General features: G+C 42.9%; 4 protein-coding genes across 4 annotated transcripts; all 4 read left to right on the forward strand.

Moving 5' to 3' along the window:
* Positions 1-4,237: 4,237 nt before the first annotated feature.
* LOC306912580 (uncharacterized protein) lies at positions 4,238-12,260 on the forward strand. The gene is made up of 3 exons (XM_079488913.1): positions 4,238-4,375; positions 7,774-7,905; positions 10,149-12,260. Exons 2-3 carry the CDS (start codon positions 7,806-7,808, stop codon positions 11,363-11,365), a joined length of 1,317 nt encoding a protein of 438 aa, XP_079345039.1. The 5' UTR covers positions 4,238-4,375; positions 7,774-7,805; the 3' UTR covers positions 11,366-12,260.
* Positions 12,261-20,482: 8,222 nt separating this feature from the next.
* On the forward strand, positions 20,483-24,762 carry LOC306943990 (uncharacterized protein). The gene is made up of 2 exons (XM_079530573.1): positions 20,483-20,502; positions 22,747-24,762. The coding sequence occupies exon 2, from the start codon at positions 22,758-22,760 to the stop codon at positions 23,961-23,963; it is 1,206 nt and encodes a 401-aa protein (XP_079386699.1). The 5' UTR covers positions 20,483-20,502; positions 22,747-22,757; the 3' UTR covers positions 23,964-24,762.
* Positions 24,763-28,961: 4,199 nt separating this feature from the next.
* Positions 28,962-44,561, forward strand: LOC306943377 (uncharacterized protein). The gene is made up of 3 exons (XM_079529662.1): positions 28,962-29,047; positions 32,386-32,517; positions 43,081-44,561. Exons 2-3 carry the CDS (start codon positions 32,418-32,420, stop codon positions 44,295-44,297), a joined length of 1,317 nt encoding a protein of 438 aa, XP_079385788.1. The 5' UTR covers positions 28,962-29,047; positions 32,386-32,417; the 3' UTR covers positions 44,298-44,561.
* A 6,212-nt stretch (positions 44,562-50,773) lies between these two features.
* On the forward strand, positions 50,774-58,329 carry LOC306912581 (uncharacterized protein). The gene is made up of 3 exons (XM_079488914.1): positions 50,774-50,911; positions 54,257-54,388; positions 56,632-58,329. The coding sequence occupies exons 2-3, from the start codon at positions 54,289-54,291 to the stop codon at positions 57,846-57,848; spliced, it is 1,317 nt and encodes a 438-aa protein (XP_079345040.1). The 5' UTR covers positions 50,774-50,911; positions 54,257-54,288; the 3' UTR covers positions 57,849-58,329.
* The last annotated feature ends 2,619 nt before the right edge of the window (positions 58,330-60,948 follow it).

Raw genomic sequence — 60,948 nt, forward strand, 5'->3', positions numbered from 1 at the left:
ACAATATAACTAAATTGTTGTAGGCTTAATCATCAATAAACAACGCATCGCATCTGCATGCATGCATCTGCGCGTCTACAGTACAGGGGTCCGTCGGTTCTAGTCCAAAACATAAATAAGTCCAGTCCAGATCTGAGCAGCCTATACCTATAAAGCCACTGGTCGCATGGGCTAAGCCTTTTTTTATTATTAAGGAAGATCAGCATGCATATCACCGTGTTCTGTTTGTTGACTTTTCGCTGACGAGAAAACCCTCAAACATCAATAGCCGTAAGCCGTGCCAGTGTGGGGAGGAGGAGGACTGGAGGAGGAAGCGGCGGCGGCTGTAAACGTTCTCCCTCCAGGCCAATAATGGATTTAATAATGCCAAGTAGGTATCTGCATTGATACAGTCGACATGTTGTGTTCATCTCGTCTCGCTGTCACTCGCTTAAGTTTTGACTACCGCAAAGCTACCGTTGTAGCCAACTAGCCATTGAAGTACAACAGAGAACTTTGGGACATTGAGGGGGCAGAAAACAGCGCCCGAGCGCTGTTCATGCAGCCTGGAGTGTGACAAGCTGGTCGGCGCAACAGCAATTTTAGGCATGTGTGCAACATGACAACTGTTTTAAAGTATTGTACAGTGACAACTACAGTCTCTGTAATGTTTATGTTGTACTATTACTAAAAACGATCTAAAATAAAGGCATTTATTATTATGCAAATTATCCGTAAAGCTGATAAGCATACTCGGATATTTCTTAACGGTCGGCTAGCCGGTTAACCCCTGACATCCCTAAATGGAGTTAAGTCTTTAATACTTTTCATGAAACCCACAGACACACTTAACTACTTTCAATCCTAAATTGTTCTAATTTAATCAAAAATAGCAACAATAGCTGATTAAATATGGAGATACGGTCCCAGGCCAACAGCACAAACCTAATCGTGGTGGACAGTTTGATGCGTTATTTGCATGTGGTTATAGACATATCTGAATAGTTTACATCAAGTATCAAAGTATTGTGGGCCAAATATAGTGTGTCTAACATAATTTTGGTTATGAATAATATGCATTTATTTTGAGGGCCGTCCCAAACATTTGACAGTGTATATGTTATTGTGAGTGTTGGACAACCTTACTCTAACAGTGTTGTCCTTCAGTGTAGTGTCATTGTGACATCTCTGTTCACGTAGCAGACATAGCACAGTACAAAAGATGTTATTCATCTTTCCTGTCCTGTTTCCTGTTTCTGGACTCGGCATCCATCAGTAAATCAGAAGGATGCCGCCCAGCACCCATTCTATGTCCTCCTGGGTGATGGCTGCACAAAACTGTCTTTTAAGCACAACTTTAAGCTAAAGCATCGTGCTTTTGCGGCTGCGGGCCCCAAACTCTGGAACATGTTGCCCCACCACATTAGATCTGCCGAGTCAATTGGGGCTTTTAAATCCCTCCTCAAAACTCATCTGTTCTCCCTCGCCTTTAATTGCACCTGATTTACCTGTATATTGATTTCCAGCTCTGTGCTATTGTATGCTCTTTTTTATTTTATTGTCTCTTTTCATTGTTTTTTATTGCTATGCTCTACTGTCTTGTTTTCACTCTGTTCAGCACTTTGGTCAGCTTTGGCTGTTGTAAAGGTGCTATACAAATAAAGTTTGATTTGATTTGAAAGCATCATTCAACAGCAAAAACATGTCTGGACTATAGTCTAAAAATGGTAAATGCAGCTCACACCATTTACACTTTTACAGTATACTTATATGCAATTGATCTTCAATTTACTGTATATTTTTTAAATCACAATCTGTGAAACTAACATCATTTAAGCCACACCCAGCGTGATATTGAATTCCATTGCATCACTTGATTGATTATCAATGGTGTTGTAGGTGCTGTCATCTGGACTCTCTTGGCTGAAATGTCATCATTGTCTCCACCAGGATCAGTGACCTTTGGTGGCATTATGGATTGCTTGATTGATTTATATCAGAAAACTGTATTGTGACATGATCCGATTAGATGTTATAAAATAAGATGACACATATCCCCCCCACACACACACACACACACACACTCACTCTATCCATTTGTTAGTCTAAGTTTATTCTAATTTTTTTTCTAAAAACATTTGGGTCATTTCCGGTGATAGGTCCATATATGGTGTGAGTCAGACGACAAATGTTTGTAGAGTGTGTTTAGTTGTAACCTTTACATCAAGACATTGACAGATTGTGTGGTTTGAATGTCTTATTGATGGAATGAATTGAGTTTCAGTATGTCGCTGTGCTATGGGCACTTCAGAGGGAAAATAATTCATTCATTCATTCATTCATTTATATGTGTTATATTATAGGCTCTGGCCTGACAGCGTGTTCGAGACCTATTCATGACGACCTTTGCTGCATGTCTCTCCCGTCTCCTGTCTCTCCCTCCCTCTTTCCTGTCCATCTTCACTGTAACTAATCAATAAAGGCACAACAACTATCATTATACAACAGGTCGTTTCGAGGAAGCAATCTGTTGAAACAGCCTTCTAAGTTCTAGCCATGGTTCAAATGAGCACCACGCCACACCTAATCAAAACAAAGAATTCAGCTGCTCTGTTTTCCCAGAGCGCAGCAAACTCGGTGGCTAGGCTAGCTAGTTTCTTGAGACATTTGTGGTCGTAGTGACTACCTCTGTCATTAAAAAAATATGTTTTTTTTTTTTTTGCACGGTGGCACAGTTGGTAGTGCTGTCACCTCACAGCTAGAAGGTCCTGGGGCCAGTGGGTGCTGGCGGCGTGTTTCCTCCTCCGCGTCCACAGTGCCGATACCCGAGGCGGGGTTGGCGAAAGGGCCTTTCTGTGTGGAGTTTGCATGTTCTCCCTGTGTCCCCTAGGGTAGGTACCCTCTCAAAAACATCCTAAACTGCCTCCCCCTGGCCAGCCGGGGCGCCTGATGGAGGGGAAAGGAACTGGTTGGAATAACGTGTTCCTTCCACGCGTTAGGTGGTATAGGTGTATAACTGTATAGGTGTATAACTGTTGTATAATTGCAATATTACACTTGAGGGTGTGGTTTAACGCGATTAATGCCACTTCAGTGACTACGTCTCGTTCCTGACCGCATCACTGTCGTGGCAATAATCACGTTAAACCACACCCTCTCGTGTAATATTGCTTAAATAAAAGTAACTATCATAAGCCAAAAACAATTCATGAAAAAAAAGAACCACCACTAAAGGCCTATATACCCGGGCTCTGGACCGGGCCCCTGCCCAGGCTCCGTATATGGAGTAGACTCCCAGACTACATGCAGTAGGTCGATAAGATCAGCTTGATAAGTAACATACTGGTAATTATCGGTTGATTTTCACTCAAATCCGTTTGTTGAGTCGGTCAGACCCACGGTTGTCCAGAACTGCCACAAAAGCTAGGCCTCTGCCCGGGCTTTGGACAGGGCCCCTGCCCAGGCTCCATATATGGAGCTGGCTTGTTCTGACATCTCCTGCATAGTCTCCATGTTTGGGCTTGCCTGACAAAGGACTCCAATACAAATAAATAAAAAATAATATATATATATATATATATATATATATATATATGGGATGTGTATATAAGGGATGTGCCGATGAGACATTTTGGCCGATATTGATATCCGATATAATGAAATGCTAAAAAACAACTAAAATCGGCCGATACTGATGTGTTTGCCGATTAATCTCCCATCACTATTCGCATTGCTTGCCTGTCATCAGGCCGCCGAGCAAGACTTACACTTAGCTGACACATTGATCAAAATAACAATTATTCTACATGCTCTAATTGTCTATACTTCTTGTAAATTAAGTAATGCAGATGTTTAACTTTTGATAGTGTAAAATGAAATGGGTCCATTTGGTTTAATTTTACACTCAAGAGTTGAAGATATGGGTTAAATATCTAATAAGACGCTTATTAGAAAAACATTTGGTTACCAACTCTCCACCATTTAGCTAGGGACCACCTGGAACTCCCTCAAGGACGGAGGACCACTGGTTGAAAACCACTGGTGTAATGTATATGTAGCCTGGCTAATAAGCCAGACCGAATCATCCGTTGGCAAAAAAATAAATTGCCTGCTGGCGGATTACGCGACAGTGTGATTTGAGTCTGGCTTATTAGCCAGGCTAATGTATATGCGGCATAGTATTTCACTGTACCATGGCTCCCCCTAGCGACCGTTTATGGTACGTGCACGCTCCAGCAGCAGCGCTAGTGCGCATGTGCACAACCCTATAGTGTGTTCGCCGGACTGTTGACACTTTAATAATAACAGTAAAACTAAAAGGTGTCTTTTGAAAACAGCTCGTTAAGCAGCAGGAGGACGTTTGTTTGTTAGCAGCTCAACCACTGAAACACAGCAGGTAAGATGGTGAACTGATTCACGTTGTGTCTTTACTTAGCCCTGTGCTTACAGCGAGTCTCTCTCACTGACGCCCTGACCGGACATCCACTGCTCACTATCAGCTTTTCCCATTGCGTGCGAGGGTTTACAATTCCCCGAAAATAAACAAAACGACATAACTACTCACCGACACAAAGCCTGCTAGACCTTGGTAAAAGTCTATTCTCGAAGCTGGGAAGCGTCTCGGGTCCCCAGCTTCTCTTTAAAATGCACTTTGTGCCATTGTAATACAGCAATGTACCGGACAGAGTCATTTCTTCTACTACGGCATTTCCGGGTTTTGCCTGCGCCGATCATGGTTGGATTCATTTTATTTAATGACTAAAATAGTTCATTTTAGAGAGAAGCTGGGGACCTGAGACGCTTCCCAGCTTCGAGAATAGACTTTTACCAAGGTCTAGCAGGCTTTGTGTCGGTGAGTAGTTACGTTGTTTGGTTTATTTTCGTGGAATTGTAAACCCTCGCACGCAGTGGGAAAAGCTGCTAGTGAGCAGTGGGTGGGAGTCCGGCAGGGCGTCAGACAGTGAGAGAGACTCGCTGTAAGCACAGGACCAGGGCTAGTCTTAACTCTATTTATCTTTTATAATTGATTCATATTTTAAGATGGAACATATGATGAGTCGCATTTACTCTTATATCTGCTTGTTTGTTATGTGATCATAAACAACCAGTAGTTAATACTAGCAGCATCAGTAATATACATTGTTTGGTATTTGGTTGCATCTTTGCAACCAACTCAACATTATTGTTGATGCCACTAATATTAATGTAGGCTAACCATAACGTAGTGTGTTGTAGTATTGCAGTGGAGACAGACAGACAGACAGACAGAGGCGGAGAGTGGGAGTGAAATGGAGAGACAGGCAGGGGGGGGGGGGGGGGGGGGGGGGCAGAGAGGAAAACAGGAGAGAGAGAGATGGGGGGGGGGGGGGGGGCAGAGAGGAAAACAGGAGAGAGAGAGATGGAACCTGTATTGTAACTACCATGACTAAATCAGCTAAAAGTAACTTTATCAATGATAAAGCAGAGGAAAACAAAAACAATCCTCGTGAGCTCTGGAAGATAGGCAATCAACTATTCCCTCCACATTTCTCAGAGACTCAGCCATCTCTATAGCTCCAATTTTCACCCACATAGTAAACCTCTCCATCAAACAGGGACAGGTCCCCCAAGATTTCAAACTGGCCAAAGTAACCCCCTTGCACAAGAAAGGGAGTAAATTAGGCCCCGGCAACTACCGCCCTATTTCTATTCTAAGCTCCATCTCGAAAGTGATGGAAAAAATAGTCTATGAACAGGTTGAAAAGTATCTTGCCACAAATAAATGAATGTACGAGTTCCAATATGGCTTCAGAACATCCCACTCCACTGACACATGCCTTCTCTATTTGAGCGACCACATCAAACATGAGGTGGATGCTGGCAAATACTGCGACATGGTCATGCTGGACCTCCAAAAGGCTTTTGACACCGTGTCTACCGAGTTCAGCTCTGAACTCGGTAGAATCTGCACCTGGCTCGCTGATAACAAACTATCTTTACACCTGGGAAAAACTGAATCCATTCTCTTTGGCATTTAGTAATCTCAGCAAGGCAAATGGCTTCTTGGTTAGAGTGGGTGACAATGTTAAGATAAACGTAAAGATGAAATTACCTACCTAGGTTCCATCCTGGAGGCTAATCTTTCCGGTGATAAAATGGCCACCAACGTAATCAAAAAAGTCAACCAAAGAACAAGATTCCTTTACAGGATCTCCTGGTCTCCTGGTCAACAAAAACACCTTGAAGACCTTAACAGGAGCCCTTGTACAAGGTTTCTTTGACTATGCATGCACCTCCTGGTACCACAGCACCTCAAAGGGAGAGGAAGAGGATAAATGGACCAGAGCCTAGCTCTAATGCCGTTGCATTTAGAGTTACCGGTATGCAGAGGCGTCTGGGAGAAATGCGAGGCCCTGTGCGGGGGGGGCGGCTCCAAACCGACCGCAGCTTAAATAGGTGAAAAATCAACTGCAACGGAACGGGCTGCGATGCGATTATTGTTTCTTTAAAAAAAAAACACTGCCTAGCGCGAGGCCTCGCATGCGCGAGGCCCTGTGCGGCCGCACCACTCGCACTACCCTTAAAGCGGCCCTGCCGGTATGTCACTGTTGACTTCCGGCGCTCACATAAATGCAGACCAGCCTCTCGACTGTAGCGAAAATATAAAGAACGTTTCACCTACTCACCAATACAAAGACGGCTTGTGTTGAAAGCCTACTTTCCACGGTGGACGCACTCTGAGCCCCCCACCACACGTGTAAAATGCACTTTTTGGCCAGAATAGGACTTTCTTTTTTCACTGGAAGAAAAATACTTTTAGTTACTCCACTGTGCCCGATATTGCCAAGAAAAAAAAAACAAGATTTTTCCTTAAAAAAAGTATTTCTGGCTAAAATAAAGCAATAAGCCACGAGAGGTCTCAGGTTACCAGGTATTTTACAATGGCTGGGAGGCGTAGTTATGTTACAAACATATAACAATATTAACCTCATAAAACTATTAAATTCACAAAAGTAGCTACGCTTTGCGCCACCAGAGCGAGCCACACACTTCCTTGTTTTGCTCGGCAAGTAGGCTATGTGACGGGAGAATAGTGCTTGATGTCCCTACGGGGCTGCCTGGAGCTAGCCTGGCGCGGCCAGACTCATAGCGAGGGTTCACTGATGTTTCCTCCCCGCACAGGGCCGGTTCTAGGGGGGGGCAGGGGGGGGCATAGCCCACCCAAACGTGCGTCCTGCCCACCCAATGTGGGTTTGACACCCCACCCGTGCCGGCGGAGTCGCCCCCCTTACAATTCTGAGTGGGGCTGGCTAAATCCGGCCCTGTCCCCGCATATGAAAGAATCTTCAGTGAATCCCCGTTATGAGGCTGGCCAAGCCAGGCTAGCCTGGAGCCACATATTAACAGTCATATGAGTGTGGGCGGTGCTTACACGCCCGCACGGCCAGCGTGTGTAAGGCAATCGAGTGCTCCCCTTCCCCAGTACAGCTACAAGGCTGCAGGATGATACGGTCACGTGACGGTAACCAGCCAATCAGAATCAAGTATTGGGACTAACAGTTTTAGAAAGGGCATTTTATACGTTAGCTTAGTTAGCTTATAAGCTTAGGGATCGGATGAATTTTGTGATCTTAAATTAAGCAAGATCTTTACGCAGACATATCGATGTCTTTATCTTCCCAAGATCCTGGTTCATATGTTGGAGAGTTGGGCTTAGGTCTTAGGTTACCTGGCTTCTGCAAATATTATTGTTATTAATATATTCTCCAGTAGGTCTCCAGTTATTAAAGTCCTTATTCACATGCTTCCTTTCAGACCAGTGTGTGGAGTCCAGACTGCAGGTGAAGATGAACTCTCCAGACTCAGCCAGGGACGTTTCTGTTAAACAGGAGAAACCTGAAGACATTTCTATTAAACAGGAGGAACCTGAAGACCACCCACAACTCGGTACGTATTTTCAATATAGGATCATCTTGGCAAAACATATCATGACAATTATAATATCCGGATATTGTAGGACCACAATGGAAACAAGTCCCCAGGACGTTATCCCTAAATGTTTTACTGTACGTACCTGCGTGCTATGTACATTGTTTCCCTAATAAAGTATTTAATCAATGAATTGATTATGCAATAAAATAAAAAGAAAACATGCACCACATTGTTCTACAGAGTGGAAATAGAGCGTCGCAGTCCCGCCCCCCTACCATGGCCCAGGAAATGATTCCCCTTTCATGACGACGCCAGGCCCAGGAAATGATTCCCCAATGCATTTTTCCCATAGACATTTCAAAAAGTATTTATTTAAAGACTGTTACGCCGCGGACAAAGCCAACTCTTGTCGTGACAAATCATGACATTTTTTTGGGCCGAACAAATAATTAGAAAGAAGAAACACTTTTTTTGTTGTTTTTCTTCTTTGAAATTATTTTGTTTGGTCCAAAATATTGTGTTTGTTGTCATGAGTTGTCACAACTCGAGTTGGCTTTGTCCGCGGCGTAACCGTCTTTAAATAAATACTTTTTGAAATGTCTATGGGAAAAATGCATTTGGGAATCATTTCCTGGGCCTGGCGTCGTCATGAAAGGGGGCGGGACTGCGACGCTCTATAGGCCAAAGCATCTAGAACAGGGTTTGTCTGTCACACAGCTCACGAATCAGAGCCACCTCCAGCCATGAAAGCCAGAAATGCCTGGTTACATTTTGGTAGCATGGAGGCATTTGAGAAGGACTGCTTGAACCTGGAACTCCCAATCTCAGAACAGAAATTCCAACCGATTCTAAAATTGTTTGTTAAAGGGGGAGAAGCAGGGACATTTCCCTTTAAAAATAATGATGCATATCTATCAAAGACCCCCAAAGATGTCCAGTTTTAGAAAAAATCAAAGACTTCGGCCTGGTTGAGGTTCTAAACAAAACACCCTCATAGCTAGAGTATAGCCTCTAGAGGGAGCCATTTCCCCGATGTTGCACGTAGGTGAACACAGCTCTCGGCTTGTCCATACATTGCGCAGTGCTGCTTGTTGCTACTGCGCACCACTTATAATGGTTGGTCTGTGGTTGGAAATGTACAGAAAAAACAGGCAGTACAACATTGTGCATAAAAGTGATATAGCCTAACGATTCTTTGAGGCAACAAGAATAATGTATCGTCCATGTAGCCTAAACAGTTATGTTGAAATCTGCTCGTATTTATTTCATCCTTAGTGAAGAACTATGTCCATCGTGTAGAGCAGGGGTTCTCAACCCGTGGGTTGCGACCCCTCGGGGGATCGCAAAATTGAATGGCTGGAAAATGGAAATTAAGAGTTTACATAGTATGTGGTGCATGCATAAACTTTCCTTAATGATTATATCTGGTTTCAGTATTCATTTATGATATATGTTCTCTATTATTACGGTTATTTTTGCAGTCAGTTTGTATTGGTGGTGGGGAGGGGGGGCGGGGCGGTGGTCGCGAGAAATGACCAAAGCATTTCCGGGGGTCCCCAGCCACAAACCAAATTGGAGTTGACCGGGGTCCCGGCACAGTAAAGTGCCGCGGCACACAGGTTGGGAAACACTGATCTATGGTGTTGAAAATCATGTTGTGTTTCTGCTCCTAGACATCCCGCACATGGTTGTGTGTAAAGAGGAAGTTTCTCCTGAACAAAGGCGGTGACACTTTACAATAACAACCTGTTATAAAGCATTTATAAAGATTTATAAGCAGTTTGTAGATGAGTAATAATCATGAACAGACTTTGTTGACATCCGTAAATGTTTACCTAAACATTTATAACCGTTATGTTTAATCACAACAACGTCACGTTTACTTTACCTCCTCAGTGTTTGGGTCGGGACATGTAGGACTGTATGTGTCTGCTGTCTACGTGCATATGCGCGAAATGTAGCGTCTTCTGGATGCATCTCTTTTGCATTAACATTTCAATGGCCGAGGGTCGTTAGAGTATATTGTTCCGTCGTTATCGCACGTCTAATGGTTAGACGTGTGACAACAAACGACGCAACAATAGGAAGCCTGAAGCCCAGTAGCTATAATATTGCTTTCGGGGGAGGGTTAGTGTTATTTTCGGTCAAATCAGGTGGCACACCTGGACACATCAAACGGCACAGTAAAGTGCCGCGGCACACAGGTTCGGAAACACTGATCTATGGTGTTGACCATCATGTTGTGTTTCTGCTCCTAGACATCCCGCACATGGTTGTGTGTAAAGAGGAAGTTTCTCCTGAACAGCAGAGGAGTCCCTGCAGTCTGCTCCAGGAGGAACCGGAGCCTCCACGCGTTAAAGACTGCTCTGAAGTTGAAGTTGTACTTGAATCTGACACTGAAGTCACTGAAGACAGTGATGATTGGGGGGAGACAAGTGGAGGTGTGCACACTGGAGAAAAACCTTTCCACTGTAAACATTGTGACAAGAGTTTCAGTCAGTCAGGTAACTTTAAGAAGCACCAGCGTATCCACACGGGAGAAAAACCTTTTCAGTGTGAACATTGTGACAAGAGTTTCAGTCTGTCAGGAAATCTGAGGACACACCAGCGTATCCACACGGGAGAAAAACCTTTTCAGTGTGAACATTGTGACAAGAGTTTCAGTCTGTCAGGAAATCTGAGGACACACCAGCGTATCCACTCTGGAGATAAACCTTTTCAGTGTAAACATTGTGACAAGAGTTTCAGTCTGTTAGGTACTCTGAAGACACACCAGCGTGTCCACACTGGAGAAAAACCTTTTCAGTGTAAACATTGTGACAAGAGTTTCAGTCAGTTTGGTTCTCTGAAGATACACCAGCTTGTCCACACTGGAGAAAAAACATTCAACTGTAAACATTGTGACAAGAGTTTCAGTCAGTTTGGTACTCTGAAGACACACCAGCGTGTCCACACTGGAGAAAAACCTTTTCAGTGTAAACATTGTGACAAGAGTTTCAGTCAGTCAGGTGACTTTAAGAAGCACCAGCGTATCCACACGGGAGAAAAACCTTTTCAGTGTGAACATTGTGACAAGAGTTTCAGTCTGTCAGGAAATCTGAGGACACACCAGCGTATCCACTCTGGAGATAAACCTTTTCAGTGTAAACATTGTGACAAGAGTTTCAGTCTGTTAGGTACTCTGAAGACACACCAGCGTGTCCACACTGGAGAAAAACCTTTTCAGTGTAAACATTGTGACAAGAGTTTCAGTCAGTTTGGTTCTCTGAAGATACACCAGCTTGTCCACACTGGAGAAAAAACATTCAACTGTAAACATTGTGACAAGAGTTTCAGTCAGTTTGGTACTCTGAAGACACACCAGCGTGTCCACACTGGAGAAAAACCTTTTCAGTGTAAACATTGTGACAAGAGTTTCAGTCGGTTTGTTTCTCTGAAGACACACCAGCGTGTCCACACTGGAGAAACATACTAGCTCGAAACAATCGTACTGATCCCAACTGATAACTGCGGTCTTGTCCATTGATACCAGTCGAAACGGGTGGAAATTCCCAGAATAGGAATGTTGGGTTCACTTGGCGAAGTTCATTTATTTGATATTTTTTGCAAAGTCAGTCCAAAGTTAAAACATTTCAGAACAGTTGAACAGTTTAAAATATGTCTTTACATTAACCCATTAACCCTGTAAGACCCGGATACATTTCTACTTCCAAAAAAAAGATTTCAACCGAGAAGCATCGTTGGGTCTTACCGGGTTAAAGGACCACTTCACCACTTCTCAACATATATTTCACTAATGTTCATGATAAAATAGGAAACAAATCGACTTGGTCATTAAAGTTAAGCACAATATGTATATATCTAATTTATTGTCACTGTGGTTATCTTCTATGCCCAAAACATTTACTTTTCAGGAAATGGAGATATTGATACACGTGTTCCAATGGATCAAATGGAGTTAGGGATGTCGGTAACGGTTAATTTTCCATCCGGGTAGCCGATGGCATTATCCGGTTAATTAACGGTTGTTGATTTTTTTTCCCCTTTTTTTTTTAATAGGCTACCCCAAATGTAATATGCATGTATAGGCTACATAATTAAAGTTGGTAGACAAATTGTATACATTTATTTATGCTCCTTTTTAAAAGACAAACAAAAAAGCAACATTTAACAATATAACTAAATTGTTGTAGGCTTAATCATCAATAAACAACGCATCGCATCTGCATGCATGCATCTGCGCGTCTACAGTACAGGGGTCCGTCGGTTCTAGTCCAAAACATAAATAAGTCCAGTCCAGATCTGAGCAGCCTATACCTATAAAGCCACTGGTCGCATGGGCTAAGCCTTTTTTTATTATTAAGGAAGATCAGCATGCATATCACCTTGTTCTGTTTGTTGACTTTTCGCTGACGAGAAAACCCTCAAACATCAATAGCCGTAAGCCGTGCCAGTGTGGGGAGGAGGAGGACTGGAGGAGGAAGCGGCGGCGGCTGTAAACGTTCTCCAGGCCAATAATGGATTTAATAATGCCAAGTAGGTATCTGCATTGATACAGTCGACATGTTGTGTTAATCTCGTCTCGCTGTCACTCGCTTAAGTTTTGACTACCGCAAAGCTACCGTTGTAGCCAACTAGCCATTGAAGTACAACAGAGAACTTTGGGACATTGAGGGGGCAGAAAACAGCGCCCGAGCGCTGTTCATGCAGCCTGGAGTGTGACAAGCTGGTCGGCGCAACAGCAATTTTAGGCATGTGTGCAACATGACAACTGTTTTAAAGTATTGTACAGTGACAACTACAGTCTCTGTAATGTTTATGTTGTACTATTACTAAAAACGATCTAAAATAAAGGCATTTATTATTATGGAAATTATCCGTAAAGCTGATAAGCATACTCGGATATTTCTTAACGGTCGGCTAGCCGGTTAACCCCTGACATCCCTAAATGGAGTTAAGTCTTTAATACTTTTCATGAAACCCACAGACACACTTAACTACTTTCAATCCTAAATTGTTCTAATTTAATCAAAAATAGCAACAATAGCTGATTAAATATGGAGATACGGTCCCAGGCCAACAGCAATGATATACAAACCTAATCGTGGTGGACAGTTTGATGCGTTATTTGCATGTGGTTATAGACATATCTGAATAGTTTACATCAAGTATCAAAGTATTGTGGGCCAAATATAGTGTGTCTAACATAATTTTGGTTATGAATAATAGTAAGAGAAATCTATGAAAATCTGGGAACTAAATCGTTACCAAGAAATGTCTTCACCAATGTGTTTCTAAAGGTGTCTAATAACATGTACTAAAAGTTTGAAATTCAACTCCCGTGGGAAAATTGAGTTATTAGCATAATATGTGACCATACCCATAACATCCTATATAAGGCAAAAAAGTCCAAATTTCATCATTCTTTAAGTAGCATGTGACATATGAAACTAGGGTGATTTCATGATTCTGAATCCATTCCAAGCATTAGTTTTGCACAAAAAACACTCCTTGGGGGGAAAACGGCCTCACAAACGTGATGAGGTCAGCACATTTGGTCAAGTGGATATGGCCTAATTTAGCCCAAGGAGTGTTTTTTGTGCAAAACTAATGCTTGGAATGGATTCAGAATCATGAAATCGCCCTAGTTTCATATGTCACATGCTACTTAAAGAATGATGAAATTTGGACTTTTTTGCCTTATATAGGATGTTATGGGTATGGTCACATATTATGCTAATAACTCAATTTCCCACGGGAGTTGAATTTCAAACTTTTAGTACATGTTATTAGACACCTTTAGAAACACATTGGTGAAGACATTTCTTGGTAACGATTTAGTTCCCAGATTGGTCAAATACCTGATAAAATGCCCTTACTATAATATGCATTTATTTTGAGGGCCGTCCCAAACATTTGACAGTGTATATGTTATTGTGAGTGTTGGACAACCTTACTCTAACAGTGTTGTCCTTCAGTGTAGTGTCATTGTGACATCTCTGTTCACGTAGCAGACATAGCACAGTACAAAAGATGTTATTCATCTTTCCTGTTTCCTGTTTCTGGACTCGGCATCCATCAGTAAATCAGAAGGATGCCGCCCAGCACCCATTCTATGTCCTCCTGGGTGATGGCTGCACAAAACTGTCTTTTAAGCACAACTTTAAGCTAAAGCATCGTGCTTTTGCGGCTGCGGGCCCCAAACTCTGAAACATGTTGCCCCACCACATTAGATCTGCCGAGTCAATTGGGGCTTTTAAATCCCTCCTCAAAACTCATCTGTTCTCCCTCGCCTTTAATTGCACCTGATTTACCTGTATATTGATTTCCAGCTCTGTGCTATTGTATGCTCTGTTTTTTTATTTTATTGTCTCTTTTCATTGTTTTTTATTGCTATGCTCTACTGTCTTGTTTTCACTCTGTTCAGCACTTTGGTCAGCTTTGGCTTTGATTTGATTTGATTTGATTTGAAAGCATCATTCAACAGCAAAACATGTCTGGGCTATAGTCTAAAAATGGTAAATGCAGCTCACACCATTTACAGTATACTTAAATGCAATTGATCTTCAATTTACTGTATATTTTTTAAATCACAATCTGTGAAACTAACATCATTTAAGCCACACCCAGCGTGATATTGAATTCCATTGCATCACTTGATTGATTATCAATGGTGTTGTAGGTGCTGTCATCTGGACTCTCTTGGCTGAAATGTCATCATTGTCTCCACCAGGATCAGTGACCTTTGGTGGCATTATGGATTGCTTGATTGATTTATATCAGAAAACTGTATTGTGACATGATCCGATTAGATGTTATAAAATAAGATGACACATATCCCACACACACACACACACACACACACACACTCTATCCATTTGTTAGTCTAAGTTTATTCTAATTTTCTTTCTAAAAACATTTGGGTCATTTCCGGTGATAGGTCCATATATGGTGTGAGTCAGACGACAAATGTTTGTAGAGTGTGTTTAGTTGTAACCTTTACATCAAGACATTGACAGATTGTGTGGTTTGAATGTCTTCTTGATGGAATTAATTGAGTTTCAGTATGTCGCTGTGCTATGGGCACTTCAGAGGGAAAATAATTCATTCATTCATTCATTCATTCATATGTGTTATATTATAGGCTCTGGCCTGACAGCGTGTTCGAGACCTATTCATGACGACCTTTGCTGCATGTCTCTCCCGTCTCCTGTGTCTCCCTCCCTCTTTCCTGTCCATCTTCACTGTAACTATCAATAAAGGCACAAAAACTATCATTATACAACAGGTCGTTTCGAGGAAGCAGCCTGTTGAAACAGCCTTCTAAGTTCTAGCCATGGTTCAAATGAGCACCATGCACGCCACACCTAATCAAAACAAAGAATTCAGCTGCTCTGTTTTCCCAGAGCGCAGCAAACTCGGTGGCTAGGCTAGCTAGTTTCTTGAGACATTTGTGGTCGTAGTGACTACCTCTGTCATTAAAAAAATATGTTTGTTTTTTTTGCACGGTGGCACAGTTGGTAGTGCTGTCGCCTCACAGCTAGAAGGTCCTGGGGCCAGTGGGTGCTGGCGGCGTGTTTCCTCCTCCGCGTCCACAGTGCCGATACCCGAGGCGGGGTTGGCGAAAGGGCCTTTCTGTGTGGAGTTTGCATGTTCTCCCCGTGTCCCCTAGGGTAGGTACCCTCTCAAAAACATCCTAAACTGCCTCCCCCTGGCCAGCCGGGGCGCCTGATGGAGGGGAAAGGAACTGGTTGGAATAACGTGTTCCTTCCACGCGTTAGGTGGTATAGGTGTATAACTGTATAGGTGTATAACTGTTGTATAATTGCAATATTACACTTGAGGGTGTGGTTTAACGCGATTAATGCCACTTCAGTGACTACGTCTCGTTCCTGACCGCATCACTGTCGTGGCAATAATCACGTTAAACCACACCCTCTCGTGTAATATTGCTTAAATAAAAGTAACTATCATAAGCCAAAAACAATTCATGAAAAAAAAGAACCACCACTAAAGGCCTATATACCCGGGCTCTGGACCGGGCCCCTGCCCAGGCTCCGTATATGGAGTAGACTCCCAGACTACATGAAGTAGGTCGATAAGATCAGCTTGATAAGTAACATACTGGTAATTATCGGTTGATTTTCACTCAAATCCGTTTGTTGAGTCGGTCGGACCCACGGTTGTCCAGAACTGCCACAAAAGCTAGGCCTCTGCCCGGGCTTTGGACAGGCCCCCTGCCCAGGCTCCATATATGGAGCTGGCTTGTTCTGACATCTCCTGCATAGACTCCATGTTTGGGCTTGCCTGACAAAGGACTCCAATACAAATAAATAAAAAATAATATATATATATATATATATATATATATATGGGATGTGTATATAAGGGATGTGCCGATGAGACATTTTGGCCGATATTGATATCCGATATAATTAAATGCTAAAAAACAACTAAAATCGGCCGATACTGATGTGTTTGCCGATTAATCTCCCATCACTATTCGCATTGCTTGCCTGTCATCAGGCCGCCGAGCAAGACTTACACTTAGCTGACACGTTGATCAAAATAACAATTCTTCTACATTCTCTAATTGTCTATACTTCTTGTAAATTAAGTAATGCAGATGTTTAACTTTTGATAGTGTAAAATGAAATGGGTCCATTTGGTTTAATTTTACACTCAAGAGTTGAAGATATGGGTTAAATATCTAATAAGACGCTTATTAGAAAAACATTTGGTTACCAACTCTCCACCATTTAGCTGGGGACCACCTGGAACTCCCTCAGGGACGGAGGACCACTGGTTGAAAACCACTGGTGTAATGTATATGTAGCCTGGCTAATAAGCCAGACCGAATCATCCGTTGGCAAAAAAATAAATTGCCTGCCGGCGGATTACGCGACAGTGTGATTTGAGTCTGGTTTATTAGCCAGGCTAATGTATATGCGGCATAGTATTTCGCTGTAACATGGCTCCCCCTAGCGACGGTTTATGGTACGTGCACGCTCCAGCAGCAGCGCTAGTGCGCATGTGCACAACCCTATAGTGTGTTCGCCGGACTGTTGACAATTTAATAATAACAGTAAAACTAAAAGGTGTCTTTTGAAAAAAGCTCGTTAAGCAGCAGGAGGACGTTTGTTTGTTAGCAGCTCAACCACTGAAACACAGCAGGTAAGATGGTGAACTGATTCACGTTGTGTCTTTACTTAGCTCTGTGCTTACAGCGAGTCTCTCTCACTGACGCCCTGCCGGACTCTCATCCACTGCTCACTATCAGCTTTTCCCACTGCGTGCGAGGGTTTACAATTCCCCGAAAATAAACAAAACGACATAACTACTCACCGACACAAAGCCTGCTAGACCTTGGTAAAAGTCTATTCTCGAAGCTGGGAAGCGTCTCATGTCCCCAGCTTCTCTCTAAAATGCCCTTTGTGCCATTGTAATACAGCAATGTACCGGACAGAGTCATTTCTTCTACTACGGCATTTCCGGGTTTTGCCTGCGCCGATCATGGTTGGATTCATTTTATTTAATGACTAAAATAGTTCATTTTAGAGAGAAGCTGGGGACCTGAGACGCTTCCCAGCTTCGAGAATATACTTTTACCAAGGTCTAGCAGGCTTTGTGTCGGTGAGTAGTTACGTTGTTTGGTTTATTTGCGTGGAATTGTAAACCCTCGCACGCAGTGGGAAAAGCTGCTAGTGAGCAGTGGGTGGTAGTCCGGCAGGGCGTCAGACAGTGAGAGAGTCTCGCTGTAAGCACAGGACCAGGGCTAGTCTTAACTCTATTTATCTTTTATAATTGATTCATATTTTAAGATGGAACATATGATGAGTCGCATTTACTCTTATATCTGCTTGTTTGTTATGTGATCATAAACAACCAGTAGTTAATACTAGCAGCATCAGTAATATACATTGTTTGGTATTTGGTTGCATCTTTGCAACCAACTCAACAATTGTTGATGCCACTAATATTAATGTAGGCTAGTATTGCAGTGGAGACAGACAGACAGACAGACAGACAGGCGGAGAGAGGGAGTGAAATGGAGAGACAGGCAGGGGGGGGGGGGGGCAGAGAGGAAAACAGGAGAGAGAGAGAGAGAGATGGAACCTGTATTGTAACTACCATGACTAAATCAGCTAAAAGTAACTTTATCAATGATAAAGCAGAGGAAAACAAAAACAATCCTCGTGAGCTCTGGAAGCTAGGCAATCAACTATTCCCTCCACATTTCTCAGAGACTCAGCCATCTCTATAGCTCCAATTTTCACCCACATAGTAAACCTCTCCATCAAACAGGGACAGGTCCCCCAAGATTTCAAACTGGCCAAAGTAACCCCCTTGCACAAGAAACGGAGTAAATTAGACCCCGGCAACTACCGCCCTATTTCTATTCTAAGCTCCATCTCGAAAGTGATGGAAAAAATAGTCTATGAACAGGTTGAAAAGTATCTTGCCACAAATAAATGAATGTACGAGTTCCAAACTGGCTTCAGAACATCCCACTCCACTGACACATGCCTTCTCTATTTGAGCGACCACATCAAACATGAGGTGGATGCTGGCAAATACTGCGACATGGTCATGCTGGACCTCCAAAAGGCTTTTGACACCGTGTCTACGGTAGAATCTGCACCTGCCTCGCTGATAACAAACTATCTTTACACCTGGGAAAAACTGAATCCATTCTCTTTGGCATTTAGTAATCTCAGCAAGGCAAATGGCTTCTTGGTTAGAGTGGGTGACAATGTTAAGATAAACGTAAAGATGAAATTACCTACCTAGGTTCCATCCTGGAGGCTAATCTTTCCGGTGATAAAATGGCCACCAACGTAATCAAAAAAGTCAACCAAAGAACAAGATTCCTTTACAGGATCTCCTGGTCTCCTGGTCAACAAAAACACCTTGAAGACCTTAACAGGAGCCCTTGTACAAGGTTTCTTTGACTATGCATGCACCTCCTGGTACCACAGCACCTCAAAGGCCCTTAAAACTAGGCTCCAGACTTCCCAAAACAAACTGGTCAGGCTCCTACTTGGCCTCGCCCCCCGAACCCACCTCACCCCTGCCCACTTCGACAGGCTGGAATGGCTTAGGGTCGACAACAGAGTACAGCATCTTGCAATGGGTCTGGTCTACAAGATTCGATACACCACCAAGATACCCATGTACCTGTCTAGATACTTCCTTAATGTTAACAAAGTCCACACCCACAACACCAGAGGGAGTGCAATGAACGATGTACAACCCAGATTCGGCACAAACAAGGGGGGGGGGGGGGGGGGGGGGGGGGGGGGAGAGGAAGAGGATATATGGACCAGAGCCTAGCTCTAATGCCGTTGCATTTAGAGTTACCGGTATGTCACTGTGGACTTCCGGCGCTCACATAAATGCAGACCAGCCTCTCGACTGTAGCGAAAATATAAAGAACGTTTTACCTACTCACCAATACAAAGACGGCTTGTGTTGAAAGCCTACTTTCCACGGTGGACGCACTCTGAGCCCCCCACCACACGTGTAAAATGCACTTTTTGGCCAAAATAGGACTGTCTTTTTTCACTGGAAGAAAAATACTTTTAGTTACTCCACTGTGCCCTCTACCGATATTGCCAAGAAAAAAACCCAAGATTTTTCCTTCCGGTGAAAAAAAAAGTATTTCTGGCTAAAATAAAGCAATAAGCCACGAGAGGTCTCAGGTTACCAGGTATTTTACAATGGCTGGGAGGCGTAGTTATGTTACAAACATATAACAATATTAACCTCATAAAACTATTAAATTCACAAAAGTAGCTACGCTTTGCGCCACCAGAGCGAGCCACACACTTCCTTGTTTTGCTCGGCAAGTAGGCTATGTGACGGGAGAATAGTGCTTGATGTCCCTACGGGGCTGCCTGGAGCTAGCCTGGCGCGGCCAGACTCATAGCGAGGGTTCACTGATGTTTCCTCCCCGCATATGAAAGAATCTTCAGTGAATCCCCGTTATGAGGCTGGCCAAGCCAGGCTAGCCTGGAGCCACATATTAACAGTCATATGAGTGTGGGCGGTGCTTACACGCCCGCACGGCCAGCGTGTGTAAGGCAATCGAGTGCTCCCCTTCCCCAGGACAGCTACAAGGCTGCAGGATGATACAAAGTGATTGAAGGTGTGGTTTATCGGTGAAATTTACAACGGTCACGTGACGGTAACCAGCCAATCAGAATCAAGTATTGGGACTAACCGTTTTAGAAAGGGCATTTTATACGTTAGCTTAGTTAGCTTATAAGCTTAGGGATCGGATGAATTTTGTGATCTTAAATTAAGCAAGATCTTTACGCAGACATATCGATTTCTTTATCTTCCCAAGATCCTGGTTCATATGTTGGAGAGTTGGGCTTAGGTCTTAGGTTACCTGGCTTCTGCAAATATTATTGTTATTAATATATTCTCCAGTAGGTCTCCAGTTATTAAAGTCCTTATTCACATGCTTCCTTTCAGACCAGTGTGTGGAGTCCAGACTGCAGGTGAAGATGAACTCTCCAGACTCAGCCAGGGACGTTTCTGTTAAACAGGAGGAACCTGAAGACATTTCTATTAAACAGGAGGAACCTGAAGACCACCCACAACTCGGTACGTATTTTCACTATAGGATCATCTTGGCAAAACATATCATGACAATTATAATATCCGGATATTGTAGGACCACAATGGAAACAAGTTCCCAGGACGTTATCCCTAAATGTTTTACTGTACGTACCTGCGTGCTATGTACATTGTTTCACTAATAAAGTATTTAATCAATTAATTGATTATGCAATAAAATAAAAATAAAACATGCACCGCATTGTTCTACAGAGTGGAGATAGAGCGTCGCAGTCCCGCCCCCCTACCATGGCCCAGGAAATGATTCCCCTTTCATGACGACGCCAGGCCCAGGAAATGATTCCCCAATGCATTTTTCCCATAGACATTTCAAAAAGTATTTATTTAAAGACGGTTACGCCGCGGACAAAGCCAACTCTTGTCGTGACAAATCATGACATTTTTTATGGGCCGAACAAATAATTAGAAAGAAGAAACACTTTTTGTGTTGTTTTTCTTCTTTGAAATTATTTTGTTTGGTCCAAAATATTGTGTTTGTTGTCATGAGTTGTCACAACTCGAGTTGGCTTTGTCCGCGGCGTAACCGTCTTTAAATAAATACTTTTTGAAATGTCTATGGGAAAAATGCATTGGGAATCATTTCCTGGGCCCGGCGTCGTCATGAAAGGGGGCGGGACTGCGACGCTCTATAGGCCAAAGCATCTAGAACAGGGTTTGTCTGTCACACAGCTCACGAATCAGAGCCACCTCCAGCCATGAAAGCCAGAAATGCCTGGTTACATTTTGGTAGCATGGGGGCATTTGAGAAGGACTGCTTGAACCTGGAACTCCCAATCTCAGAACAGAAATTCCAACCGATTTTAAAATAGTTTGTTAAAGGGGGAGAAGCAGGGACATTTCCCTTTAAAAATAATGATGCATATCTATCAAAGACCCCCAAAGATGTCCAGTTTTAGAAAAAATCAAAGACTTCGGCCTGGTTGAGGTTCTAAACAAAACACCCTCATAGCTAGAGTATAGCCTCTAGAGGGAGCCATTTCCCCGATGTTGCACGTAGGTGAACACAGCTCTCGGCTTGTCCATACATTGCGCAGTGCTGCTTGTTGCTACTGCGCACCACTTATAATGGTTGGTCTGTGGTTGGAAATGTACAGAAAAAACAGGCAGTACAACATTGTGCATAAAAGTGATATAGCCTAACGATTCTTTGAGGCAACAAGAATAATGTATCGTCCATGTAGCCTAAACAGTTATGTTGAAATCTGCTCGTATTTATTTCATCCTTAGTGAAGAACTATGTGCATCGTGTAGAGCAGGGGTTCTCAACCCGTGGGTTGCGACCCCTCGGGGGATCGCAAAATTGAATGGCTGGAAAATGGAAATTAAGAGTTTACATAGTATGTGGTGCATGCATAAACTTTCCTTAATGATTATATCTGGTTTCAGTATTCATTTATGATATATGTTCTCTATTATTACGGTTATTTTTGCAGTCAGTTTGTATTGGTGGTGGGGAGGGGGGGCGGGGCGGTGGTCGCGAGAAATGACCAAAGCATTTCCGGGGGTCCCCAGCCACAAACCAAATTGGAGTTGACCGGGGTCCCGGCACAGTAAAGTGCCGCGGCACACAGGTTGGGAAACACTGATCTATGGTGTTGAAAATCATGTTGTGTTTCTGCTCCTAGACATCCCGCACATGGTTGTGTGTAAAGAGGAAGTTTCTCCTGAACAAAGGCGGTGACACTTTACAATAACAACCTGTTATAAAGCATTTATAAAGATGATTTATAAGCAGTTTGTAGATGAGTAATAATCATGAACAGACTTTGTTGACATCCGTAAATGTTTACCTAAACATTTATAACTTATGTTTAATCACAACAACGTCACGTTTACTTTACCTCCTCAGTGTTTGGGTCGGGACATGTAGGACTGTATGTGTCTGCTGTCTACGTGCATATGCGCGAAATGTAGCGTCTTCTGGATGCATCTCTTTTGCATTAACATTTCAATGGCCGAGGGTCGTTAGAGTATATTGTTCCGTCGTTATCGCACGTCTAATGGTTAGACGTGTGACAACAAACGACGCAACAATAGGAAGCCTGAAGCCCAGTAGCTATAATATTGCTTTCGGGGGAGGGTTAGTGTTATTTTCGGTCAAATCAGGTGGCACACCTGGACACATCAAACGGCACAGTAAAGTGCCGCGGCACACAGGTTCGGAAACACTGATCTATGGTGTTGACCATCATGTTGTGTTTCTGCTCCTAGACATCCCGCACATGGTTGTGTGTAAAGAGGAAGTTTCTCCTGAACAGCAGAGGAGTCCCTGCAGTCTGCTCCAGGAGGAACCGGAGCCTCCACGCGTTAAAGACTGCTCTGAAGTTGAAGTTGTACTTGAATCTGACACTGAAGTCACTGAAGACAGTGATGATTGGGGGGAGACAAGTGGAGGTGTGCACACTGGAGAAAAACCTTTCCACTGTAAACATTGTGACAAGAGTTTCAGTCAGTCAGGTAACTTTAAGAAGCACCAGCGTATCCACACGGGAGAAAAACCTTTTCAGTGTGAACATTGTGACAAGAGTTTCAGTCTGTCAGGAAATCTGAGGACACACCAGCGTATCCACACGGGAGAAAAACCTTTTCAGTGTGAACATTGTGACAAGAGTTTCAGTCTGTCAGGAAATCTGAGGACACACCAGCGTATCCACTCTGGAGATAAACCTTTTCAGTGTAAACATTGTGACAAGAGTTTCAGTCTGTTAGGTACTCTGAAGACACACCAGCGTGTCCACACTGGAGAAAAACCTTTTCAGTGTAAACATTGTGACAAGAGTTTCAGTCAGTTTGGTTCTCTGAAGATACACCAGCTTGTCCACACTGGAGAAAAAACATTCAACTGTAAACATTGTGACAAGAGTTTCAGTCAGTTTGGTACTCTGAAGACACACCAGCGTGTCCACACTGGAGAAAAACCTTTTCAGTGTAAACATTGTGACAAGAGTTTCAGTCAGTCAGGTGACTTTAAGAAGCACCAGCGTATCCACACGGGAGAAAAACCTTTTCAGTGTGAACATTGTGACAAGAGTTTCAGTCTGTCAGGAAATCTGAGGACACACCAGCGTATCCACTCTGGAGATAAACCTTTTCAGTGTAAACATTGTGACAAGAGTTTCAGTCTGTTAGGTACTCTGAAGACACACCAGCGTGTCCACACTGGAGAAAAACCTTTTCAGTGTAAACATTGTGACAAGAGTTTCAGTCAGTTTGGTTCTCTGAAGATACACCAGCTTGTCCACACTGGAGAAAAAACATTCAACTGTAAACATTGTGACAAGAGTTTCAGTCAGTTTGGTACTCTGAAGACACACCAGCGTGTCCACACTGGAGAAAAACCTTTTCAGTGTAAACATTGTGACAAGAGTTTCAGTCGGTTTGTTTCTCTGAAGACACACCAGCGTGTCCACACTGGAGAAACATACTAGCTCGAAACAATCGTACTGATCCCAACTGATAACTGCGGTCTTGTCCATTGATACCAGTCGAAACGGGTGGAAATTCCCAGAATAGGAATGTTGGGTTCACTTGGCGAAGTTCATTTATTTGATATTTTTTGCAAAGTCAGTCCAAAGTTAAAACATTTCAGAACAGTTGAACAGTTTAAAATATGTCTTTACATTAACCCATTAACCCTGTAAGACCCGGATACATTTCTACTTCCAAAAAAAAGATTTCAACCGAGAAGCATCGTTGGGTCTTACCGGGTTAAAGGACCACTTCACCACTTCTCAACATATATTTCACTAATGTTCATGATAAAATAGGAAACAAATCGACTTGGTCATTAAAGTTAAGCACAATATGTATATATCTAATTTATTGTCACTGTGGTTATCTTCTATGCCCAAAACATTTACTTTTCAGGAAATGGAGATATTGATACACGTGTTCCAATGGATCAAATGGAGTTAGGGATGTCGGTAACGGTTAATTTTCCATCCGGGTAGCCGATGGCATTATCCGGTTAATTAACGGTTGTTGATTTTTTTTCCCCTTTTTTTTTTAATAGGCTACCCCAAATGTAATATGCATGTATAGGCTACATAATTAAAGTTGGTAGACAAATTGTATACATTTATTTATGCTCCTTTTTAAAAGACAAACAAAAAAGCAACATTTAACAATATAACTAAATTGTTGTAGGCTTAATCATCAATAAACAACGCATCGCATCTGCATGCATGCATCTGCGCGTCTACAGTACAGGGGTCCGTCGGTTCTAGTCCAAAACATAAATAAGTCCAGTCCAGATCTGAGCAGCCTATACCTATAAAGCCACTGGTCGCATGGGCTAAGCCTTTTTTTATTATTAAGGAAGATCAGCATGCATATCACCTTGTTCTGTTTGTTGACTTTTCGCTGACGAGAAAACCCTCAAACATCAATAGCCGTAAGCCGTGCCAGTGTGGGGAGGAGGAGGACTGGAGGAGGAAGCGGCGGCGGCTGTAAACGTTCTCCAGGCCAATAATGGATTTAATAATGCCAAGTAGGTATCTGCATTGATACAGTCGACATGTTGTGTTAATCTCGTCTCGCTGTCACTCGCTTAAGTTTTGACTACCGCAAAGCTACCGTTGTAGCCAACTAGCCATTGAAGTACAACAGAGAACTTTGGGACATTGAGGGGGCAGAAAACAGCGCCCGAGCGCTGTTCATGCAGCCTGGAGTGTGACAAGCTGGTCGGCGCAACAGCAATTTTAGGCATGTGTGCAACATGACAACTGTTTTAAAGTATTGTACAGTGACAACTACAGTCTCTGTAATGTTTATGTTGTACTATTACTAAAAACGATCTAAAATAAAGGCATTTATTATTATGGAAATTATCCGTAAAGCTGATAAGCATACTCGGATATTTCTTAACGGTCGGCTAGCCGGTTAACCCCTGACATCCCTAAATGGAGTTAAGTCTTTAATACTTTTCATGAAACCCACAGACACACTTAACTACTTTCAATCCTAAATTGTTCTAATTTAATCAAAAATAGCAACAATAGCTGATTAAATATGGAGATACGGTCCCAGGCCAACAGCAATGATATACAAACCTAATCGTGGTGGACAGTTTGATGCGTTATTTGCATGTGGTTATAGACATATCTGAATAGTTTACATCAAGTATCAAAGTATTGTGGGCCAAATATAGTGTGTCTAACATAATTTTGGTTATGAATAATATGCATTTATTTTGAGGGCCGTCCCAAACATTTGACAGTGTATATGTTATTGTGAGTGTTGGACAACCTTACTCTAACAGTGTTGTCCTTCAGTGTAGTGTCATTGTGACATCTCTGTTCACGTAGCAGACATAGCACAGTACAAAAGATGTTATTCATCTTTCCTGTCCTGTTTCCTTTTTCTGGACTCGGCATCCATCAGTAAATCAGAAGGATGCCGCCCAGCACCCATTCTATGTCCTCCTGGGTGATGGCTGCACAAAACTGTCTTTTAAGCACAACTTTAAGCTAAAGCATCGTGCTTTTGCGGCTGCGGGCCCCAAACTCTGGAACATGTTGCCCCACCACATTAGATCTGCCGAGTCAATTGGGGCTTTTAAATCCCTCCTCAAAACTCATCTGTTCTCCCTCGCCTTTAATTGCACCTGATTTACCTGTATATTGATTTCCAGCTCTGTGCTATTGTATGCTCTGTTTTTTATTTTATTGTCTCTTTTCATGGTTTTTTATTGCTATGCTCTACTGTCTTGTTTTCACTCTGTTCAGCACTTTGGTCAGCTTTGGCTGTTGTAAAGGTGCTATACAAATAAAGTTTGATTTGATTTGATTTGAAAGCATCATTCAACAGCAAAAACATGTCTGGACTATAGTCTAAAAATGGTAAATGCAGCTCACACCATTTACAGTATACTTATATGCAATTGATCTTCAATTTACTGTATATTTTTTAAATCACAATCTGTGAAACTAACATAATTTAAGCCACACCCAGCGTGATATTGAATTCCATTGCATCACTTGATTGATTATCAATGGTGTTGTAGGTGCTGTCATCTGGACTCTCTTGGCTGAAATGTCATCATTGTCTCCACCAGGATCAGTGACCTTTGGTGGCATTATGGATTGCTTGATTGATTTATATCAGAAAACTGTATTGTGACATGATCCGATTAGATGTTATAAAATAAGATGACACATATCCCCCCCCCACACACACACACACACACACTCACTCTATCCATTTGTTAGTCTAAGTTTATTCTAATTTTTTTTCTAAAAACATTTGGGTCATTTCCGGTGATAGGTCCATATATGGTGTGAGTCAGACGACAAATGTTTGTAGAGTGTGTTTAGTTGTAACCTTTACATCAAGACATTGACAGATTGTGTGGTTTGAATGTCTTATTGATGGAATGAATTGAGTTTCAGTATGTCGCTGTGCTATGGGCACTTCAGAGGGAAAATAATTCATTCATTCATTCATTCATTTATATGTGTTATATTATAGGCTCTGGCCTGACAGCGTGTTCGAGACCTATTCATGACGACCTTTGCTGCATGTCTCTCCCGTCTCCTGTCTCTCCCTCCCTCTTTCCTGTCCATCTTCACTGTAACTAATCAATAAAGGCACAACAACTATCATTATACAACAGGTCGTTTCGAGGAAGCAATCTGTTGAAACAGCCTTCTAAGTTCTAGCCATGGTTCAAATGAGCACCACGCCACACCTAATCAAAACAAAGAATTCAGCTGCTCTGTTTTCCCAGAGCGCAGCAAACTCGGTGGCTAGGCTAGCTAGTTTCTTGAGACATTTGTGGTCGTAGTGACTACCTCTGTCATTAAAAAAATATGTTTTTTTTTTTTTGCACGGTGGCACAGTTGGTAGTGCTGTCACCTCACAGCTAGAAGGTCCTGGGGCCAGTGGGTGCTGGCGGCGTGTTTCCTCCTCCGCGTCCACAGTGCCGATACCCGAGGCGGGGTTGGCGAAAGGGCCTTTCTGTGTGGAGTTTGCATGTTCTCCCTGTGTCCCCTAGGGTAGGTACCCTCTCAAAAACATCCTAAACTGCCTCCCCCTGGCCAGCCGGGGCGCCTGATGGAGGGGAAAGGAACTGGTTGGAATAACGTGTTCCTTCCACGCGTTAGGTGGTATAGGTGTATAACTGTATAGGTGTATAACTGTTGTATAATTGCAATATTACACTTGAGGGTGTGGTTTAACGCGATTAATGCCACTTCAGTGACTACGTCTCGTTCCTGACCGCATCACTGTCGTGGCAATAATCACGTTAAACCACACCCTCTCGTGTAATATTGCTTAAATAAAAGTAACTATCATAAGCCAAAAACAATTCATGAAAAAAAAGAACCACCACTAAAGGCCTATATGCCCGGGCTCTGGACCGGGCCCCTGCCCAGGCTCCGTATATGGAGTAGACTCCCAGACTACATGCAGTAGGTCGATAAGATCAGCTTGATAAGTAACATACTGGTAATTATCGGTTGATTTTCACTCAAATCCGTTTGTTGAGTCGGTCAGACCCACGGTTGTCCAGAACTGCCACAAAAGCTAGGCCTCTGCCCGGGCTTTGGACAGGGCCCCTGCCCAGGCTCCATATATGGAGCTGGCTTGTTCTGACATCTCCTGCATAGTCTCCATGTTTGGGCTTGCCTGACAAAGGACTCCAATACAAATAAATAAAAAATAATATATATATATATATATATATATATATATATATATATATATATATGGGATGTGTATATAAGGGATGTGCCGATGAGACATTTTGGCCGATATTGATATCCGATATAATGAAATGCTAAAAAACAACTAAAATCGGCCGATACTGATGTGTTTGCCGATTAATCTCCCATCACTATTCGCATTGCTTGCCTGTCATCAGGCCGCCGAGCAAGACTTACACTTAGCTGACACATTGATCAAAATAACAATTATTCTACATGCTCTAATTGTCTATACTTCTTGTAAATTAAGTAATGCAGATGTTTAACTTTTGATAGTGTAAAATGAAATGGGTCCATTTGGTTTAATTTTACACTCAAGAGTTGAAGATATGGGTTAAATATCTAATAAGACGCTTATTAGAAAAACATTTGGTTACCAACTCTCCACCATTTAGCTAGGGACCACCTGGAACTCCCTCAAGGACGGAGGACCACTGGTTGAAAACCACTGGTGTAATGTATATGTAGCCTGGCTAATAAGCCAGACCGAATCATCCGTTGGCAAAAAAATAAATTGCCTGCTGGCGGATTACGCGACAGTGTGATTTGAGTCTGGCTTATTAGCCAGGCTAATGTATATGCGGCATAGTATTTCACTGTACCATGGCTCCCCCTAGCGACCGTTTATGGTACGTGCACGCTCCAGCAGCAGCGCTAGTGCGCATGTGCACAACCCTATAGCGTGTTCGCCGGACTGTTGACACTTTAATAATAACAGTAAAACTAAAAGGTGTCTTTTGAAAACAGCTCGTTAAGCAGCAGGAGGACGTTTGTTTGTTAGCAGCTCAACCACTGAAACACAGCAGGTAAGATGGTGAACTGATTCACGTTGTGTCTTTACTTAGCCCTGTGCTTACAGCGAGTCTCTCTCACTGACGCCCTGCCGGACATCCACTGCTCACTATCAGCTTTTCCCATTGCGTGCGAGGGTTTACAATTCCCCGAAAATAAACAAAACGACATAACTACTCACCGACACAAAGCCTGCTAGACCTTGGTAAAAGTCTATTCTCGAAGCTGGGAAGCGTCTCGGGTCCCCAGCTTCTCTTTAAAATGCACCTTGTGCCATTGTAATACAGCAATGTACCGGACAGAGTCATTTCTTCTACTACGGCATTTCCGGGTTTTGCCTGCGCCGATCATGGTTGGATTCATTTTATTTAATGACTAAAATAGTTCATTTTAGAGAGAAGCTGGGGACCTGAGACGCTTCCCAGCTTCGAGAATAGACTTTTACCAAGGTCTAGCAGGCTTTGTGTCGGTGAGTAGTTACGTTGTTTGGTTTATTTTCGTGGAATTGTAAACCCTCGCACGCAGTGGGAAAAGCTGCTAGTGAGCAGTGGGTGGGAGTCCGGCAGGGCGTCAGACAGTGAGAGAGACTCGCTGTAAGCACAGGACCAGGGCTAGTCTTAACTCTATTTATCTTTTATAATTGATTCATATTTTAAGATGGAACATATGATGAGTCGCATTTACTCTTATATCTGCTTGTTTGTTATGTGATCATAAACAACCAGTAGTTAATACTAGCAGCATCAGTAATATACATTGTTTGGTATTTGGTTGCATCTTTGCAACCAACTCAACATTATTGTTGATGCCACTAATATTAATGTAGGCTAACCATAACGTAGTGTGTTGTAGTATTGCAGTGGAGACAGACAGACAGACAGACAGAGGCGGAGAGTGGGAGTGAAATGGAGAGACAGGCAGGGGGGGGGGGCAGAGAGGAAAACAGGAGGGAGAGAGATGGAACCTGTATTGTAACTACCATGACTAAATCAGCTAAAAGTAACTTTATCAATGATAAAGCAGAGGAAAACAAAAACAATCCTCGTGAGCTCTGGAAGATAGGCAATCAACTATTCCCTCCACATTTCTCAGAGACTCAGCCATCTCTATAGCTCCAATTTTCACCCACATAGTAAACCTCTCCATCAAACAGGGACAGGTCCCCCAAGATTTCAAACTGGCCAAAGTAACCCCCTTGCACAAGAAAGGGAGTAAATTAGACCCCGGCAACTACCGCCCTATTTCTATTCTAAGCTCCATCTCGAAAGTGATGGAAAAAATAGTCTATGAACAGGTTGAAAAGTATCTTGCCACAAATAAATGAATGTACGAGTTCCAATCTGGCTTCAGAACATCCCACTCCACTGACACATGCCTTCTCTATTTGAGCGACCACATCAAACATGAGGTGGATGCTGGCAAATACTGCGACATGGTCATGCTGTACCTCCAAAAGGCTTTTGACACCGTGTCTACCGAGTTCAGCTCTGAACTCGGTAGAATCTGCACCTGGCTCGCTGATAACAAACTATCTTTACACCTGGGAAAAACTGAATCCATTCTCTTTGGCATTTAGTAATCTCAGCAAGGCAAATGGCTTCTTGGTTAGAGTGGGTGACAATGTTAAGATAAACGTAAAGATGAAATTACCTATCTAGGTTCCATCCTGGAGGCTAATCTTTCCGGTGATAAAATGGCCACCAACGTAATCAAAAAAGTCAACCAAAGAACAAGATTCCTTTACAGGATCTCCTGGTCTCCTGGTCAACAAAAACACCTTGAAGACCTTAACAGGAGCCCTTGTACAAGGTTTCTTTGACTATGCATGCACCTCCTGGTACCACAGCACCTCAAAGGGAGAGGAAGAGGATAAATGGACCAGAGCCTAGCTCTAATGCCGTTGCATTTAGAGTTACCGGTATGCAGAGGCGTCTGGGAGAAATGCGAGGCCCTGTGCGGGGGGGCGGCTCCAAACCGACCGCAGCTTAAATAGGTGAAAAATCAACTGCAACGGAACGGGCTGCGATGCGATTATTGTTTCTTTAAAAAAAAAACACTGCCTAGCGCGAGGCCTCGCATGCGCGAGGCCCTGTGCGGCCGCACCACTCGCACTACCCTTAAAGCGGCCCTGCCGGTATGTCACTGTTGACTTCCGGCGCTCACATAAATGCAGACCAGCCTCTCGACTGTAGCGAAAATATAAAGAACGTTTCACCTACTCACCAATACAAAGACGGCTTGTGTTGAAAGCCTACTTTCCACGGTGGACGCACTCTGAGCCCCCCACCACACGTGTAAAATGCACTTTTTGGCCAGAATAGGACTTTCTTTTTTCACTGGAAGAAAAATACTTTTAGTTACTCCACTGTGCCCGATATTGCCAAGAAAAAAAAAACAAGATTTTTCCTTAAAAAAAGTATTTCTGGCTAAAATAAAGCAATAAGCCACGAGAGGTCTCAGGTTACCAGGTATTTTACAATGGCTGGGAGGCGTAGTTATGTTACAAACATATAACAATATTAACCTCATAAAACTATTAAATTCACAAAAGTAGCTACGCTTTGTGCCACCAGAGCGAGCCACACACTTCCTTGTTTTGCTCGGCAAGTAGGCTATGTGACGGGAGAATAGTGCTTGATGTCCCTACGGGGCTGCCTGGAGCTAGCCTGGCGCGGCCAGACTCATAGCGAGGGTTCACTGATGTTTCCTCCCCGCACAGGGCCGGTTCTAGGGGGGGGCAGGGGGGGGCATAGCCCACCCAAACGTGCGTCCTGCCCACCCAATGTGGGTTTGACACCCCACCCGTGCCGGCGGAGTCGCCCCCCTTACAATTCTGAGTGGGGCTGGCTAAATCCGGCCCTGTCCCCGCATATGAAAGAATCTTCAGTGAATCCCCGTTATGAGGCTGGCCAAGCCAGGCTAGCCTGGAGCCACATATTAACAGTCATATGAGTGTGGGCGGTGCTTACACGCCCGCACGGCCAGCGTGTGTAAGGCAATCGAGTGCTCCCCTTCCCCAGTACAGCTACAAGGCTGCAGGATGATACGGTCACGTGACGGTAACCAGCCAATCAGAATCAAGTATTGGGACTAACAGTTTTAGAAAGGGCATTTTATACGTTAGCTTAGTTAGCTTATAAGCTTAGGGATCGGATGCATTTTGTGATCTTAAATTAAGCAAGATCTTTACGCAGACATATCGATGTCTTTATCTTCCCAAGATCCTGGTTCATATGTTGGAGAGTTGGGCTTAGGTCTTAGGTTACCTGGCTTCTGCAAATATTATTGTTATTAATATATTCTCCAGTAGGTCTCCAGTTATTAAAGTCCTTATTCACATGCTTCCTTTCAGACCAGTGTGTGGAGTCCAGACTGCAGGTGAAGATGAACTCTCCAGACTCAGCCAGGGACGTTTCTGTTAAACAGGAGAAACCTGAAGACATTTCTATTAAACAGGAGGAACCTGAAGACCACCCACAACTCGGTACGTATTTTCAATATGTGACCGGTTACAGTAGTTTGATATACAAGGGGGCCATGGTCATTTTTCAGTTTTTTACATATTATGAAACTGCATAATGTAACCTTTCATATGATGTATTGCTCATTGAAATTGGGTGAAAAATGAAGAAGATATGACCATCTGAAACTTGTTGAACCAGAAATTGCAAACTAGAGAATTTCCCCTTCAAAGATTCTAAGAGATTTTAGCACCTCTGAGTCCAGGAATGGGTGTGACAATAGATACTTGTCTCCACCCCTAATGGCTTGCATAAACACTCCCCCACCCACTAACCACTCCCCCCACTTGGTTAGCTGTCAATTAGCTGTCAACTGCACAGAATGACTTGAGTGGACACTTAATATTCTATTCTAAGTATGTGAGTAAAAAGTTACTTGTAGTGTTTAATTGCTAAATGTACTGTAAAGCAGTATGAGATGAGAATTAGATTAGTTTGTTTATTTTCACATACTTGAAATTTGCATACATGACAAATAAGAGTGGCATAAGAATAAACAGTTTAAAATTGCACTTTGTCTGGGACTAAAGAAATATATACAGTTTAAAATTGCACTTTCCCTGGGACTAAAGAAATATATACAGTTTAAAATTGCACTTTCCCTGGGACTAAAGAAATATATACAGTTTAAAATTTCACTTTCCCTGGGACTAAATAGTATACAGAATATACAGTTTAAAATTGCACTTTCCCTGGGACTAAAGAGTATACAGAATAAAGTTTAAAATTGCACTTTCCCTGGGACTAAAGAGTATACAGAATATAAAGTTTAAAATTGCACTTTCCCTGGGACTAAAGAGTATACAAAATATACAGTTTAAAATTGCACTTTGCCTGGGACTAAAGAGTATACAGAATATAAAGTTTAAAATTGCATTGTGGTCAACAATGTTCAATCAATAATATGACACACGTAATGAATGTTCAGGCATGCAACACAATATAAATGTTCCCCACCGCAAATAAAATAAACCGGCCATCAAAACATCCACAATCCAATTATCTGATCGCGTCGATTACTACGAATAACTACACTCGGACAGTCTTCTTTGGTGCTGTGGACTTTGGTTTGGGCTTTGGTTTGGGGCAGGTTGTGTCTGGTTTGGGCTGTGGTTTGGGGCAGGTTGTGTCTTGTGCATCATCACGACAGAACTTTCTGATTTCTTTAAAAAGATATTCCTGACGGGCTGTGTCCAGTCCAGGTGGGGGTTGTACTGGAAGACCACGTACTGGGGGTAAGACAGTGGGATCTTTGAGCAGCTGAAACTCCACTACTTCTGAGTCACGGTCTTTTTGGGCCATCACCACACCAGGCTTTGTGGTGTCAAACCTGAAGTGCTGGTAGCTCTTTATCTGTGGGAGTTTGCGGAAGTAGGGAGTCAGGTGGTTTTGCCAGTCGAAGCCTTCAACAAGCACTGTCCCATCTTCATGTCCAACAAGCTGGGAGAGGTTCACTCCCTTCTCCTCAGAGCTTTTAGCCATCACTGTCGCGATGTCTGCCAAGTTGTCAACTCTGCTCCTCCTGTAGACTTGTTTGAACAGTCCAAAGCACCAGTCAGGACCAAACTTGGTGTGGCCAGCAATCAGCAGGTGGATTCCAAGCTTCAAGTGGAGCTTGTGAATGGTTCTCCATGCACAGTACCAGAGCATGAAGTTGTTTTTGTTTTGGCCACTGCAGTTGTCACAATGAAGGTCAACGTATTTTTCTCCAACTCCATAGTTGTTGAAAAAATGATGCAAGTAGCTGATGACTGCATTGCTGCCTTTTCCTGATGCCATGCCTTCATCAATCAGGTAATTCACTTGCTTCGCCAATCCTTCACAGTGGATACCGAAAAGGCCACACTTGCGTGCAGTGAGGAAAAACAATGGGCTAACCTGGAGAGCAGATGAAGGGTAGTGCACCTGAGAGAAGAAACATAGGAAAAACAAATATATACATTAAAATCAATATCCTGACTGAATACAGAATGGACATTGCTACGACAGTAACATGCAAGGCCCTCTGGAGTGAGTGTGGAAATGTAGTGGCATCATCAAATCAAACACAGTCAACAATAGTGAGGATGAGAATCATTCTTACCTGTTGTGCGAAATCAAAGCTGTAGTGCATTGTGATGTTCCTGCTTGCATGTGTGGAGGGGCCTAGAGACAGCTTGTTACCTGAGGGATAATCGCCTTCCACAACCCTCGGAAGCAGTTCAGTCCAACAACACGTTTCCCTGCAATAGAGAGAAAGAGAGACTTAATTAAAATGGGCTGTGTACGTACAATACACCACTTAATCCCTATTAAATAAATATTATATTATATCAATATTTCAACAATTGCTGATCTACAAGCTCACTCCTTTTTCTTTTTTTTTCAAAACAATAACCTACCATCTTCCATTGCAGCCTTGTAGAGACGCCAGACTGATGCTTTGGTCACATTACTTGGCAACAACTTCAGGCTGTAATCCTTGTGTCCGGGATGTCGACCAGGCAAAGATATGGCATGGACCTCTGCATAGTTTGTGATGAATGTCAACACCAATTTGATGTCATCTTTAGTCAGAAACGTATTGTTCGTTCGGGGAGCCTTTTTCCTCTGCCGTGGAGTGAAACCATTCTCCTTGTAGTGTTTCTTAAGGGCATTCAGAAGGGTGCTGCTGATCCTGGACAAAAACAACACAAACGCTGGGTTACAAACTAACAACGTTATGAAATACAGTGTAAGTCTGCCTGGACTCTATTTACTGTTTAGTGCTTGGATCCGGTCTAGAGCCCACCCACTTAAACATACACATACATGCACGCACACGAACGTTTCCGTATCCGCTCTATACCGGATGTTGTTATAAACAGCGCTAACGATAACAGCACTGCAAATTAAAACACGCTACTGCATCATGTATCAGTCTTACTTAAAACAAACTCATCATAAACAGACTGATTTCAGAGACTAGACCCTGAATATAAACAAGACGATAATGAAACTCACCCATAGACGAAGCAAAATGTAGCTCGACACACCACGATGGCGTTCACCATGTATGTGGATCTGTTGAACTTTCGCTTCGCGTTGACTTTCTTTGTGGATTGAGTCATTTCGGAGTCGTTCATACAAGTCTTTGTGGTGTATTTTCACACCCTAAAACTCACTAAACTGTAGTAAACTCTAGAGAGATGAACTAGGCTAACGCAAACTGTAGAGTAGTGAAAAACCCCGTCAAAAAGCATCGGATCGGATCGGAGAAACACAGGCAGAGAGATGAACTGAAGATCCATGTTGACCATTTATTGAAACCAAAGACAAAGGGAGAGAGCGTCCCGCGGCCCTGACCCGCGGGAGCTCCCAGCAGACTGACCGTAGCCAGCTAACACTGAATGATTTTCACATTGACAATTGACATGATATAGTACAGAATTGAATTCAGAGGTGGAGTTAAAATTAACATACAGATCAACAGATGGCCTTTAGGTTAGCAGATGGCTGTCCCACTGTGTGTTTTGATTCACACCTGTGACCAGCTTCAAGCAGTATAGAGACACACGGGGACTACAAATGTCACGCCCCCAAATGAGACAGCGGCCCCACTTCTGGTCCGTTTCAACAGTGTACTGCAGCTGCCAATGCAATCCCTATGAGAGGCATCATGAAATACCCTAATTTCACTGGTTCATTACTGAGGCTATAGCGATTTTTTTTGTGTTCTAATAAAGTGTCCCATATGTTTGATTTGTCCTTTTCAATGTCACATACCTGCCATCTCAATATACATCCTACAATGTACTATAATATACTCCATCAGTTTGTGAAAAGTACTAGCATTGTAATTCTCAAGTCAAAGTGGTCGCACGGTATATACGTCACGGATGCATCCCTTGAGGTTTTCAATACCCAGATGTATTTGTTGTATTTCGTTTCATATGCTATGAATTTGTTGAAAATGATCTAAACAGCATCTTGCAAGACTACTATTAATACTCATCTGGAGAATTCACTAGGTAGTTGAAAATGTCAGGATGTCACTTCTCCATTTAGCTGGGTTATTTTCCCATGCAACTATTCAGCAAAGTTAATTATACAACAAGTTGACAGCGGTAAAACACACCGTCGGAGCTCCGTGGTAGGTAGAACATATATAGTGAGCCCGTGACATGTTCAAAATATAGACATGAATAACAAAGTCAGTCGGGATCGGGATGTATATTGAGAATTCCACTCTTCAAAGTCGGCGCTCGTAGCCTCGTAAAGGCAGTGACGTCCCTTAAAAGCGACAGGTTCTCTGTCTGCCGTCTCCCCTCTGCTCCGTTAACATTATGGGTAACTCATTCAAGTGGTAAATTAAATGTGAAATACATCCTCTATTGAGAAAACAACAATATATGTTGACAAAGACACTTAGTACATTTGGAAACATATTTTTATTCAAATCAATATAGTCTTCAGTTCATTTCATATTATTTTAAAAGTAGGCTAACTACAGTTGAATTTCAACGGACTTCTATGGGCTGGCCTGCAGTATCCATGCCAACGGACCAGAAGTGGGGACGCTGTCTCATTTGGGGGCGTGAAATTTGTAGTCCCCGTGTGTCTCTATAGAACAAAGCTTTAGCCACAGGGTACTTCATGAGAACTCCTATTCTGATTGCTCTCAGACTCCAAACTATTCTGACCAGACAATACGTCTCCACTTAACCTGTAGTACCAAAATGTAGTGTAGTTATTGACAGAATATAGCATTATGGCCATATGGACTATATTTACGATTCCACACTCCCCCCTTATGACAATCACAAGATTGGCATACAAAACAATACATATAGTCCATATTCAACTGTAGTACACCCCCCTTTGACTCCACATAGCCTACCAAACATCAGGAAAAACAACAACAAGTGACAACATTACACAAAGTTCCCAAAATGATTACAACTGGTTCAAATTACATGTTCTCGTTCTTCTAAATGATTCTTCTCCTACATCCTTACAATTTCATCAATGTACACCTAGCATCACTTTTCGACACATCACGACACTCACAATACCCTGTCTGTAACTTCAAATCACTTTTTTAAACGAATTTCACATAACCTTATCGATCAATGATAGAAATTAAACTTTAAACATATACTGACATTAAATCACCACAACACTTTCCGTCTTAACCCCTTTGTTTCACTTTGAAACTCCCACTTTGTTTGGAATAATTATTGACCTTCAATCTTAATAACTAAACACCCAGTTTAATATGATATTAAGAGTAAAACATAGCCATAACCTTCATTTTCAAATAAGTTTTTCGGACATGTTCGATAAATTCATTTATATTCTGAAACTACTCCTTCAAAGGCTTGGTGAGCGCGATGCGGGGAAGGGAGTGGGGCAAAATAAGTCCGATGCCAATACGATCCTAGCCAGAGGCCACCTCCTGCTTCAGACTAACAAGTCACAGTTCAACTTAACCAGGGTACTATCGGGTTACGTTACTTATCCTGACCCTAACTTTTCAAGTAACTACTTGATGAACGCTAACTCCCTCACGTTTAAAGGCAAAAGCTTTCTCAATAACAACAAAAGAATCTTTGCACGTCGTGACACCCTAACTGCCTCTAGTTGACATTATCGTAAACTAAATTTAACACGAGAAAAGAATAATCAGCTCTACTAATTCTAAGACGATTTTATACTGAAGCGTATGAGAGTGGCAAACGGGATCTCGTTCGTCTGACACAGGGCATCAATTAATCTCAATAAAGCTAAAATTATTTAAACATTCTCCAAATTACCCCATAGACTCTATTTCTTGAATCAACTTCTTAACTAATTTAAATTCGACAAAACACACAAACATCAACGTATGCCTACATATACGCTGAATAGACTCACATTTAGACACACTTTTTGAATACAGATAAAGACTAAATGAATCTCTCCATCTGTTATTAATAAACTTCTTATAATGTCGCCATCCTCATTGTCTCACCTCGTGTCCGTTTCAGCCATGCGTGGTCAACCTGAGGCTGCATGAAAGTTGCTGTTGAACTCGCGCACCGTCGTCGCTCTGCTTCCATTGTCCCATCCAACACAGCACCATACTCCCCCCTCCAGACATTATATGAATACGAAATATCACATAAATGACTGGAAAGAAAAACATGAACGCATGCGTAGCTACAGGCCTCATCGAAACAAAGAAACGCCGCAAAACGAGCTTGCAGATCCGCTGTTTCTGAAGAATGAAATGAACGCGGACGCCGTTCGTCCGTGACCACCTCCGCTGATGAAATGAACCATGCGCTGACCGCTCTCTTCTCCCTGTTGATGAAATGAACCATGCCGAGCCGCGCGCCCCCTTCTCCCGGCGCATGGACCGCTGATGAACTCTCCCGGTCCGCCGCTCGGTGAAGGCCGTGTAGATGAAGCGTTTCCCCGCCTCCCTCCGACCGCTGAGTAGAGTAGAGTAGCCAGGGAACCCCTCGAATCGCCGCTGAGCATCGCCGCTCCCCGGGCTGGAGACCCGCCGTTCCCCGCCGAGACGCGAAGAGAAGCATGGTCCCCGTCGACGCGCTGTAGAGGGCCTCTCCCCCTGTTAGCCGAGTCCAGGTCGCTGATCATCAGAGCCCCGGAGCGCACCGCTTGCGCCGTCGTCGTCCATTCCCGCCGTTGAGAAGACCACTTCTTCCCGCCGTAGACGAACGCCGTGTCCCCGAAAAAATCAAACAAACCTCCAACCACCAAAATTAGACTGAAATAACCAAAAAGCCCCGCCGGCTCTCTTCTGCCAGGCGCTGGAAGCACCAAAGACACCGGGTTTCAGGGCAACATCATGTGGTGTATTTTCACACCCTAAAACTCACTAAACTGTAGTAAACTCTAGAGAGATGAACTAGGCTAACGCAAACTGTAGAGTAGTGAAAAACCCCGTCAAAAAGCATCGGATCGGATCGGAGAAACACAGGCAGAGAGATGAACTGAAGATCCATGTTGACCATTTATTGAAACCAAAGACAAAGGGAGAGAGCGTCCCGCGGCCCTGACCCGCGGGAGCTCCCAGCAGACTGACCGTAGCCAGCTAACACTGAATGATTTTCACATTGACAATTGACATGATATAGTACAGAATTGAATTCAGAGGTGGAGTTAAAATTAACATACAGATCAACAGATGGCCTTTAGGTTAGCAGATGGCTGTCCCACTGTGTGTTTTGATTCACACCTGTGACCAGCTTCAAGCAGTATAGAACAAAGCTTTAGCCACAGGGTACTTCATGAGAACTCCTATTCTGATTGCTCTCAGACTCCAAACTATTCTGACCAGACAATACGTCTCCACTTAACCTGTAGTACCAAAATGTAGTGTAGTTATTGACAGAATATAGCATTATGGCCATATGGACTATATTTACGATTCCACATCTTTATAATCGCCAAAATAACCAGGTCTTTCTGGTCCTTTGTAAAAGATGCCATGTCCGTTCGGGTCTCCCAGATCATGTCTGGATCGAGTTGTTTACTGCAAGACAAATGCGGCTGTTCTACGTTCTCTTTTGATCTTTTATGACATCCGCAATCAAAGTGTATTATTTTCTCCATCTCTGCTGGTCGGTCGGTGTCCACTGTGACATTATTCACTTCTGGTACAAGTAAAAGCGAGGCGATGCCGACCTGTACACCACCCGGCCCAGCTGTCCCTCCAGTCTCGTCGTCGTCCTCCTCGTTTTCACAACACAGACTCCTGTTGATTTGATCGAAAACAACGCCATGGTCTTCATCATCAGCGTCAGATTCGTCCGTGAGCTCTAAATCCGAGTCACTGCCACCGTCACCGTGTATGAAATCTAAAATAAATCCTTCCAGGAGACTGCCTTCTGCATGTCCATTTAAAGCGTTAAGCAAGCGTTGTGATTCAAAGTTACTAGCCATCACAAACAAACAACAAGTCAAGAATGATGTTGTGTTTACTGACAGCGTGAACACATGGTACTTATGGGCGGTGATCGGCTACGTGAAACTGGAGAACAATAGATAGGTATGGCCAATCGAAACAGCTCTATGTAAATACGTGCAGGAATGTTCACACCCCCAAAATACGCATATAATCTTTCATTACAGAGACATTTTTGCAATGTAATTACTACGACTTAATGACACTAAAACAACTTTCTGATGGAATAAAAACATTCTTTACATTCCAACTGTGTTAATGTGGCAAAAAACGAAAACTAAAAAAATAAAAAAAAAGCTATTTTGGTCTATTGTGGAGTTTCATTATAGCCGACTTGTGGTTGAAAATACTGTAACCGGTCACATATAGGATCATCTTGGCAAAACATATCATGACAATTATAATATCCGGATATTGTAGGACCACAATGGAAACAAGTCCCCAGGACGTTATCCCTAAATGTTTTACTGTACGTACCTGCGTGCTATGTACATTGTTTCCCTAATAAAGTATTTAATCAATGAATTGATTATGCAATAAAATAAAAAGAAAACATGCACCACATTGTTCTACAGAGTGGAAATAGAGCGTCGCAGTCCCGCCCCCCTACCATGGCCCAGGAAATGATTCCCCTTTCATGACGACGCCAGGCCCAGGAAATGATTCCCCAATGCATTTTTCCCATAGACATTTCAAAAAGTATTTATTTAAAGACTGTTACGCCGCGGACAAAGCCAACTCTTGTCGTGACAAATCATGACATTTTTTTGGGCCGAACAAATAATTAGAAAGAAGAAACACTTTTTTTGTTGTTTTTCTTCTTTGAAATTATTTTGTTTGGTCCAAAATATTGTGTTTGTTGTCATGAGTTGTCACAACTCGAGTTGGCTTTGTCCGCGGCGTAACCGTCTTTAAATAAATACTTTTTGAAATGTCTATGGGAAAAATGCATTTGGGAATCATTTCCTGGGCCTGGCGTCGTCATGAAAGGGGGCGGGACTGCGACGCTCTATAGGCCAAAGCATCTAGAACAGGGTTTGTCTGTCACACAGCTCACGAATCAGAGCCACCTCCAGCCATGAAAGCCAGAAATGCCTGGTTACATTTTGGTAGCATGGAGGCATTTGAGAAGGACTGCTTGAACCTGGAACTCCCAATCTCAGAACAGAAATTCCAACCGATTCTAAAATTGTTTGTTAAAGGGGGAGAAGCAGGGACATTTCCCTTTAAAAATAATGATGCATATCTATCAAAGACCCCCAAAGATGTCCAGTTTTAGAAAAAATCAAAGACTTCGGCCTGGTTGAGGTTCTAAACAAAACACCCTCATAGCTAGAGTATAGCCTCTAGAGGGAGCCATTTCCCCGATGTTGCACGTAGGTGAACACAGCTCTCGGCTTGTCCATACATTGCGCAGTGCTGCTTGTTGCTACTGCGCACCACTTATAATGGTTGGTCTGTGGTTGGAAATGTACAGAAAAAACAGGCAGTACAACATTGTGCATAAAAGTGATATAGCCTAACGATTCTTTGAGGCAACAAGAATAATGTATCGTCCATGTAGCCTAAACAGTTATGTTGAAATCTGCTCGTATTTATTTCATCCTTAGTGAAGAACTATGTCCATCGTGTAGAGCAGGGGTTCTCAACCCGTGGGTTGCGACCCCTCGGGGGATCGCAAAATTGAATGGCTGGAAAATGGAAATTAAGAGTTTACATAGTATGTGGTGCATGCATAAACTTTCCTTAATGATTATATCTGGTTTCAGTATTCATTTATGATATATGTTCTCTATTATTACGGTTATTTTTGCAGTCAGTTTGTATTGGTGGTGGGGAGGGGGGGCGGGGCGGTGGTCGCGAGAAATGACCAAAGCATTTCCGGGGGTCCCCAGCCACAAACCAAATTGGAGTTGACCGGGGTCCCGGCACAGTAAAGTGCCGCGGCACACAGGTTGGGAAACACTGATCTATGGTGTTGAAAATCATGTTGTGTTTCTGCTCCTAGACATCCCGCACATGGTTGTGTGTAAAGAGGAAGTTTCTCCTGAACAAAGGCGGTGACACTTTACAATAACAACCTGTTATAAAGCATTTATAAAGATTTATAAGCAGTTTGTAGATGAGTAATAATCATGAACAGACTTTGTTGACATCCGTAAATGTTTACCTAAACATTTATAACTGTTATGTTTAATCACAACAACGTCACGTTTACTTTACCTCCTCAGTGTTTGGGTCGGGACATGTAGGACTGTATGTGTCTGCTGTCTACGTGCATATGCGCGAAATGTAGCGTCTTCTGGATGCATCTCTTTTGCATTAACATTTCAATGGCCGAGGGTCGTTAGAGTATATTGTTCCGTCGTTATCGCACGTCTAATGGTTAGACGTGTGACAACAAACGACGCAACAATAGGAAGCCTGAAGCCCAGTAGCTATAATATTGCTTTCGGGGGAGGGTTAGTGTTATTTTCGGTCAAATCAGGTGGCACACCTGGACACATCAAACGGCACAGTAAAGTGCCGCGGCACACAGGTTCGGAAACACTGATCTATGGTGTTGACCATCATGTTGTGTTTCTGCTCCTAGACATCCCGCACATGGTTGTGTGTAAAGAGGAAGTTTCTCCTGAACAGCAGAGGAGTCCCTGCAGTCTGCTCCAGGAGGAACCGGAGCCTCCACGCGTTAAAGACTGCTCTGAAGTTGAAGTTGTACTTGAATCTGACACTGAAGTCACTGAAGACAGTGATGATTGGGGGGAGACAAGTGGAGGTGTGCACACTGGAGAAAAACCTTTCCACTGTAAACATTGTGACAAGAGTTTCAGTCAGTCAGGTAACTTTAAGAAGCACCAGCGTATCCACACGGGAGAAAAACCTTTTCAGTGTGAACATTGTGACAAGAGTTTCAGTCTGTCAGGAAATCTGAGGACACACCAGCGTATCCACACGGGAGAAAAACCTTTTCAGTGTGAACATTGTGACAAGAGTTTCAGTCTGTCAGGAAATCTGAGGACACACCAGCGTATCCACTCTGGAGATAAACCTTTTCAGTGTAAACATTGTGACAAGAGTTTCAGTCTGTTAGGTACTCTGAAGACACACCAGCGTGTCCACACTGGAGAAAAACCTTTTCAGTGTAAACATTGTGACAAGAGTTTCAGTCAGTTTGGTTCTCTGAAGATACACCAGCTTGTCCACACTGGAGAAAAAACATTCAACTGTAAACATTGTGACAAGAGTTTCAGTCAGTTTGGTACTCTGAAGACACACCAGCGTGTCCACACTGGAGAAAAACCTTTTCAGTGTAAACATTGTGACAAGAGTTTCAGTCAGTCAGGTGACTTTAAGAAGCACCAGCGTATCCACACGGGAGAAAAACCTTTTCAGTGTGAACATTGTGACAAGAGTTTCAGTCTGTCAGGAAATCTGAGGACACACCAGCGTATCCACTCTGGAGATAAACCTTTTCAGTGTAAACATTGTGACAAGAGTTTCAGTCTGTTAGGTACTCTGAAGACACACCAGCGTGTCCACACTGGAGAAAAACCTTTTCAGTGTAAACATTGTGACAAGAGTTTCAGTCAGTTTGGTTCTCTGAAGATACACCAGCTTGTCCACACTGGAGAAAAAACATTCAACTGTAAACATTGTGACAAGAGTTTCAGTCAGTTTGGTACTCTGAAGACACACCAGCGTGTCCACACTGGAGAAAAACCTTTTCAGTGTAAACATTGTGACAAGAGTTTCAGTCGGTTTGTTTCTCTGAAGACACACCAGCGTGTCCACACTGGAGAAACATACTAGCTCGAAACAATCGTACTGATCCCAACTGATAACTGCGGTCTTGTCCATTGATACCAGTCGAAACGGGTGGAAATTCCCAGAATAGGAATGTTGGGTTCACTTGGCGAAGTTCATTTATTTGATATTTTTTGCAAAGTCAGTCCAAAGTTAAAACATTTCAGAACAGTTGAACAGTTTAAAATATGTCTTTACATTAACCCATTAACCCTGTAAGACCCGGATACATTTCTACTTCCAAAAAAAAGATTTCAACCGAGAAGCATCGTTGGGTCTTACCGGGTTAAAGGACCACTTCACCACTTCTCAACATATATTTCACTAATGTTCATGTTCATCACTAATTTATTGTCACTGTGGTTATCTTCTATGCCCAAAACATTTACTTTTCAGGAAATGGAGATATTGATACACGTGTTCCAATGGATCAAATGGAGTTAGGGATGTCGGTAACGGTTAATTTTCCATCCGGGTAGCCGATGGCATTATCCGGTTAATTAACGGTTGTTGATTTTTTTTTCCCTTTTTTTTTTAATAGGCTACCCCAAATGTAATATGCATGTATAGGCTACATAATTAAAGTTGGTAGACAAATTGTATACATTTATTTATGCTCCTTTTTAAAAGACAAACAAAAAAGCAACATTTAACAATATAACTAAATTGTTGTAGGCTTAATCATCAATAAACAACGCATCGCATCTGCATGCATGCATCTGCGCGTCTACAGTACAGGGGTCCGTCGGTTCTAGTCCAAAACATAAATAAGTCCAGTCCAGATCTGAGCAGCCTATACCTATAAAGCCACTGGTCGCATGGGCTAAGCCTTTTTTTATTATTAAGGAAGATCAGCATGCATATCACCTTGTTCTGTTTGTTGACTTTTCGCTGACGAGAAAACCCTCAAACATCAATAGCCGTAAGCCGTGCCAGTGTGGGGAGGAGGAGGACTGGAGGAGGAAGCGGCGGCGGCTGTAAACGTTCTCCAGGCCAATAATGGATTTAATAATGCCAAGTAGGTATCTGCATTGATACAGTCGACATGTTGTGTTAATCTCGTCTCGCTGTCACTCGCTTAAGTTTTGACTACCGCAAAGCTACCGTTGTAGCCAACTAGCCATTGAAGTACAACAGAGAACTTTGGGACATTGAGGGGGCAGAAAACAGCGCCCGAGCGCTGTTCATGCAGCCTGGAGTGTGACAAGCTGGTCGGCGCAACAGCAATTTTAGGCATGTGTGCAACATGACAACTGTTTTAAAGTATTGTACAGTGACAACTACAGTCTCTGTAATGTTTATGTTGTACTATTACTAAAAACGATCTAAAATAAAGGCATTTATTATTATGGAAATTATCCGTAAAGCTGATAAGCATACTCGGATATTTCTTAACGGTCGGCTAGCCGGTTAACCCCTGACATCCCTAAATGGAGTTAAGTCTTTAATACTTTTCATGAAACCCACAGACACACTTAACTACTTTCAATCCTAAATTGTTCTAATTTAATCAAAAATAGCAACAATAGCTGATTAAATATGGAGATACGGTCCCAGGCCAACAGCAATGATATACAAACCTAATCGTGGTGGACAGTTTGATGCGTTATTTGCATGTGGTTATAGACATATCTGAATAGTTTACATCAAGTATCAAAGTATTGTGGGCCAAATATAGTGTGTCTAACATAATTTTGGTTATGAATAATATGCATTTATTTTGAGGGCCGTCCCAAACATTTGACAGTGTATATGTTATTGTGAGTGTTGGACAACCTTACTCTAACAGTGTTGTCCTTCAGTGTAGTGTCATTGTGACATCTCTGTTCACGTAGCAGACATAGCACAGTACAAAATATGTTATTCATCTTTCCTGTTTCCTGTTTCTGGACTCGGCATCCATCAGTAAATCAGAAGGATGCCGCCCAGCACCCATTCTATGTCCTCCTGGGTGATGGCTGCACAAAACTGTCTTTTAAGCACAACTTTAAGCTAAAGCATCGTGCTTTTGCGGCTGCGGGCCCCAAACTCTGAAACATGTTGCCCCACCACATTAGATCTGCCGAGTCAATTGGGGCTTTTAAATCCCTCCTCAAAACTCATCTGTTCTCCCTCGCCTTTAATTGCACCTGATTTACCTGTATATTGATTTCCAGCTCTGTGCTATTGTATGCTCTGTTTTTTATTTTATTGTCTCTTTTCATTGTTTTTTATTGCTATGCTATACTGTCTTGTTTTCACTCTGTTCAGCACTTTGGTCAGCTTTGGCTGTTGTAAAGGTGCTATACAAATAAAGTTTGATTTGATTTGATTTGATTTGAAAGCATCATTCAACAGCAAAAACATGTCTGGGCTATAGTCTAAAAATGGTAAATGCAGCTCACACCATTTACAGTATACTTAAATGCAATTGATCTTCAATTTACTGTATATTTTTTAAATCACAATCTGTGAAACTAACATCATTTAAGCCACACCCAGCGTGATATTGAATTCCATTGCATCACTTGATTGATTATCAATGGTGTTGTAGGTGCTGTCATCTGGACTCTCTTGGCTGAAATGTCATCATTGTCTCCACCAGGATCAGTGACCTTTGGTGGCATTATGGATTGCTTGATTGATTTATATCAGAAAACTGTATTGTGACATGATCCGATTAGATGTTATAAAATAAGATGACACATATCCCACACACACACACACACTCACTCTATCCATTTGTTAGTCTAAGTTTATTCTAATTTTTTTTCTAAAAACATTTGGGTCATTTCCGGTGATAGGTCCATATATGGTGTGAGTCAGACGACAAATGTTTGTAGAGTGTGTTTAGTTGTAACCTTTACATCAAGACATTGACAGATTGTGTGGTTTGAATGTCTTCTTGATGGAATGAATTGAGTTTCAGTATGTCGCTGTGCTATGGGCACTTCAGAGGGAAAATAATTCATTCATTCATTCATTTATATGTGTTATATTATAGGCTCTGGCCTGACAGCGTGTTCGAGACCTATTCATGATGACGACCTTTGCTGCATGTCTCTCCCGTCTCCTGTCTCTCCCTCCCTCTTTCCTGTCCATCTTCACTGTAACTATCAATAAAGGCACAAAAACTATCATTATACAACAGGTCGTTTCGAGGAAGCAGCCTGTTGAAACAGCCTTCTAAGTTCTAGCCATGGTTCAAATGAGCACCACGCCACACCTAATCAAAACAAAGAATTCAGCTGCTCTGTTTTCCCAGAGCGCAGCAAACTCGGTGGCTAGGCTAGCTAGTTTCTTGAGACATTTGTGGTCGTAGTGACTACCTAAAAATATGTTGTTTTTTTTTGCACGGTGGCACAGTTGGTAGTGCTGTCGCCTCACAGCTAGAAGGTCCTGGGGCCAGTGGGTGCTGGCGGCGTGTTTCCTCCTCCGCGTCCACAGTGCCGATACCCGAGGCGGGGTTGGCGAAAGGGCCTTTCTGTGTGGAGTTTGCATGTTCTCCCCATGTCCCCTAGGGTAGGTACCCTCTCAAAAACATCCTAAACTGCCTCCCCCTGGCCAGCCGGGGCGCCTGATGGAGGGGAAAGGAACTGGTTGGAATAACGTGTTCCTTCCACGCGCTAGGTGGTATAGGTGTATAACTGTATAGGTGTATAACTGTTGTATAATTGCAATATTACACTTGAGGGTGTGGTTTAACGCGATTAATGCCACTTCAGTGACTACGTCTCGTTCCTGACCGCATCACTGTCGTGGCAATAATCACGTTAAACCACACCCTCTCGTGTAATATTGCTTAAATAAAAGTAACTATCATAAGCCAAAAACAATTCATGAAAAAAAAGAACCACCACTAAAGGCCTATATGCCCGGGCGCTGGACCGGGCCCCTGCCCAGGCTCCGTATATGGAGTAGACTCCCAGACTACATGAAGTAGGTCGATAAGATCAGCTTGATAAGTAACATACTGGTAATTATCGGTTGATTTTCACTCAAATCCGTTTGTTGAGTCGGTCAGACCCACGGTTGTCCAGAACTGCCACAAAAGCTAGGCCTCTGCCCGGGCTTTGGACAGGGCCCCTGCCCAGGCTCCATATATGGAGCTGGCTTGTTCTGACATCTCCTGCATAGACTCCATGTTTGGGCTTGCCTGACAAAGGACTCCAATACAAATAAATAAAAAATAATATATATATATATATATATATACTAGAATTTCGCCGCCCTTCGGGCGGCGAATCCTAGTTCCGTTGGCAGCGCAATGGGAAGAAGGAAATAGCGGGATTTGACAGACTCCACTCCAGTATTGTGCCCTTGACATGTAGTAACGGATGGGTATTATTATGATTTGTTGTATTTTCACATCAAAGGAAATTAATGTAAATGAAAATAAGCAGACATGAAACTGCTGTTTACTGTTTTTGTTTGCTTACAATAAATTACTGTTTTTGGAAACCAAAAGCTGTTGAGAATGGAGCAGAACATACTGTAGTATATTTTTTGGGGGACCTTGACTGCATTATAGTAGGGCTACAATATTTTGGATTGCGGATTGCAGTGACCCCACATTGTTTGTTCGGGAACAATATTTGTAGTTACAATGAGGGCTACATGAGCCGAAGGGAGAGAAACACTTCGCCTCTCTCCAGTCCGTGCATATGGTGCTGGTACGGATCGCATCGCTGACTGACATAAACACACCGTTACAATTCAGAGGCACTTCAATAAGAAAACTCAACTAATAACGCTTGTGTGTGTTAATGTGCCCGGTGCTGACGTTAGTATATAATGTTTAGATTGTTTTCCTGGCTGAATAACAACGGATCGCATCGCTGACTGACATAAACACTCCAATTCAGAGGCACCCCGCACGCACACACACACAGAATCCATGCGACTCGGTGCGTCGCAGTTGTCATGTTTCCATGAATAAAACGGGTCGCGCAATTGTCGTGTTTACATTAATGAAACTGGTGGTGCAATTGTCGTGTTTGCATGAATTAAACGGTGTATTTATGTAATGGCGCCGCTGTCCATCCAAGTCCGAATCAGTGTGTGTGTGTCTGTGTGGGACTGTGTGTGTTGTGGAAGACGGGGAACAATGTTGCCAGGGTCGTGAATTGTAAGCGAGTTGTAGTGTGTGTAAGTAGCGTGGTGAAAGGCTTTGTTTCTGGGTCTGTTTGCTTTTTTCTGGGCCTGTTTTCATAGACCTGGCAACAGTGGCCCGTGTGTGTGTGTGTGTGTGTGTGTGTGTAGTGTTGTGTTCGTGTTGTTCTTCTAATGTGTGTGTGTGTAGCGTGTAACTTCCGGTGTTGCAGAAACATAAAAGCTCTCGTGGGTCACGTGGTTGGCTTTGAGCGAATGGGAGAGGGGATGTAGTGTTGCCAGGTCCGCGTATTGTAAGCGAGTGGTAGTGTGTGTAAGTAGCGTGTTGAATGGCATTGTTTCTGTGCTTGTTTTCATAGACGTGGCAACAAATTAGGCGGGGGTGTCGGTGCTTGTGGCGTGTTTGTGTTTATTATTGATATTGATATTGTTTGTGAGTCTGGACGGGAGCCGGCTGTAGTGGCAGTGTGATGACAATTTTTACGCGTGTGGTGTTGAGTGTGGGCGTGCTGCGCGACATGAGGAGATAGCCGTGGATCGACGCGGAGGGTAAGTCTGTGACGTGTTAGTGTGTTTAGTGGGTTATTGCAGTGTGTGTTGCAGTGTGTCAGACACTCTTGGAGTGACGTAGTAGCTGGTGCCTTTTTTTCCTGGGTTGGGAACAGCGTTTTGGGCACACCTTTTCAATTGTATAATAGATGGGATGTGTATATAAGGGATGTGCCGATGAGACATTTTGGCCGATATTGATATCCGATATAATTAAATGCTAAAAAACAACTAAAATCGGCCGATACTGATGTGTTTGCCGATTAATCTCCAATCACTATTCGCATTGCTTGCCTGTCATCAGGCCGCCGAGCAAGGCATCGCCTGCCATCAGGCCCGAGCAAGACTTACACTTAGCTGACACATTGATCAAAATAACAATTATTCTACATGCTCTAATTGTCTATACTTCTTGTAAATTAAGTAATGCAGATGTTTAACTTTTGATAGTGTAAAATGAAATGGGTCCATTTGGTTTAATTTTACACTCAAGAGTTGAAGATATGGGTTAAATATCTAATAAGACGCTTATTAGAAAAACATTTGGTTACCAACTCTCCACCATTTAGCTAGGGACCACCTGGAACTCCCTCAAGGACGGAGGACCACTGGTTGAAAACCACTGGTGTAATGTATATGTAGCCTGGCTAATAAGCCAGACCGAATCATCCGTTGGCAAAAAAATAAATTGCCTGCTGGCGGATTACGCGACAGTGTGATTTGAGTCTGGTTTATTAGCCAGGCTAATGTATATGCGGCATAGTATTTCACTGTACCATGGCTCCCCCTAGCGACCGTTTATGGTACGTGCACGCTCCAGCAGCAGCGCTAGTGCGCATGTGCACAACCCTATAGTGTGTTCGCCGGACTGTTGACACTTTAATAATAACAGTAAAACTAAAAGGTGTCTTTTGAAAACAGCTCGTTAAGCAGCAGGAGGACGTTTGTTTGTTAGCAGCTCAACCACTGAAACACAGCAGGTAAGATGGTGAACTGATTCACGTTGTGTCTTTACTTAGCCCTGTGCTTACAGCGAGTCTCTCTCACTGACGCCCTGCCGGACATCCACTGCTCACTATCAGCTTTTCCAATTGCGTGCGAGGGTTTACAATTCCCCGAAAATAAACAAAACGACATAACTACTCACCGACACAAAGCCTGCTAGACCTTGGTAAAAGTCTATTCTCGAAGCTGGGAAGCGTCTCGGGTCCCCAGCTTCTCTTTAAAATGCACTTTGTGCCATTGTAATACAGCAATGTACCGGACAGAGTCATTTCTTCTACTACGGCATTTCCGGGTTTTGCCTGCGCCGATCATGGTTGGATTCATTTTATTTAATGACTAAAATAGTTCATTTTAGAGAGAAGCTGGGGACCTGAGACGCTTCCCAGCTTCGAGAATAGACTTTTACCAAGGTCTAGCAGGCTTTGTGTCGGTGTCTCGGTGAGTAGTTACGTTGTTTGGTTTATTTTCGTGGAATTGTAAACCCTCGCACGCAGTGGGAAAAGCTGCTAGTGAGCAGTGGGTGGGAGTCCGGCAGGGCGTCAGACAGTGAGAGAGACTCGCTGTAAGCACAGGACCAGGGCTAGTCTTAACTCTATTTATCTTTTATAATTGATTCATATTTTAAGATGGAACATATGATGAGTCGCATTTACTCTTATATCTGCTTGTTTGTTATGTGATCATAAACAACCAGTAGTTAATACTAGCAGCATCAGTAATATACATTGTTTGGTATTTGGTTGCATCTTTGCAACCAACTCAACATTATTGTTGATGCCACTAATATTAATGTAGGCTAACCATAACGTAGTGTGTTGTAGTATTGCAGTGGAGACAGACAGACAGACAGACAGAGGCGGAGAGTGGGAGTGAAATGGAGAGACAGGCAGGGGGGGGGGGGGGGGGCAGAGAGGAAAACAGGAGAGAGAGAGATGGAACCTGTATTGTAACTACCATGACTAAATCAGCTAAAAGTAACTTTATCAATGATAAAGCAGAGGAAAACAAAAACAATCCTCGTGAGCTCTGGAAGATAGGCAATCAACTATTCCCTCCACATTTCTCAGAGACTCTCTATAGCTCCAATTTTCACCCACATAGTAAACCTCTCCATCAAACAGGGACAGGTCCCCCAAGATTTCAAACTGGCCAAAGTAACCGCCTTGCACAAGAAAGGGAGTAAATTAGACCCCGGCAACTACCGCCCTATTTCTATTCTAAGCTCCATCTCGAAAGTGATGGAAAAAATAGTCTATGAACAGGTTGAAAAGTATCTTGCCACAAATAAATGAATGTACGAGTTCCAATCTGGCTTCAGAACATCCCACTCCACTGACACATGCCTTCTCTATTTGAGCGACCACATCAAACATGAGGTGGATGCTGGCAAATACTGCGACATGGTCATGCTGGACCTCCAAAAGGCTTTTGACACCGTGTCTACCGAGTTCAGCTCTGAACTCGGTAGAATCTGCACCTGGCTCGCTGATAACAAACTATCTTTACACCTGGGAAAAACTGAATCCATTCTCTTTGGCATTTAGTAATCTCAGCAAGGCAAATGGCTTCTTGGTTAGAGTGGGTGACAATGTTAAGATAAACGTAAAGATGAAATTACCTACCTAGGTTCCATCCTGGAGGCTAATCTTTCCGGTGATAAAATGGCCACCAACGTAATCAAAAAAGTCAACCAAAGAACAAGATTCCTTTACAGGATCTCCTGGTCTCCTGGTCAACAAAAACACCTTGAAGACCTTAACAGGAGCCCTTGTACAAGGTTTCTTTGACTATGCATGCACCTCCTGGTACCACAGCACCTCAAAGGGAGAGGAAGAGGATAAATGGACCAGAGCCTAGCTCTAATGCCGTTGCATTTAGAGTTACCGGTATGCAGAGGCGTCTGGGAGAAATGCGAGGCCCTGTGCGGGGGGGCGGCTCCAAACCGACCGCAGCTTAAATAGGTGAAAAATCAACTGCAACGGAACGGGCTGCGATGCGATTATTGTTTCTTTAAAAAAAAAACACTGCCTAGCGCGAGGCCTCGCATGCGCGAGGCCCTGTGCGGCCGCACCACTCGCACTACCCTTAAAGCGGCCCTGCCGGTATGTCACTGTTGACTTCCGGCGCTCACATAAATGCAGACCAGCCTCTCGACTGTAGAGAAAATATAAAGAACGTTTCACCTACTCACCAATACAAAGACGGCTTGTGTTGAAAGCCTACTTTCCACGGTGGACGCACTCTGAGCCCCCCACCACACGTGTAAAATGCACTTTTTGGCCAGAATAGGACTTTCTTTTTTCACTGGAAGAAAAATACTTTTAGTTACTCCACTGTGCCCGATATTGCCAAGAAAAAAAAAACAAGATTTTTCCTTAAAAAAAGTATTTCTGGCTAAAATAAAGCAATAAGCCACGAGAGGTCTCAGGTTACCAGGTATTTTACAATGGCTGGGAGGCGTAGTTATGTTACAAACATATAACAATATTAACCTCATAAAACTATTAAATTCACAAAAGTAGCTACGCTTTGCGCCACCAGAGCGAGCCACACACTTCCTTGTTTTGCTCGGCAAGTAGGCTATGTGACGGGAGAATAGTGCTTGATGTCCCTACGGGGCTGCCTGGAGCTAGCCTGGCGCGGCCAGACTCATAGCGAGGGTTCACTGATGTTTCCTCCCCGCACAGGGCCGGTTCTAGGGGGGGGCAGGGGGGGGCATAGCCCACCCAAACGTGCGTCCTGCCCACCCAATGTGGGTTTGACACCCCACCCGTGCCGGCGGAGTCGCCCCCCTTACAATTCTGAGTGGGGCTGGCTAAATCCGGCCCTGTCCCCGCATATGAAAGAATCTTCAGTGAATCCCCGTTATGAGGCTGGCCAAGCCAGGCTAGCCTGGAGCCACATATTAACAGTCATATGAGTGTGGGCGGTGCTTACACGCCCGCACGGCCAGCGTGTGTAAGGCAATCGAGTGCTCCCCTTCCCCAGTACAGCTACAAGGCTGCAGGATGATACGGTCACGTGACGGTAACCAGCCAATCAGAATCAAGTATTGGGACTAACAGTTTTAGAAAGGGCATTTTATACGTTAGCTTAGTTAGCTTATAAGCTTAGGGATCGGATGAATTTTGTGATCTTAAATTAAGCAAGATCTTTACGCAGACATATCGATGTCTTTATCTTCCCAAGATCCTGGTTCATATGTTGGAGAGTTGGGCTTAGGTCTTAGGTTACCTGGCTTCTGCAAATATTATTGTTATTAATATATTCTCCAGTAGGTCTCCAGTTATTAAAGTCCTTATTCACATGCTTCCTTTCAGACCAGTGTGTGGAGTCCAGACTGCAGGTGAAGATGAACTCTCCAGACTCAGCCAGGGACGTTTCTGTTAAACAGGAGAAACCTGAAGACATTTCTATTAAACAGGAGGAACCTGAAGACCACCCACAACTCGGTACGTATTTTCAATATAGGATCATCTTGGCAAAACATATCATGACAATTATAATATCCGGATATTGTAGGACCACAATGGAAACAAGTCCCCAGGACGTTATCCCTAAATGTTTTACTGTACGTACCTGCGTGCTATGTACATTGTTTCCCTAATAAAGTATTTAATCAATGAATTGATTATGCAATAAAATAAAAAGAAAACATGCACCACATTGTTCTACAGAGTGGAAATAGAGCGTCGCAGTCCCGCCCCCCTACCATGGCCCAGGAAATGATTCCCCTTTCATGACGACGCCAGGCCCAGGAAATGATTCCCCAATGCATTTTTCCCATAGACATTTCAAAAAGTATTTATTTAAAGACTGTTACGCCGCGGACAAAGCCAACTCTTGTCGTGACAAATCATGACATTTTTTTGGGCCGAACAAATAATTAGAAAGAAGAAACACTTTTTTTGTTGTTTTTTTTCTTTGAAATTATTTTGTTTGGTCCAAAATATTGTGTTTGTTGTCATGAGTTGTCACAACTCGAGTTGGCTTTGTCCGCGGCGTAACCGTCTTTAAATAAATACTTTTTGAAATGTCTATGGGAAAAATGCATTTGGGAATCATTTCCTGGGCCTGGCGTCGTCATGAAAGGGGGCGGGACTGCGACGCTCTATAGGCCAAAGCATCTAGAACAGGGTTTGTCTGTCACACAGCTCACGAATCAGAGCCACCTCCAGCCATGAAAGCCAGAAATGCCTGGTTACATTTTGGTAGCATGGAGGCATTTGAGAAGGACTGCTTGAACCTGGAACTCCCAATCTCAGAACAGAAATTCCAACCGATTCTAAAATAGTTTGTTAAAGGGGGAGAAGCAGGGACATTTCCCTTTAAAAATAATGATGCATATCTATCAAAGACCCCCAAAGATGTCCAGTTTTAGAAAAAATCAAAGACTTCGGCCTGGTTGAGGTTCTAAACAAAACACCCTCATAGCTAGAGTATAGCCTCTAGAGGGAGCCATTTCCCCGATGTTGCACGTAGGTGAACACAGCTCTCGGCTTGTCCATACATTGCGCAGTGCTGCTTGTTGCTACTGCGCACCACTTATAATGGTTGGTCTGTGGTTGGAAATGTACAGAAAAAACAGGCAGTACAACATTGTGCATAAAAGTGATATAGCCTAACGATTCTTTGAGGCAACAAGAATAATGTATCGTCCATGTAGCCTAAACAGTTATGTTGAAATCTGCTCGTATTTATTTCATCCTTAGTGAAGAACTATGTCCATCGTGTAGAGCAGGGGTTCTCAACCCGTGGGTTGCGACCCCTCGGGGGATCGCAAAATTGAATGGCTGGAAAATGGAAATTAAGAGTTTACATAGTATGTGGTGCATGCATAAACTTTCCTTAATGATTATATCTGGTTTCAGTATTCATTTATGATATATGTTCTCTATTATTACGGTTATTTTTGCAGTCAGTTTGTATTGGTGGTGGGGAGGGGGGGCGGGGCGGTGGTCGCGAGAAATGACCAAAGCATTTCCGGGGGTCCCCAGCCACAAACCAAATTGGAGTTGACCGGGGTCCCGGCACAGTAAAGTGCCGCGGCACACAGGTTGGGAAACACTGATCTATGGTGTTGAAAATCATGTTGTGTTTCTGCTCCTAGACATCCCGCACATGGTTGTGTGTAAAGAGGAAGTTTCTCCTGAACAAAGGCGGTGACACTTTACAATAACAACCTGTTATAAAGCATTTATAAAGATTTATAAGCAGTTTGTAGATGAGTAATAATCATGAACAGACTTTGTTGACATCCGTAAATGTTTACCTAAACATTTATAACTGTTATGTTTAATCACAACAACGTCACGTTTACTTTACCTCCTCAGTGTTTGGGTCGGGACATGTAGGACTGTATGTGTCTGCTGTCTACGTGCATATGCGCGAAATGTAGCGTCTTCTGGATGCATCTCTTTTGCATTAACATTTCAATGGCCGAGGGTCGTTAGAGTATATTGTTCCGTCGTTATCGCACGTCTAATGGTTAGACGTGTGACAACAAACGACGCAACAATAGGAAGCCTGAAGCCCAGTAGCTATAATATTGCTTTCGGGGGAGGGTTAGTGTTATTTTCGGTCAAATCAGGTGGCACACCTGGACACATCAAACGGCACAGTAAAGTGCCGCGGCACACAGGTTCGGAAACACTGATCTATGGTGTTGACCATCATGTTGTGTTTCTGCTCCTAGACATCCCGCACATGGTTGTGTGTAAAGAGGAAGTTTCTCCTGAACAGCAGAGGAGTCCCTGCAGTCTGCTCCAGGAGGAACCGGAGCCTCCACGCGTTAAAGACTGCTCTGAAGTTGAAGTTGTACTTGAATCTGACACTGAAGTCACTGAAGACAGTGATGATTGGGGGGAGACAAGTGGAGGTGTGCACACTGGAGAAAAACCTTTCCACTGTAAACATTGTGACAAGAGTTTCAGTCAGTCAGGTAACTTTAAGAAGCACCAGCGTATCCACACGGGAGAAAAACCTTTTCAGTGTGAACATTGTGACAAGAGTTTCAGTCTGTCAGGAAATCTGAGGACACACCAGCGTATCCACACGGGAGAAAAACCTTTTCAGTGTGAACATTGTGACAAGAGTTTCAGTCTGTCAGGAAATCTGAGGACACACCAGCGTATCCACTCTGGAGATAAACCTTTTCAGTGTAAACATTGTGACAAGAGTTTCAGTCTGTTAGGTACTCTGAAGACACACCAGCGTGTCCACACTGGAGAAAAACCTTTTCAGTGTAAACATTGTGACAAGAGTTTCAGTCAGTTTGGTTCTCTGAAGATACACCAGCTTGTCCACACTGGAGAAAAAACATTCAACTGTAAACATTGTGACAAGAGTTTCAGTCAGTTTGGTACTCTGAAGACACACCAGCGTGTCCACACTGGAGAAAAACCTTTTCAGTGTAAACATTGTGACAAGAGTTTCAGTCAGTCAGGTGACTTTAAGAAGCACCAGCGTATCCACACGGGAGAAAAACCTTTTCAGTGTGAACATTGTGACAAGAGTTTCAGTCTGTCAGGAAATCTGAGGACACACCAGCGTATCCACTCTGGAGATAAACCTTTTCAGTGTAAACATTGTGACAAGAGTTTCAGTCTGTTAGGTACTCTGAAGACACACCAGCGTGTCCACACTGGAGAAAAACCTTTTCAGTGTAAACATTGTGACAAGAGTTTCAGTCAGTTTGGTTCTCTGAAGATACACCAGCTTGTCCACACTGGAGAAAAAACATTCAACTGTAAACATTGTGACAAGAGTTTCAGTCAGTTTGGTACTCTGAAGACACACCAGCGTGTCCACACTGGAGAAAAACCTTTTCAGTGTAAACATTGTGACAAGAGTTTCAGTCGGTTTGTTTCTCTGAAGACACACCAGCGTGTCCACACTGGAGAAACATACTAGCTCGAAACAATCGTACTGATCCCAACTGATAACTGCGGTCTTGTCCATTGATACCAGTCGAAACGGGTGGAAATTCCCAGAATAGGAATGTTGGGTTCACTTGGCGAAGTTCATTTATTTGATATTTTTTGCAAAGTCAGTCCAAAGTTAAAACATTTCAGAACAGTTGAACAGTTTAAAATATGTCTTTACATTAACCCATTAACCCTGTAAGACCCGGATACATTTCTACTTCCAAAAAAAAGATTTCAACCGAGAAGCATCGTTGGGTCTTACCGGGTTAAAGGACCACTTCACCACTTCTCAACATATATTTCACTAATGTTCATGATAAAATAGGAAACAAATCGACTTGGTCATTAAAGTTAAGCACAATATGTATATATCTAATTTATTGTCACTGTGGTTATCTTCTATGCCCAAAACATTTACTTTTCAGGAAATGGAGATATTGATACACGTGTTCCAATGGATCAAATGGAGTTAGGGATGTCGGTAACGGTTAATTTTCCATCCGGGTAGCCGATGGCATTATCCGGTTAATTAACGGTTGTTGATTTTTTTTTCCCTTTTTTTTTTAATAGGCTACCCCAAATGTAATATGCATGTATAGGCTACATAATTAAAGTTGGTAGACAAATTGTATACATTTATTTATGCTCCTTTTTAAAAGACAAACAAAAAAGCAACATTTAACAATATAACTAAATTGTTGTAGGCTTAATCATCAATAAACAACGCATCGCATCTGCATGCATGCATCTGCGCGTCTACAGTACAGGGGTCCGTCGGTTCTAGTCCAAAACATAAATAAGTCCAGTCCAGATCTGAGCAGCCTATACCTATAAAGCCACTGGTCGCATGGGCTAAGCCTTTTTTTATTATTAAGGAAGATCAGCATGCATATCACCTTGTTCTGTTTGTTGACTTTTCGCTGACGAGAAAACCCTCAAACATCAATAGCCGTAAGCCGTGCCAGTGTGGGGAGGAGGAGGACTGGAGGAGGAAGCGGCGGCGGCTGTAAACGTTCTCCAGGCCAATAATGGATTTAATAATGCCAAGTAGGTATCTGCATTGATACAGTCGACATGTTGTGTTAATCTCGTCTCGCTGTCACTCGCTTAAGTTTTGACTACCGCAAAGCTACCGTTGTAGCCAACTAGCCATTGAAGTACAACAGAGAACTTTGGGACATTGAGGGGGCAGAAAACAGCGCCCGAGCGCTGTTCATGCAGCCTGGAGTGTGACAAGCTGGTCGGCGCAACAGCAATTTTAGGCATGTGTGCAACATGACAACTGTTTTAAAGTATTGTACAGTGACAACTACAGTCTCTGTAATGTTTATGTTGTACTATTACTAAAAACGATCTAAAATAAAGGCATTTATTATTATGGAAATTATCCGTAAAGCTGATAAGCATACTCGGATATTTCTTAACGGTCGGCTAGCCGGTTAACCCCTGACATCCCTAAATGGAGTTAAGTCTTTAATACTTTTCATGAAACCCACAGACACACTTAACTACTTTCAATCCTAAATTGTTCTAATTTAATCAAAAATAGCAACAATAGCTGATTAAATATGGAGATACGGTCCCAGGCCAACAGCAATGATATACAAACCTAATCGTGGTGGACAGTTTGATGCGTTATTTGCATGTGGTTATAGACATATCTGAATAGTTTACATCAAGTATCAAAGTATTGTGGGCCAAATATAGTGTGTCTAACATAATTTTGGTTATGAATAATATGCATTTATTTTGAGGGCCGTCCCAAACATTTGACAGTGTATATGTTATTGTGAGTGTTGGACAACCTTACTCTAACAGTGTTGTCCTTCAGTGTAGTGTCATTGTGACATCTCTGTTCACGTAGCAGACATAGCACAGTACAAAATATGTTATTCATCTTTCCTGTTTCCTGTTTCTGGACTCGGCATCCATCAGTAAATCAGAAGGATGCCGCCCAGCACCCATTCTATGTCCTCCTGGGTGATGGCTGCACAAAACTGTCTTTTAAGCACAACTTTAAGCTAAAGCATCGTGCTTTTGCGGCTGCGGGCCCCAAACTCTGAAACATGTTGCCCCACCACATTAGATCTGCCGAGTCAATTGGGGCTTTTAAATCCCTCCTCAAAACTCATCTGTTCTCCCTCGCCTTTAATTGCACCTGATTTACCTGTATATTGATTTCCAGCTCTGTGCTATTGTATGCTCTGTTTTTTATTTTATTGTCTCTTTTCATTGTTTTTTATTGCTATGCTATACTGTCTTGTTTTCACTCTGTTCAGCACTTTGGTCAGCTTTGGCTGTTGTAAAGGTGCTAGGCTATAGTCTAAAAATGGTAAATGCAGCTCACACCATTTACAGTATACTTAAATGCAATTGATCTTCAATTTACTGTATATTTTTTAAATCACAATCTGTGAAACTAACATCATTTAAGCCACACCCAGCGTGATATTGAATTCCATTGCATCACTTGATTGATTATCAATGGTGTTGTAGGTGCTGTCATCTGGACTCTCTTGGCTGAAATGTCATCATTGTCTCCACCAGGATCAGTGACCTTTGGTGGCATTATGGATTGCTTGATTGATTTATATCAGAAAACTGTATTGTGACATGATCCGATTAGATGTTATAAAATAAGATGACACATATCCCACACACACACACACACACACACTCACTCTATCCATTTGTTAGTCTAAGTTTATTCTAATTTTTTTTCTAAAAACATTTGGGTCATTTCCGGTGATAGGTCCATATATGGTGTGAGTCAGACGACAAATGTTTGTAGAGTGTGTTTAGTTGTAACCTTTACATCAAGACATTGACAGATTGTGTGGTTTGAATGTCTTCTTGATGGAATGAATTGAGTTTCAGTATGTCGCTGTGCTATGGGCACTTCAGAGGGAAAATAATTCATTCATTCATTCATTTATATGTGTTATATTATAGGCTCTGGCCTGACAGCGTGTTCGAGACCTATTCATGATGACGACCTTTGCTGCATGTCTCTCCCGTCTCCTGTCTCTCCCTCCCTCTTTCCTGTCCATCTTCACTGTAACTATCAATAAAGGCACAAAAACTAT

Source organism: Electrona antarctica, assembly GCF_951216825.1.
Source record: "Electrona antarctica genome assembly, chromosome: 19".
NCBI lineage: Eukaryota > Metazoa > Chordata > Actinopteri > Myctophiformes > Myctophidae > Electrona > Electrona antarctica.

Excerpts from the sequence above, each read along its gene's own strand:
- LOC306912581 (XM_079488914.1), top strand. The coding sequence starts at position 54,289 with ATGAACTCTCCAGACTCAGCCAGGGACGTTTCTGTTAAACAGGAGAAA. Across the intron at positions 54,389-56,631 it reads TGAAGACCACCCACAACTCG|ACATCCCGCACATGGTTGTG; the intron begins GTACGTATTTTC and ends TTCTGCTCCTAG.
- LOC306943990 (XM_079530573.1), top strand. The coding sequence starts at position 22,758 with ATGGTTGTGTGTAAAGAGGAAGTTTCTCCTGAACAGCAGAGGAGTCCC.
- LOC306912580 (XM_079488913.1), top strand. The coding sequence starts at position 7,806 with ATGAACTCTCCAGACTCAGCCAGGGACGTTTCTGTTAAACAGGAGAAA. Across the intron at positions 7,906-10,148 it reads TGAAGACCACCCACAACTCG|ACATCCCGCACATGGTTGTG; the intron begins GTACGTATTTTC and ends TTCTGCTCCTAG.
- LOC306943377 (XM_079529662.1), top strand. The coding sequence starts at position 32,418 with ATGAACTCTCCAGACTCAGCCAGGGACGTTTCTGTTAAACAGGAGAAA. Across the intron at positions 32,518-43,080 it reads TGAAGACCACCCACAACTCG|ACATCCCGCACATGGTTGTG; the intron begins GTACGTATTTTC and ends TTCTGCTCCTAG.